Here is a 72,089-nt window from a genome sequence, read left to right on the forward strand (position 1 = left end):
TATTGTAAGGTAAACCAGTATTATTAGCCCCGTTTGGGGGAAAGGGGAAGGTAAGGTTGAGAAAATGGAGAGTTGTCTGGTGATTTCAAAGTGGATCCCAGATTTCAGTCTTCTGAGTTCACAGCTCAGTATTTTCAGCCACTATGATGCACACAGCCATAGCTTTAGGCTGGCTGGAGGTGCCATTATCTCACAAACCAATCCTGTGTTGCTGCTTGTCACAAGGCTCCACCAATCTTAGGAAGGCATAGTGGTGCTGGGAAACTGGTGAAAAAAGTGGAATTATGGCAGCAGTGGATGTCATGGTGAGGCTGCACCACATTCCTGACCACTGGCCATCTGAGTTGCTGCAGCACACTGGGCTGGAGACAAGGAGAGGCACAACAATAAAAATGCAGCAGCAGGGCCCATACAACAATGCTGTGAGTGTGTTTGCACTGTCAGTGGCGGTCCTTGTGGTCTCGAATTTCAGTGGCACCCTGTGCGACACCAAAATCTCCTGCCCCCCCCAACCTCTTGCCTTCCATTCTACATCATAGTTGCGGAGTTCCCTGTGGCACCCCTAAGCCTCCCCACTCAGTGCCACCGAACCAGCTGCATTCCCTTAAATCTGCCTCTGACACTGTGCCACCCTTACCTTGGCTGTGCAATTGTGTTGGTTACTGCACTGACTAAGCTGAACAGAGGTCAGGTGACCACTGCAGCCTTGCCCATGCTGTCCGCTGATGAATAATGGAAAGTTCATGAAGATGAAATTCCATGCAGGACGGGATCCCAAAAGCCTTTGATTTTCTTTGATCAGTTTGCCTTTGATTGCCTTTCCTTTTCCATACCTTGCCTTCTGGTAGTTTGAGGACCAATGGCTCAGATGGAAATTTGGCAAACAACTGGAGATGGATGCCATCTCTTTACACAATTATCATTCTAATGAAGCAATAGTTACTGCCATTAAGTTTGAATCTGTTCTCTGAGATTAAGCAGATTCCTGATTAAGCATGCCCCGATTAAGTTGAGTGCACAGAATAAGTGTTTTATTATTATGCGCCAGTGGATGTTTTGAACTGCTCAATTAAACAATTCCTGGTTTTTCCCCCTACTAGAAGGATTAAATATCATATCCCCAGTAAGTACAAGGAGAAGATTATTGCTGTACAATTCCTTTTCCGTTTGGGGAACAGGCCACTGGAATAGGCAGCTAAGTAAGATGTGGATCCATCTTGGATGCACACACAGAGAGGATGGGGTGATAAATATGCAAATACTTTACGAACTATAAGGGAAAAGAGCACTTCAGAACATTTTGTAGAATGAAAATCCCCATTGTTTTATAAATGTTGTGCATTTATTTGAATGTCAATACTGCACTCCTTGAATTTCTTTCTCTTCCCGTTCTCATTTATGTTTTATCATAATATTTTCCTCTTGTTTGCTCTGCTGATACTGATTATCTTGATTTATGATCACAGCCAGAGCAGCTGAAAGAGCCATTTCCCCCCATATTACAACACTGAGGCTAAATAGGTAAAAGAAATAATAATAAAATAAAAACTGCTGGATGAGGAAAATAGATTTTCTCAACTGCAGCACTGATTATAGACTTGGTTTCATCAAACAGCAAGGGATATAATGACCTCTCAGCTATCTGTCCTTGTAAAAGATAAGAACATTCTCTTTCATCTCCAGTGGAGCATTTATAAATCGTAATGCCATTTTAGAGTGATTTAACATAAAACAAAGGCAGAAAAGGGAAACATTTTGTACTGAACATCCAGTAGGAAGAAGAGAGTACTAGGCTCACATAATTTAATATCCCTAGTGTCTTTATTTAAATACATTCGCAATTTGAAATGCATTCAACATTTTCTGATATGGTCCATAAACACAACATCCTTAGGGTCCTGCTTTTTACGGGTAAATGCAGCAAATAATATTAATGCAAAAAATTAAGAATGAAATCCTCTGCTGTCATTCTGCTTCCTTTTGATCTGTTAATGTAGGGGAAAGAGATGCAATTATTTCCAATTGCCCCTTCCCACTGCCGATCCCAGGTAAGTATTTATCAAATTGCAGCATAAATTTAGCCTGGATAATCAAGTCCATTTATATGTATCCCATTTCTGCAATCAATAATTGTAGATTCACACCAGATATATAAACAGCAAAATGATTACATTCATTACAAAAATGGATAAATCATCAAAACAATCTCAGGACACTTTCAATAATCAATGCACACTCAGTCACTAACAATTCATCACACTACACAACCAACAACACTATAATGATAGCATTAAATAAGAAGTCCCAGTTAATGTACCCAAGCTGAGGGTGGGAGTAGGGGGGGAGGAAACACAGCCAACGGCAGTGGCAGCAAAAAATACAGATGAATTAAGATGAATAGACATAGACACAATATGGATATTAAAATGCACAGCTAAAATATAAAATGTGATATTGATGCTATGTGTGCCAGCTAACAATATTTTTTTTTTAAAAAAATCAAATCCAGAGGAGTTAGATTTTAACAAGCAAGCAGTCAACAAAGTGTCCATCAGCGAAGTGTATAAAGAATCAATGCAGTACCAGATTTATGTATAAGCTAAACAAGCTATAGCTTAGGGCCCCACTCTCTTGGGGTCCCTCCAAAATTTAAAAGAAAAAAACCCCTGGATGTACATTTCATTTCCAAAATATAAGATAAGAAACAAATAAAATAAAACCTACATACAGCAACAGTGTTTTGTGTTGTGTAGGCTCCTTTGATGTAAGTACTGGGCCCCACCTGCTAGCTTGCTCCCTAAAATATCACTGGTTTGCTCATATCTATATACAGGGTGCCTACATTCTGCATGTGCAAATGGCTTTAGATACCTATTAGGTCCATAAATTACCATATAGCATATATTCAACACAAAAAAACAGCGACAATTTGTTGTTGACAAAGGCAGCTGGACATATAAAGGGCCCCATTACCTTCAGTAGCTTAAGGCCTCATCAAACCTAAATCCGGCCCTGAATCCATGTTACACATGTTTGGATCCAGTTAGAAAATGTGCTGCCATCTTCTTCAAGGGAAGCTCCATGTGTGTGTTACAACCAACAAATAAAAAATATTGTCCAGAAAAGCGCACAGCTGGCAAATCAGCTAAAGCAGTGAGATCCCACTCCTGGCCACAGTCATCGAATGGGTCCTTAGCAGCAACACCAGTTCCTAAGTGTCGGAAGTCATGGTTGAGATCTGCTGCAGATTGCTAGCCTTACACATAAGCTCAGAAATCCTTGGTTCAAATCTCATTGCAGTCATGAACTTGCTGGATGACCAAACAGCTGTCAGTTCAGATCCCTATGTGCACTATGGTCTACAAATTTCATAGCCTTTGAATACGCAACCCAAGTGTAAGATGGGGAGGGGGATGGAATCAACATGAGAGTTTGGGCCAATGGATTTGAACATTCTGGCATGTTACAATGTGCAGTTGTTGCAGAAGAAAATATCATTTTTTACAAGTTCGTAATGGATGAAAAACATTCTTTGCCTGAACTTGTCCAGAGCAAGTACGAACTGCGCTAAAGGGGGTCTGACTATAGTGCAGAAGCACAACTGAAGTCCAACATAGCTCAGTTGGTAGAACATGAGGGTCGTGGGTTCAAACCCCATGTTGGGCAAAAGATTCCTGCATTGTAGGGGGTTGGAGTAGATGACCCTTGTGTCAATTCTACTATTCTGTGATGTCATTGTATTGGAATAAGAATTAGTTCCCAGATCAACACTGCAGCCACTGGAATCCTTGCTGTATCAGTTCTCATTTACACCCCTTCTATGATGATGATGATGATGATATACCTTTATTGTTATTGTACAACCTGTGTACAATGAAATTAAATGAGCCTTCCTCCCCCACAAAGCACTCAATCTGTTATCAAAAAATACACCACCTCTCAAGTCATTTTTGCTGTGTTATTTTGCTGTGTTATTTTTTGTTCAACAGCCTAACAGCCCATGGATAGAAGCTATTTTTTAGCCTGTTGGTACAGCTGATTATACTTCTATATCTCCTGCCTGAGGGTAGAAGATTAAAGAGGTGATGGCCGGGGTGTGAGTCATCCCTGAGAATTTTTCTTGCTCTCCTAAGGCAACGATCCCTTGCAATGTCATCTAGCAGACTCAAGGGACAGCCCATGATATCATGAGCTGTATTCACCACCCTCTGAAGAGAATTTCTGTCCATGGCTGTCAGGCCAGCATACCACACTGTGATACAATATGAAAGGACACGTTCTATTGTGGACCGGTAAAAGGAGTTCAACAGTTGCTGTTTGACATTATTCTTTTGCAAGACCCTGAGGAAATGGAGTCTCTGTTGGGCCTTTCTGACCACCTGAGTTATGTTGATTTTCCAAGTGAGGTCCTCACTAAGGTAAACTCCCAGTAAAATATGACACATTTTACTGTATTGTATGGCTTGGTTAAGTCTCCATCACTTCCTGAACATTGCAGGTTGGGATTGTTAGAGGAGGGGGCAACGTGGTCAGAACTCCACCCCCTCCCAATGCCCCGAAGATTTCCTGGATCTGGTCCATTGTATGTAGATCGGGTCCCTGCATTCCCCTTGCCTTTATTGACAAGAAATGCTGGGGAATGTGTGCAAAATCTGCTTTAAATATACGATATATGCATTCTGCTTGAAAAACATATTGATGTTGCCCCATTTAAAAATGATTAGAAATTAATTTTTTCCTTTGCAACTTTGAATGCCATTTACTGAAACAGAAAGTGATTTTGACTTTCTGATAGTCGAAGGGGAAAGTGCTGAATAAACCCATTATCTTTTGTGCCTGTGTGTGTGTGTGTGTTCTTCCATTCGCTTTGATGTACAATAAATAAAAAATGAACTGACAGCTCGAAAATATGAAGACACCCTCTCGTTGTCACTCGGCATTCTTACAAATCTGATCCACTTGTGCTGTGTAAGCTGTAGGCGCCTTTGAAGTTGGAAAATGCTACCACAGGATCTCATAGCATTGGTAATTAAGACATAGTGTGGCAAATCAAAGGAGACGTGCTACCAAGAATCCACAGTTCCTTCCTTTAACGAAAAAAGGAGGAGGGGAGAAAAGCAAGCTGGAAGTCATGATAATAAATCAATTGGCTTTGCCTTTCAGGAAGAAAAGACCTGTAACTTGTTACATTATAACTCAATCCCATCTTGTGTCCGAGATCAATTCCCCTTTTCTTCATGCTTTTTAATCTTTGCATTTATTTTTTCCTTAATTTCTTTCCCTACAAAGGGAGGCTAATATTACAGCCTTGCAAAAGGAAGCTATACCTTTACACTAGAGAGAGGGTGAGTGTCCCCCCCCCCCCCCATCCCTCTTCAGCTATTATTCTCTCTTTCCCCTTTTGGTCACCGTCGTTGTTTTCCCCACAAATCTAAAAGGTTCTGCCTTTGCCTCCAAGCTGAGCAGGCAAAACACAGTATATAAAAGGATTATTAGTACAACTGGTATCATAACACATTAGAGCCAGGGGCGCCGACTTATAAAAAATATTGGGGGGGCCCATACCGGGGTCCTGCCCCGGGAAGTTTTCTAAGTTCCAATGTCAGCGGCGCCCGGCAGAGCAGCCCTCTCGGCCACGGCAGCCTGGCTCTCCCAGCCCCCGGGGGCCGCCCTCCTCCCTCGTGCACCCGCAGCGTTCCCGCCCGGGGAGGCGGCGCCCCCAAGGACTCAGGTTCGGTTGTACCTGAGAAGCCGAGCACCTTGGCTCCCAAACAAATCGGCTTCTGAACAATCGAAACCCGGAAGTGAGTGTTCTGGTTTTCAAATGATTTTTGGAGGGCGAACATCCGGTGCGGCTTCCGATTGGCTGCAGGGGGCTCCTCTGGCAGAAGCCGCACTCTGGTTTTCAAATGGTTCCAGGAGTCCAATGGACTCCCGGAACGCATTCTGTTCGAGAACCAAGGTACAGTGGACGCTCGGGTTGCGAACGTGATCCATGTGGGAGGCACGTTCGCAACCTGCAGTGTTCGCAACTCACATTGCTGCGTCTGCGCACACACAGGTTGTGATTTAGCGCTTCTGCTCATGCACAAGTGCCGAAACCTGGAAGTAACCCATTCCGGTACTTCTGGGTTTCAGTGCATCCATAACCTGAAAATGCTTAAGCTGAAGCATCTGTAACCCGAGGTATGACTGTATGTACCAGTCCTAAGGAACTGGCCAAGTAAGGCAATCAGCATCTGCAGGTCCCTTGACAGACAGGAGAGAAGCCACACTCTTGGATTTCTGTTGGTAGATGCCTCTTCCTGAGATGCTTGTATTATGCTAATCATAGAATCATAGAGACAGAAGGGACCCCAAGGTCATCTAGTCCAGCCCCCTGCAATGCAGGAATCTTAGCTCAAGCATCCCTGACAGATGGCCACCTAGCCTCTCCCAGGGAGCAGAGACCGTCTGAACAGCTCTTATTGTCAGAAAGCTCTTCCTGCTGCACACCTTTGTTTGGGGTCCTCCCCTCCTTGCAAATGTCAGTGGGAAGGAGGGCTCTGTTTCAACAGAAAAATAAAGATTCCCCCTTTCTTCCAGCTTCCACTCATTCGTCTCCGACTGATAATGGACTTGGGAGGCTTTGAGCCCCTTGGGGAGCTGAGCTGTAAAGGACAACCTCCAATTTTCATGCATCAGAAGGAGCCCAGGAGCCCCATCGGGGCTTACCCTGTGCAGGCTGGTTCCCCCCCCCCAAAAACACACAAACTGGGTTGCAATTTTGTGGGTCAGCTTTGGCTGGGAGAGGCAGCCCCCGTTAAGTCTCTGCCAGCCCAATAGCACAGCCCCCCCCCCGCCAAGTCCATGGCAGGAGACAGGCAGCGGCACCCAGACCCCAGAGGCTGCCCTTGGGACTGGCGTTCCCACACTGCCGCCTCCGCAACAAAGGCCAGCGGCCAAGTTCCCCCCCCCCCCAGCCGCTTCCTTGGTCCCACAGGAAAGCCAGGCAGGGGCTGCACATCCTGCCCTCCGCCTCTTCCTGCTGCCCCCAACAGACAACCAGGCCTGCAAGCTTCCTCTTCTGACATCGCCCAGGCCCCACACAGCCCCCCACCAGCAAAACGCCCAGGAGTTTGAAGGGACCCGAGGGCCACGCAGCCAAGGGGTCTAACTCTGTAGGGAAAAGCTTCCTGTCTTTCCTCTGCCCCCTCCCCACCGGAAAGGGATGGTGGCTGCAGGCTCTGCCCCCCCCCCCCCTTAACATCTGCAAAATGATTAAGGCTGATACATTGTGTTACAGGATTTTATCTAGGTAACTTCCCTGAGCTGTCAAGTTGAAAGGGTACATTCAGGCATAATATTTGCAACATTTAACAACTTTAAAGATGCCCCCCCCTGTAATTTCCATAACAGTTGGAAGGACAAAAATATAACCTCCTATGACAACTCCTGCAACCCATGAGCTTTCAGACAAAGATCATGCATGGACAAATGTAAAGATCTTTGGAAAGTATTGATCGAAACCACAGTAACAAACAAATCAATGTATCTTCAAGGGAAAGAATAAGTAGATCCATTTGCATATATAGCTCTGTAGGCTTAATGAGATTCCCACAAAACATTAGGAAGGCCTTTCTGGTGGTGAGAGCACTCAGACAGGGGAAGGGGCTTTTAGGGAGAGGTCGGGGGGGGGCATCTGCCAGGGATGCTTTAGCTGTGAGTCCTGAATTGCTGGGGGTTGGACTGGATGACCTTTGGGTCCCTTCCACCTCTATGATTCCATGACCTTTAAGGGAAGTCACCTCCATCTTCGTCTCAGAGCAGATGCCCACAAGCCCTGGGCGGGAAGAGCCCGAGAGAGAGAGAGAGAGCCCGAGAGAGAGAGAGAGAGAGAGAGAGAGAGAGAGAGAGAGAGAGCCCGAGAGACAGAGCCCGAGAGAGCCCGAGAGAGAGAGAGAGAGAGAGCCCGAGAGAGAGAGAGAGAGAGAGAGAGAGAGAGAGAGCCCGAGAGAGAGCGAGAGAGAGAGAGAGCGCAGCCAAGCCCCCTTCACCGCCTGCCCCCCCCCCGCCAGCCCCCTCTCCCCTCCTCCCTAGGCGGCAGCTCCGCCATGACCACAAACGGCGGCGGCAGCAGCCGCGCGCGGCCCGGGCTCCCCTCGCCGGCCGCGGGAGCCAAGGCGCGCGATAATTTGCTTAAATTATGTCAGCGGCGCCCGGCAGAGCAGCCCTCTCGGCCACGGCAGCCCGGCTCTCCCAGCCCCCGGGGGCCGCCCTCCTCCCTCGCGCAACCGCAGCGTTCCCGCCCGGGGAGGCGGCGCCCCCAGGAGAGGCGGCAGCAGCAGCCGCGCGCGGCCCGGGCTCCCCTCGCCGGCCGCGGGAGCCAAGGCGCGCGATAATTTTTTAAATTATTGGGGGGGCGGAGCCCCCCCAATAAAATTTTTGAGGGGGCTCGGGCCCCCTCAGGCCCCATGGGGTCGGCGCCTATGATTAGAGCCCCAGGAGCCTTGTGTTCTAGTTAGCAAAGACTCCCTTTCCGTGTCGTAGCATATGAAAATATATAAACTATGCAACATTCTTTCCCTTAAAGACAAATGGATAGAGGCTCTAATTGGAAAGATTTGAAAACTACCCTGCTACCTTAATCTGCTTACTATAGATAAACTGCTCTACACTGGCATGGATTTTCAGATAAGGCAAAGTAAGAGATTTCATGAAAATGTTTGGGGGCTTTATTTTTTCTTCATCTCTGCAATTTTTTAAGAGTTTGTTTTTGCTTCTAGACAGGTAGTGGCACTGGGAGCTATAAAATACAAAGCAAGGGCTGAGGAATAAACATCTTCAGGCTTAACATATAAGTAAGATGTAATATAAAAAGATATCTCAAAGTACTGAGAACATGATGCTGCCTTTCCTTTTATATTTATATAAGGGGAAGGTTTGTAGCTCAGTGTCAGAGTATATGTTGTGAATGCAGAAGGCCCCAGCTTCAATCTGAAGCATCTCCACATAGGGAGTGTCTCCTGTCTGATAACCTGGAGAACTACTATTGATCAATGCAGGCAATACTGAAGTAGATGGACCAATGGGCTGATTCAGTATAACATAGTTTCTTCTGTTCCTATATTCATCTAGGGACACATGTGGCACTGTGGTCTAAACCACTAAGCCTCTTGGGCTTGATGATCACAAGATCAGCAGTTCGAATCGGTGTAATGGGGTGAGCTCCTATTGCTCTGTCCCACCTCCTGCCAACCTAGCAGTTCAAAAGCATACCAGCACAAGTAGATAAATAGGTACCACTGCAGTGGGAAGGTAAACAGCGTTTCCCTGTGCTCTGGCACTCGTCACAGTGTCCCGCTGCACCAGAAGCTGTTTAGTCATGCTGCCCACATGACCCAGAAAGCTGTCTGTGGACAAATGCCAGCGTCCTCAGCCTCAAAGTGGAGATGAGCACCGTACGCATAGTCAAATCTGACTGGACTTAACCATCCAGGGGTCCTTTACTTACCTTTACCTTTTTTGCGTGTTGAGTCCCACAGTTGCCACCCCCCAATAATTCACACTTCACACATCAATTTTTGTTTGGGTTTTTGGCATAATTTTTGGCCACAACTTTATTTAAATACAAAATATGTGAGTGGTTGCTTAGGCATTGGTTATGACTATCTGTCCATGCCCTCAGGGACAGAGCTGGCATTCCGGACACCAGCGGAAGCCAGAGGCATTCCGGACACCAGCGGAAGCCTTAGTGGGAAACAAGTATTGGGTGAGCAAATGAAGCTGGGCATCAGTCCCTCACTACTCACCCTCATGTTCCTTTGGGGCTTGCACGGCCCAAGTCCGATGCCAGGGACAAGGACGAAAAGAATGGCAAGCCCCTGGATTCCTTTAACGGAATTCCCTTCGCATCATTTGGAGGAGTAGGCACTTACCCCTCCAAGAACCACCTTAACCAATGCCTAACCGCCATGGAGCCCACAGCTCACCGCCAAACCACTCACAACCCCAACCAAGCCCTGAGCTTGGCTACCACTGCACCCAGCCAAACCTCATTCCCTGAGGCAGAAAGATGCACACCATCGGCTCTAAAAGGGATGCAGCCTGAAAATGAATCATTGGATGAGAAATCACATCTCCACCCAGCTCAGACATCTTCCTTGCCACCGCAGAATTGATGCGTTTTCTGGCCCTTTCCGTGGCTGCCGGGCAACGACTGCCCATCCAAATGGGGCGGCGCAGCAGCTTAGACCAAAATATTTTTTTTTTGCTGATGGTACCCATGCCCTCAGCACCTCCAAGTCACTCAAAATTGCAGCACGAAGTGAAAGACAGTCCATGGATACCAGGTCGTTCTCACCCAGCTGCACCACTATAGCCGTGGGCGGCCCTTCCAAGAGCAACTGCCTCCGGATTCACGGCAAGAACTCTGACCAGCGCATTCCTCGTCTGGCCAGCCACGACAGCTGCACATGCGGAGGGAAGCCGAGGCCTGGACCCAGTCCGGACTGCCGTGCTGCGACGCCCGCCCAATGGATGATGCTGTGCCCCACCAACCAGATGCGGACAGCCGCTAGACCTGAGGTAAACAAAGCAAAACAATGTGAGAATCCGATTATTAGCGGACATAGCCTCGAAACGCATCCGACTTCCAGCGGCCCAAATCCTTTATTCCAGCAGCCGACAAGCCCCAATGAGCAGCTGTCGTTGCCGCCCCAATCCTAAAGGAATGAGGGGCAAAACCATAGGCCGTGCCGTCACAAGCCAGAATCGCCTTTCGCATCACCTGTGCAAACTGGCGTCTTGTTAGGGGCAACCCATTTTCATGCTTTAACAGAGGCCCATCACCTGAGGGGCGCACTGCCAAGTACTTACTAACATCCTTAACAGGGCAAGGGCCTGCCTCCCCCGTAGCAGGGAGACGAATGACGGCACCCTTCTTTACTTTATTTATTTTATTCTATTGTCCACCGCCTTATTAACATGCTTTCTGGCCTGCTCGGTGGTAGTTTGTCTAGGCATTGGTTCCCGACTAGCTGCACCTGACCTCAGCAGGGCAACACTGACGCCAGGGCCCCACCATATCGTCAATACAAATAAATAGCGTGGGGGAGCAATGAACCAGGATCAGACTCAAGCTCACCCCCAAATGCTCCAGGGGACTCTTGCGTGGCCCTACCCCTTGAAAGGGGTCAACCAAAGCATGGCAAATCCATGGATTCCCTTAATGGAATATCTTTGCACATTGGAGGGGACAGGTGCTCCAACCCCCCCTCCAGACCACCTGGAACCAATGCCTTTAATTATTTTGAGTCCAGGGAGAGCTGCCATCAACTCAATCCAAGCCCTCTTGCATGCAGGAATGCAAACTTATGCTGGAGGAAGACAGCAAACATTCTCACCCAGCTGTACCACCAGCACTGCGGGAGGACCTGCACAGGTCACCTCGACCGCACCAAAGGAAGGATCTCCTGCCAAAGCATTCCCCATCTAGACATCCAGTATAGGTTCACATGGGCAGGAAGACTGAGATGGCGCCCCAGTCCAGACTCGTCAGCGCGCTTGCCAGCCCAGTGTACAATGCTGTGGCCCAAATGTGCACAGCTGCTCCTATGAAAATAGGAAATAACAGACAAGCATCAGCACAGACATCATTGTGACACTTCCTGATATAACCCTTGTCAGCGTCAGACTTCCAATGACCCGTATTCACAATCCTGTCTACTGACAGGCCCCCAGTGTGCAGCCTTTGCAGCAGCACCTAATCGTAAGGAATGAGGCGTTCAGCGGTAAGCAAGCCGCAGGCCGTAATAACTGGTGCACGACGTAAGCACATTAATGCCTGGCTAACGGGAACCCATTTTCATGCACTAGGAGCGGGCCAGCCCCCAAGGAATAAAAGCCAAATATTCTGTTATCCATAACTGGGCAAGGGCCCTCCTCACCTGTGGCGGGAAGCCTGATTGTGGCACTCCTGCCCACGAAGTCTGTTTTAGAGTTCCCCACTCTAATGACAAGCTCCAAAGGATAAGGAAAAGTCCTGAAGCAATAAGCCTCCAGACTCTCAGCCCCGTGCTGGCTCCAACAACCATTTTCCCAACCCTCAGTGCGAAAATGCAATGGACTACTGAAAGGAGTCTCGCCTTGATCTTTAACCAGCAGACAAGTTTTAACTTGTTGCAGATACTGCATAGGTAAAAATTGACTGACTTCCTGCCCACTGTCCTATGAGGTTGGAGCCTATTCCAACCTTCCAAGGCCCTGCGCCCTACAAACTTTATACAAGGGTCTCTGAAAAATAAAAATAAAGGGTCTCTGAAAAATAAAGCTTCGGTGTAACAGACATTGCAGCGGACTGAATTCTGATAGTTATAACCGCATGCCCAATCTGCAGCAGGTGGACCAAATAGTAATGACCGAGAACTGCCAGCTTAAGGCTAAGAAATCCATCCAGGCCTTCCCATAAGAGGTAAAAGCAGAAGGGGAAATGGAAGCTGCTGCTCTCTGTAATCACTAATTGTTGTCAATCAATCAATCAACCTTTATTGCATTAGCATACAGCCATAGCAAGGATAAAACAAAAAATGCTAGAGACAAGCAACCAATCAAAATTCAAAGCGATATTACTGGCGTTATGACATTTAAATACCCTAAGACAATAATGTAAAGATTTAGTTGCCAGCGCTGAGAATCTAAAATGCGGGTGTGTATAAAGTATATAATGGCCCAAAATAGGCTCGGTACATTAGGTTAAAAGGTAGGAAGAGAATTAAAACAGGTCCAGGTCAAAATGTTGTTGTCAAAATGCCACAGGTGGTCTGGAAAAGGCTGGCAATAGCTGAGTCTGGAGCCCAGGATCTGAAGCGCTTCATCTGAAAATCGGATAGAGTGTCAGCGACAATATTAGAGGATCCCGTAAATTGGAGAGTAGAAAGCACAATATTAAACCTTAAGTGGCGCAGCTCGAAAGCTGAGTGGAGGGGGCGGAGACTGTGCTAGAGCGTGAGGACTGTTTTGCCAAGACGCTCACCACTACCTGGTTATCAGACCAAAAGCAGATCCAATGGTCACTGAACTCTTCGGGCCCACATGTGAACTGCTACAATGGGGAAAACTCAAGAAAAGTTATGTCACATGATTGCCTCACCACACCAGGCTTGAGGCCATAGCTTTGCACACCAGCAGCCCTTGAAATAAAAACCAAAGGGCAAAGATCCAGCAGCACCAGCATGAACCTGAAAATCCCTGTGCGGGTTCAAGGTATCCTGCCATGGCGAACTACTATTGCATACATTCAGGAATTACTACCATCGCCTAATATCTGCCTTCACCACACTTGGTAGGCGTACACAAAGGTAAGGGGACCTCAGGCCGCAGGCAGCCTGGCCTAGTGGGAAGATTAATTAAGTGACCCAGCAAGATCGGATCTGATGAAGCATCACTTGCTACAGAGGAAGTATTACAAAATAACTTCCTTCAAGGCAGACAGCTTCTCCATAGGCAAGTGGTATGTTTTAGCAACGATATCCAACTGGATCCCTAAATAAAATGGGAATATGGGCAAAAGGTATTGAGCTATTGCTTGCCAGCTTCCAGCCCCCGCTTGGGCAGGGGGCATCTTGTGCTGCCATCATGATAAGTAAACTTACAGGGCCGACGCTGGCCAGAACCCCTAAAGAGGTCCCGACAAAGCTGCCACCGAGCCAGCTTCCTTTCCAGACACACACTCTGTGCAATGCAAAAAACACACTCCGTGCAGTGCACACACTCTCCCTGCAATGCAACTACACACTCCGTGCCATGCAAAAAACACACTCCGTGCAGTGCACAGACTCTCCCTGCAATGCAACTACACACTCCGTGCAATGCAACTACACACTCCGTGCAATGCAAAAAACACGCTCTGTGCAATGCAACTACACACTCTGTGCAATGCAAAACACACTCCCTGGAATGCACGCACCCTCCATGCAATGCAACTAAACTCCATGCAATGCAACTACACACTCCGTGCACTGCACACACCCTCCGTTCAATGCAATTACATACTCTGTGCAATGCACACACACTCTGTGCAATGCAAAAACACACTCCGTGCAATGCAACTACACCCTCCATGCAATGCACACACCCTCCGTGCAATGCAACTACACACTCTGTGCAAATGCACACACACACACACACACTCCGTGCAATGCAACCACACCTTCCGTACAATGCAACAAGCCACTGTGCAATGCAACAAGCCACTACGTACAATGCAACAACACACTTCGTGCAATACAACAACACACTTTGTGCAATGCAACAACACACTCCGTGCAATGCAACTACACATTCCACGCAATGCACACACACCCTTCATGCAATGCACACACCCTCCGTGCAATGCAACTGCAAATCTCTCACGCAATGCAATGCAATTGCAGCCCGTGCAGCGCCATGCTCTGCAACGCACAGAGCAAACTGCACTGCAGGCATGCAAAGGTGCTTTCTCCCACTTGCATATTGCAATTTGGTGCCCGTTACATCCCTCGCAGTGAGGGAACCACCAAAAGGACCTAAGTGTCCAGGTAGAGCAATGGGGGAGCATGCAGCTGTCCCATACAGGGACCAATCCTGCAACCTAAGCATTACCGGCACTATGCGCTGACCCAGTGAAACCAATGCTTCATGGACCACATGGGGACACTATTCAGGCCGGAAACGCTTCCAGGCCATCGAATTCTAGGGCAAAGCCCTATGATCGCCTGCTAGGCCAGGCATAAATGTTTTCAGTGAAATAGCAGAGTTGAGCTAGCCCACAGCTTGTCCAGGTACCCCTGCTTGCCCTTTTAGAGGGAAGCACACCTTCAAGAAACCCAAAGTTCTTTTATCACAAATGGGCCGAACTACCCAGCAACAGAATAGCCCAAAAGGAGCAGTTTATTTTGTTTTGTTATAACAATGGCTAAGAGGGGGATATGAACCCTGTCTCCCAGGTCCTAGTCCTACACTTTAGCCACTAAGCCACAATGGCTCATCTCTAAAATGGCAGTCGCCACTATCAGGGCAAAACAAACTTAAAGAAAATAAACTTGTTCAGAAACAGCATAGTTCAAGAGCATATACAGAGTGCTCATAGTCCTTGGAGGCACAGGGAGCCTCTGGGGCCCTCTGTCTGCCTCAGATAAACATTAGCAGCAACTGGGCCTGCAAGCAGATACATTCCTATAGCGAGAATGTCATAGCAATATTAAAAGAACTCAAATTAGTGCTCCCCCCAAGGCTAGCTTAAAATTTGGCCAACAGCGCTGCACACTACAGGGAGAATCTTCCCACTGGGCAGGGTAAGGGGTGGGGTGGGAACTCGAACAGGAAAAGGGGGAAATTAAATTATTTAAGGGACTAGTGAGGATTAAAAAGAAAGGGGAAATAAATAAATAAATAAATGTAACCAGACAATGAGAAGATTGTCCAAGCGCTCCATGTGATCCGAAGCAAAACGGCCAAGAGGAAGTCCAACCCCTGGCTCCCTATATTTATAGACTCTACCCCTCCTCTGAATTTAGCAACATACAGAACTCCCCAGCAACCCAATATTAACCCTTTAGCAGGCTTGGATTTTTTCTTTTTCAAATCTGCCTAGTCATGGCAAGGTGGCATGTTTCCCCAACCGCAACCCGTGCTCTCTGGTTAAGGAGAACACGCTTTATATTCATCTATGTTTCTAGAATGATGATGAGGTGATGAGTCTTTTCTCCATTCACTCGATGCTGTTGTAAGTTCCTCTTTCTTCTTCTGGCTAGCAAAATGATCTACAGCCAGTGTTCTTGATGGGAGGAGCTTGCAATGATTCTGTGTCAGACACCTGGCTGCAGGAGTTTCCCCCCTACCCACGAAGTAGGTGGTAGTGATCAAGCAGATGAGAAAACAGGGTGAAGAATTACACACCCATGTTAGATTTACTGGTGAAACAATGTCAGAATTAATACAGAGAGTTTGCACGAGTGCTGTGAGCTCTATATTGAATCCATCTTCAGCCTTCATTTGCATTAGTGTCCATTCAGACTCAGAATTGCTCTGAGAAAAGAAAGTACTTTTTCTTTTTCAAAACTCAGAAACTAGCTCAGTTTATTGAGTAATTGGGAAGGAGGCAGAAGGAAGGACTTCTTTGGTTCAGATTTCATTCTGAACCGAAGAAGAACTTTCCAGAGCACTTTGAGGTTTAATATTTCTGACCTTGTGGAATATAACATTCTGCAACATTGGTCATTTGCCTTGCCTTCGGAGTAATGATAATAATAATATCTGGGCGGCTTCCAAAAGAATATTAAAATACTGTGATACATCAAACATTAAAAGCTTCTCTAAACAGGGCTGCCTTCAGATGTCTTCTAAAAGTCTGGTAGTTGTTGTTCTCTTTGACATCTGGTGGGAGGGCGTTCCACAGGGAGGGTGCCACTACCGAGAAGGCCCTCTGCCTGGTTCCCTGTAACTTGGCTTCTCGCAGTGAGGGAACCACCAGAAGGCCCTCGGTGCTGGACCTCAGTGTCCGGGTAGAATGATGGGGGTGGAGATGCTCCTTCAGATATACTGGACCAAGGCAGTTTAGGGCTTTAAAGATCAGCACCAACACTTTGAATTGTGCTCGGAAATGTGATATTGCTAAATATCTGAAACATCCCATGAAAACATGGGACTGATGCTGAAAAGAGTGTCCCTATGTTCAATTTTCCCATGCATGCCAATGACATAATGATGACCACTATACCTCTACCCATGATCCCTATCATTGAGCTGGATCAAGCTGCACTAAGTTAAGTCCCATTTATTTCAATGAGTCTACTCCAAGCATCGCTATCTCTCAATACAATTCATTGACTGTGCCAGGTAGGAAGAAATGAAATGTCACAGCACAGGTTAAGTCACACAGGTTAAGAAAGAACTATACCAATAAATTCTATTTTATCCATGACCCCCTTTCAAATATAGATGGATACACTTCTATTCGATATGGCAGTGAAAGAGAAGCCTCCTGTTCTTCAAACCCCTTTAATGGTTTGTTTGTGGTGCAGGACATTGTTATCATGGTTTGAGGAGGATCCAGCAATAAAGCAGAGTGTTTTGTTGTTGAAGGAGAGAGACATGAAACACTCTTCCATAGTCTAACACTAGTTAGGGAGATATATCTCTATTTCATTGGCTTGGTTCCTAAAATAAGTTCACAGGAGGGATGCTTTCTGTTCCCTTATCTGCCTTGCAGCCAGTAGCAGTTGGAGAGATTGCGTGTTTATCAGGAGGGAGAGTGGGAAGGGCAAAATAACAGAGATGTCAGCAGTGTGCAAGCCTCTCAGCTGAAAGGCAAAAACCCCCTACTTGGCTCCAAAGGCAACCAGTTAAGGGAGGAATGGGTGCCACAAAAGGCTGAAAGAGGCCATAGGAGGGAGAAAGCAGGGCTCCAATAGGCTCTGACCTGCCCTGCCCCCCATGTAAGCATTACATGAGGGCATACAGATCACCTAAAGCCATGCCAGGTCTAGTTGCTGGTGCAGCTGCAAACTCCCAGTGCCGCTGGAGTCGGGTACACTCAGTAGGGAGCGGAGAGGTCTTAATTTTGTTTTCTTTGTTGATGCCTAAAAACTCAATTAAAAATATTTTCAAAAACATCAAAGGGAAAAAAAGATATTTTATCAATAAACTCATTAATATCAATGAGGAGAAAGACAGCTTATCATTGAGTCATCGTCTGGCAACTGCTCAAAATACTCCTAAGAAAAGGAAGCATATTGGACACGCACCCACACATTTTGTTCTAAGTGTAAAGGAAACTGTTTTATGCAAGGAACTGTTTTCTTTTTCTTTTTTAGTTAGTGGGCAGTTGTTCTGGAAAAGAAAGGAAATCATCCCACCTGTTTGTGGCCAATTTGCGCAGTGCAGAATTTGAGAAACGATAAGTATATTTTGGTCTGATTCACATGACATGGTAAGCCAAACTATGGATTACTGGGACTGTGGAGAAGTGTGGACTCTGGGAGAAAAGCTCACAACTGCTTTGCTCCCCCTCCCCAGCCTTTGATTTACCTGTGCTGTGCTGCGCCATGTCAAAGTTTGCCTTAGTGTATCCTCCAAACCTGGGCTTATTGTTAAGCTCTCTCCTCACCAAACATGAACTTAGAACAGGTTAAATAAATCCTCTTTGCTGCAGATCCTTCAGCAATACCAGCTGGGCACACCTTGGACATGCCTGATCTCATCTGATGACAGAAGCTAAGCAGGGTTCGGCCTGGTTAGTACTTGGATGGGAAAATGCCTGGGACTGCTAGATGCTGTTGTAGAGAAGGGCTGCAGCTCAGTAGCAGAGCATCTCCCTTGCATTACATACACAAAGATCCAGGTTCAATCCCCGGCATGTCCAGGTAGGGATTGGAGAGACCCCCCCTCCGAAAACCTGGAGAGCTGCTGCCAGAAGGTAGACTATACTGAGCTAGATGGACCAATGACCTGACTCAGCAAAAAGTGAAAACCCAAGCCATTGGTCTCCTATGTTTCTTCCTGGGGTGTGTGGGCAGCTCTTCTGTGTCATTTGAGAATAGCATTACACATAAACTACTACTACTACTACTACTACTACTACTACTACTAATTTATTTTTTATATACCCTGCCCAGCCACTCTGGGCTGCTCCCAACAGAACATTAAAAACACAATAAAAGATCAAACATTCAAAACGTCCCTAAACAGGGCTGCCTTCAGATGTCTTCTAAAACTCAGGCAGTTGTTTATTTCCTTGACATCTGATTGGAGGGCGTTTCACAGGGCGGGCACCACTACCTAGAAGGCCCCGTGCCTGTTTTCCTGTAAGCTCACTTCTCACAGTGAGGGAACCACCAGAAGGCCCTCGGAGCTGGACCTCCGTGTCTGGGCTGAATGATGGGGGTGGAGACACTCCTTCAGGCAGTGCTTTTTTTCTTTTTTCACAAAATGCACAGGGGTATACGTACCCCTGAGTCCCCCCAGAAAGAAGCACTGCCTTCAGGAATACTGAGCCGAGGCCGTTTAGAGCTTTAAAAGTGTGACATAGACTGGTTCCTAAAATATGATCTCTAGCAAAGGGTGGTCAATCTCCAAAGAGAAAGAAATGCATCATCCAAAATAAGACAGAGATTTGCACTACATTTGCATATGCTAATACTCATATAGCTGTACATTTGCATATGCTAATACTCATATAGCTGTACATTTAGAAATGTTTGCAGTAGAAATGGCAGACATCTCACCATGGTCTGCAGGACTGTGACCAGATGACCTCAATTTGCTGACCTGGTGTTGTGCATTTTCAAGATTTTTCAAATCGAGAACTGTCCTCTGTAAAATAGGAGAAATGGTCACCCTAATAGGTCTTGTTCTTAAAATACTTCTATTTAAATTCACGAGAAGAGAAAGATGAGCCCAGAAAGATTTTTTTGTTTTGTTCTGGTCTCCCGATTATTTTCTTCCTATTTTGCAGTGTGTAAACTTTGCTTCTAACAAATACCCACCATTTAAAATTAACTTGCCTTTTCTTCCTTAGATTGTAAGCCAGCATGTGCATCTCCCGCAGAGAAGTAACATGATGGGTGTTAAATCCAGCAACACTCCTTGCTCCCAGAAGAATATATTCATAAATGTTCCCCACCCCAGTGATTCATTTCAATTCTGATATCAAATAGAATCTGCTTTGCACCTTAGGCTGTCAGATATATACGATGATCTTGGGTCTGAATTTAAAACCCATCAGGGGAATGGTAGAGATAACACCGCTCTCACTACAGGTTGGGGAGACAATATAAATCGCTTTGGATATTGAAGTGGGCCACTGAGCACTTGGATAGATTTCACTTTGCGCTCTCAGTGATGCAAAGAACCAGATGTCAAAAACACCACAACTGCTGCAGTACTGCTCCTTCCAGACCAGATGTCTGTAAATGTTTTTGATTTATCAATGTATGTACTTGTAGATGTTATATTCAGACATTTACACACTGGCTGATTAAAGGGGAAACATTCTTTTTTAAAAAACCAAAAAACCAAATCACACCTATATTTACCCTCCAGATTTGCCAATGATTCATCAAACAGCTGTGTAATGTTTGTCAGAAATAGACATCTTGAGGAAGTTCACGCAAGTCTTAGAGTACAATCCCAAAGTGTCTGCTCAGAAGTAAATCACAGTGAACTCGCTCTTAGAAAAGTAAATATTGGTTAGTAATCTTAAAGTCCTATTTTGCAATCAGGAGATTACATAGGACTTATGTCTGTGCCCCATCTTAATTGGAAGAAGCCGTTCTAGTTCATGTTTGGAGTAAAGATTCACTGTGCTGTTGTCATGGTTCAGCTCTGCCCAGACCTGGAACCTGAGGTCTACTAAGACAAGAAGGAGGGTGAGTGGTCACACACCCCTCCTCCAACAGGTCTCCTTGCTGCCAATGATCCTGAAGATCCTGCTGAATCTAGACATCCCTGTCCCAGGACTGCAGGTCAGAACAATTGCATCATGGGCCCTCAGCTCTTTCTTAAAAACTGGACAATTCCCTTACCAGATGGTGTTCTGCTTTGGTCATTTTTGCAGAAGATTGTTATGAAACTTATCACTATTCAACTTCTGGCACACCAGGATAGCATCAGCTAGGGAAAGAATGATGTATCCAAATTTCTGTCCACAATAACCTTGTCAGTCCTTTTGAACTGAGGTTTCCTTACTAGTCCAGGATCTGTCTTCAAATGCTGAAACTAGCTGATGGCCCATGCTCATATACCTTGAGTTATCTTGTATCAGAGAGGATCTATGACAGCCCAGACTCCCTGTATTCACAATGCAAGTGAGCTACGTAAAGCTGATTTCAGATGACACTGGACAACGATGAATGGCAGGCCCAGTTGTGGGAAATTGCAGTCAAACATAACTATGCATGAGTGTTGGTTAATATGTAAAGGGCTTAAGAGTTAGATTTCTAGACTCAGCTAGGTCACACACCCTTCTTCTCTGATGAGGAAATGAAGCCTTCTCTTCCTGCTTGCTGCCTCATGTAACTGACCAAGGAAGATGTGCCTAAGCAAGTTCCAAGCTTATAGCACGTGTTTGAAACTATCTTTCTCAGTGGCGTAGCGTGGGGGGTGCAGGGGGGGGCCGGCCACACCAGGCGCAACATCTGGGGTTAGGGCAAATCCACAGGTTAGGGGGCGCAAATCCACGGGTTAGGGGGCACAAATTACTTGCCTTGCCCTGGGTGCTGACAACCCACGCTACGCCACTGATCTTTCTGCATAATATTTTTCTGCCTGTGATCTTCTTGCTGCTTGGATAAATGCATGAACCTGACCTTTGGAACATTTTGTAAGTAAAGCATTTTAAACGTACTTAACAGTGTATGGTCTGTTCATTGTAAGAGGAGTAGAAAGAGGGGAGTGCTTTGTAATCAGACTAAAGGGGATACACAGAAAGTTTAACAGCCTACATTCCCAATGCTTCATTGTGCTGCTTGATTTCATGAGTTAAATCTCTGCTACTGTGGGTCACATGGATTCATATTTTCCTCCCACACCAGTGACCTTCAAGTGGGATGGGGTCACTATTATTCATGTAGTTCAGTCATCACTAACCAGTCTATTTATCAGATTCAGGCCTGTCAAATCGAGCCTGCACCACTCTAATATATTGCATATGCTTGCAGAGGGCAGCTTGCAGCTGTGATATAATGGGATCACAACAGCTGGGTTGATGCAGTTAGTGAGAAACATCCTGTCCTTATAGTCAAATGACATTTCTGACTAGGGTAGGTTTATGTACTTGCCTAAAGGCCTTGGAGTGATGTTGATGTTGGTACAGTGGTACCCCGGGTTACAGACACTTCAGGTTACAGACACTTCAGGTTACAGACTCCGCTAACCCAGAAATAGTACCTCGGGTTAAGAACTTCAGGATGAGCTTCAGGATGAGAACAGAAATCGCGTGCTGGCAGTGCGGCGGCAGCGGGAGACCCCCTTAGCTAAAGTGATACCTCTGGTTAAGAACAGTTTCAGGTTAAGAACTGACCTCCAGAATGAATTAAGTTCTTAATCCAAGTTACCACTGTATGTGATTATGCAATATCTGTGGGTTAAATCAGAAAACAAAAGGTGCCTAAGAAAACTATGCTGGATAAAGTTGCTGCATGGTAGAGCTGGGGAACCTGTGGCCCTCTAGATGTTGTTGGCTTACAGCTTTCATTATTTCTTACCGTTTTGATGGAGTTCCACAACATCTGGTGTGCCCCGATTATCCAACCCACCTTCATAAAGGGGATGCCTTTATATAGTGTTGGTTGCACTGGCCTATTTATTCTGAATGTTTGTACAGTGGTACCTCGGGTTACATACGCTTCAGGTTACAGACTCCGCTAACCCAGAAATAGTGCTTCAGGTTAAGAACTTTGCTTCAGGATAAGAACAGAAATCAGGCTCCAGCGACGCAGCAGCAGCAGGAGGCCCCATTAGCTAAAATGGTGCTTCAGGTTAAGAACAGTTTAAGGTTAAGAACGGACCTCTGGAATGAATTAAGTACTTAACCTGAGGTACCACTGTATGTGATGCCAATAAAAATTTGATGATGATGGTGATTTCCATATAGCGTTGGTGCTCACTACTGGGTTTTTGTAAAAGTTTTGACTAATTCATTTTTGTGATTCTTAAGGAGATCTTTATTAATAACATCTAGCAACATTCTAAGCCAGGCATAGGCAAACTCCAGCCCGCCAGATGTTTGGGACTACAATTTCCATCACCCCTAGCTAACAGGACCGGTGGTCAGGGATGATGGGAATTGTAGTCCCAAACATCTGGAAGGACAGAGTTTGCCTATGCCTGTTCTAAGCAATCACACACACATTCTGTCTATATGCTCTCTTTCCTCCCATCTCTTCATTAAATACTGAGTCCTCCTCAGGACAAACTTCTTGAAATATAAACTTATAGTTAACACAATACAACAATATGGAACTGATAAAAACTTATATTACTATAAAAGTGTTAGAGCATCTGTATTCTTGCCTGCTCGTTGTTCTTAGCTGAACACGAGATAACAGGAATGAAATGCTTTGTGCACAGTCCTAATAACACAATTTTCTTTGGAAAGGGATTAATAAGAAATAAATGTTACGGAGAAAGGGAGCGGGTTTGAGGCACAGAGGAAGAAACAAACATAGTGCATGAGAGTGTTCTGAGAATGTGGATTGTTCTCCCCCCACACACACACACACTCCCCATCACTGAAATAGGAAATTGTTTTCCACAGATCCTACTGCTCTTGTAATCATTTCTCTGCTAATTGTATTGCTACCTTGGCGAGCTTGATAAACTAGATGTTGGTAGGACTAAGAAGCATCTACAGCAGTGGATTTCCTTACAGTTTTCCAATTTCCAACTGCTTGGAATTAAATCTTCTCAACAAAATACCCATGGTAAAAATCTTTTACTAGGGTTGAATGACTATGTCAATTTTGGTTCTATCAGTTTCTCATATTTCTGGTCTTAAATATAGTTCTCTACAGCAATGTGCAATTATTGTTATTAAAAACGCTTTATGAAAATTCAGCAGCAATTTTATGTGAATTTCTCCTAATGAATACATTTCAGATGCAGTTTTGACTAATGTTCACATTTTTGCAAGCACTTTCCCCCAATAGATCTCATTTCACAATGTACATTCTAACTGTATTTTATCTAAACATAAATTTAGAAATGTATTTGGAAACATTTTGAGCTATGAACGGCATCATAAAGTCCTAAGAACTGAAAAATTCAAACTGCATTCTGCTCTGAGCATTAGAAAATGAGGTATGGATCAGGCCACATCATATTAGAATTCACAGACAACCTATTCATCAAGTACTGCTAGTCTGTTTAGGGCACCTGAAATGAGGGATGGAGAAGAAAATTTGATTCATTTTTTTCTGTTAATGTCTTCTATTAATGATTGAATGTCTCCTATTATGGGAAAATACTTTTGCAAAAACATGTGCATTGAACATGAAAAGGATGTATATTAGAATAAATTTGCACTAAAATGCTGTCAAATTTATGAAAAAAAGTATTCACAAACTGATGTGGAAATTTGAAGAACTTTAATTTAGGATTGGAAAAATGAGAAGCCAGACTGGTCAGATCTGTCCATTCCTACATGATAGTCACCCCCATCCTATGATTTTGTTGCACCACAGCTTTAATAAATGGTAATTCTGGCCTTGTACATGATATTCTTGGGCCAGGGCTATGTAGGATTGTGTGTAAATGTCCAGGGATACATTTCCATACATGTGTTCTAGGATGGAATTATAGTCTCCAACTCTGGCACTTTTCACTACAGCTACACAATGAATTACAAATGCACTGGCAGGATAATAAATATTGAATAATTTTTCTTAGGTAGGTAGGGATGAGATTTGTATCATGACATTACAGTTTCTTTCTTTCTTTCTTTCTTTCTTTCTTTCTTTCTTTCTTTCTTTCTTGTTATGTACTTCAACAAAGCTTTCTGTGCGGTTTACAAAACACACACACACAAAGCCAAGATAGAATCTCACATCATTTGGAAACAGAGCAGATCATCTCTCATGGGTCCCAATTTACCCCTGTAGGACCTCAGAATTCCTAAATTCTTGGATGGACTAGATGCCACCAGCAAGACCTTCTGTAATAAGCATAAAATTGACTGGCTCTGTACAAGGGAAGATGAAGTTCTTTGTTGATTTTAGGCTTTTAAAGCTGGTTGATACCAGCTTTAAAAGCCTAAAATCAACAAAGAACTTCATCTTCCCTTGTAGATGATTGAGCTGGTTGATACCAGCTTTAAAAGTATGCATATTCCTGCCCTTTGTTAAAGAGTTAAGTGAGGAGGAAGGGAAATTTATTCCAAAAAGAAAAATTGCCCAGGAACCCAGCATGTGATTTGATACATAGTGTTGTTAGCCAGGATCTTCAGTCATGGCAGGAGCAAAAAAAGCATAATAACCTTGCAAATGGCTCTGTTGGGAACCTGGTTTACATAATCAGTCCAACATTTTGTAACAGACTTCAGTAATTCCTTTTGGTAATTTTTCAAAGCATGGATATCTTGGCATACTTTTAAGTTAATCTAATCATAGCCCAACATTGAGCTTAGGGTTTATTTATCACCAGTCCATACTTTTTCAGCTACGAACCAATCTGATAGGACCTACTTCCAAGCTAGGGCAGATGTCTCTCAGGCATTAAAGTCCTTAATGTAAGTGGTAGTTGCATTCCTGATTCGTGGAAGGCTGCAAAGAAGGACTTTGAACAAAATTAGGAGGTAAGGGTCCATTGATTCTAAGTCCTAAAAGTGGCCTCCGTCACTCCCTACTGCATAAAATGCATCTCTTCTGCTCACAAATAGTCATATATGATGCCTTCCTTTTAGGAAGACTTTTGGAGCAGAAATAGTTTCTTTCTTAGGAAATGGTGGGGTTGCTGTGGTTAAATTTGTTATTGTTCAGTTGTTTAGTCGTGTCTGACTCTTCATGACCCCATGGACCAGAGCACGCCAGGCACTCCTGTCTTCCACTGCCTCCCACAGTTTGGTCAAACTCATGTTAGTAGCTTCGAGAACACTGTCCAACCACCTCGTCCTCTGTCGCCCCCTTCTCCTTGTGCCCTCAATCTTTCCCAACATCAGGGTCTTTTCCAGGCAGCCTTCTCTTCTCACGAGGTGGCCAAAGTATTGGAGCCTCAGCTTCATGATCTGTCCTTCCAGTGAGCACTCAGGGCTGATTTCCTTCAGAATGGATAGGTTTGATCTTCTTGCAGTCCATGGGACTCTCAAGAGTCTCCTCCAGCACCATTTAAATTATTAAATGGTTAACTTATTTATTCTTTATAGGGGTTAGGTTTTTAATCCTTTTCATTGCTGTTTTGGAGTTTTAATGCCATTTTATTCCATTTAATGCTGGTATCGAGATTGTATTTAAAACTGGACTTGTTGAGGAAAGGTGGGGTATGAATGTTTTAAATGCGAAAACTTCACAAGGCATGAGTACACACTTTTGGCTTACAGCCATCCATTACTATGCACAAACAAAATCCACACATACATGCCAATATATACACAGGGACTGTTTGCGTGGTCACTTTCTACTACTCCTCCCCCCAGACACCCGCACAAAAGGGTGCATGGATCACCTGAATGTGGTCTATATACAGGAATCTTGTTGTCAATTTCCATCTCTATGTGTGTTGATTTAAAAAGATCTCTTACTCCCATTTTTTGCTGGTCTTTGCAATTCAGATTACGAACCATGATTCGAGTCATGTTATTCCCCCCCCCCCCCCGCCTAATGGAAAGTCTTTATTTAATTAAAGTAATGAATGTCATTATGATTTTCTTTTGTATTGGTTCTGGAGGCAGATGCATTGCATACCCTTGTGGGTTCCATCTGCATGATGCCCAGTCAGAGACAGCTATGGTTAAGTATGTGTTAGGTGTAAATTAAACCAGCGTAAAGTCATGGCAATCTCAACCCCATTCAACAGTGGGGTTGCTGCTGCTGCTCTGCCTAAGCCTGGCAGAGAGAAAATAAGCTTTTGAAATAGTGTTCTATGCCAGGTTGCCAGGCCATGTGACCTTTTTTGGTCCCATAATGCTCCTTCTTTCACCAGCTTGTCCCAGACAGCTGAGCTGGGATGAGCAAATTATGCTGGTTTATCATTGGATGAGGTGGGGTTTGATATTTATATATTTGTCAGTCTGGCTAAGCCCAGGAAATAGCCAGCTGTGCCAGAGATCCGAAGCTGTTCATCTCAGTGGATCTTCTGTATCATCACCTATTTCGTATAGAATTGCAACCTTAAATATTTAACAGATTTATTAATATAACCGTAAGATTCTTTGCAGCTCCCATAGACCAACAAGGCTTTCTCTCTAGATCATCTAACACGTTTTCATCACTTTAAAATCCATATAGTTTAAAAACCATCAAAGTGCACCGAACAAATTAGCAAACTATTGAGTTCACCAAAATGCTTCTCTGAACTAGTTGTGTGTTTTTAACAAAACAAAGCAAAACAAAAACAAAAACCCTAAAGCAGGAAGGAGGAGAGGATTCTTTAAAAAGGTGTTTCTATGAAAGAAAAAAAGAAAACAAAAGGTTCTTTGCAGTGAGATGCCTACGGTAATTGTTGGTCCATTAGCTGCTTCATTTGCACTGAAATGACAAGGCAGGTGGGGACTAAACACAGAATTACTGTACCTATTAATCTCTAGAGTTCCCAATAAGCAACATAATTATTTTTATAAAACCCACAATTCTTTTTTTTAAAAAAACTGTGTCACCAAAAGCAACAAGCATTCACTGCAAAGAAACAAACAGGTTCAATCTGTTCTCCACTATATGTTTGTACAATTGGGTGGTTTGAATAAAACAAACTGAAGATGGTACTTGTGGCTGGGGAAACCCAGCCAGATGGGCAGGGTAGAAATAAGTTGTTGTCGTTGTTGTTGTTGTTGTACTCATTTCCATAAGGCATTTGGGAAGTGACCCATGGCATGAATCAGACCAACTCTGTCCCTTCCCCTCTTGATGCTACTACATTTTACAGCCCCCCTCTCCCTACCTTAAATATTGATCTGAGCTTTTTTGGAAATGACTTTTTCTTGTACCTTTCTGTACTCCTCAAACACCAGCTGGAATGTTTGATATTTGCAAGTGCTCTCTCATGGGAGCTTCTGTTCTGCCACTTTGCAGTTTTATATAGAAGAATTATTTTCACACTTTAAATGGTGTTGTGCTGGACAAGTGTAGGAGGGGGGAAAATAACCTGTTTTGTTTTTGTTTTCTTGAATTTAGCTACAAACACGTGTGAGCAAATACCAGCCTAGAGCACTATACTAGGCAAGGCATTGAAATACCTGAACGATGGAGTGGAGAACTAATACTGCATTTTCCACCACAATAGAGAAATAGACATGGCGGGTAAATAGACAGACAGATGTAACTTTTAAAAGGGGTGGTGAAACATTTTTGGGCCAAAAGCCACATTACCCCAGTGCAAAGTATATGGGACTATACACAAACATGCACACACACACATACACACACTTTCAACACTGGCACCCTTACACACACACCACAGGGACTTAACAGGCACTTAACTCATACTTCATCCACATCAACATGATCTCTTCTTCTCTCACCGCCACCTCAGCTGATCTATACAGTTGATCCATACAGTGAGGTATTTTCATATCCATCATAACACACTGGGCAAGGTGGCGTAAACCCCCATACCCGATCTGCCATGATCAGGAAGAAGACCAGTCCTCACTGCAGATCAGCTTAAGGGGTGTGTCATCATAATTACCTTTTGTCCATTCTGTTGTAACTTCTTCTTTATCAATATATGATTGTTACAGTTGTAGAGGCGGATTTCAGGGAGCATGACCAGTTCACCTACACCGGGCGCTGAGCCAAGAGGGCACCACTGGCACTGCTGCAACAAGGGTGTAGAATGGAAGGCGAGAGGCAGGGGGTGCCAACTTTTGGCATTTCACAGACTGTCACTGAAATTTCAAAGTCCAAAGTCTACCACTGACAGTTCTGTGCCTTCGGCATTTCTTTGAATGAAAATAATCCATCCTGATTTACTGAGGTTCCTAATGAACTGCAGGTTGCTCAATGAAGTGATGTTTTCAGGCATGAGGGATGGCAAAAGAAAAATATACCGTATTTTTCCGTGTATAAGACTAAGTTTTTTTCCTAAAAAATAATGCCAAAAATTAGGAGTGTGTCTTATACATGGATACATCTCCTCCTCACTAATCTGAGTCTCCCACAATAGGGGGCATCTTATACATGGGGGCGTCTTATAGATGGAAAAATACGGTACATAATATTGGCAGTGAAGTGTGTAGAGAAAAGGCAATTTTTCAGATTGGTGTGTAATGGTGATTATGATTACAGTGGTACCTCGGGTTACAGATGCTTCAGGTTTCAGATGCTTCAGGTTACAGACTCCGCTAACCTGGAAGTAGTACCTCAGGTTAAGAACTTTACTTCAGGATGAGAACAGAAATTATGCGGCGGCATGGCAGGACCCATTAGATAAAGTGGTACCTCAGGTTAAGAATGGTTTCAGGTTAAGAACGGACCTCCGGAACAAATTATGTTCATAACCAGAGGTACCACTGTATGTGTGTTTATATATTGTTTGCTGATTTGTGTGTCACCCTTCCTGTTTTTACTGATAATGTTAATGCTTATTGTAAACTGCCTAGAAGTTTTATTCCAATGAGGTGGTATATACATTTTATTAAATGTATATCTTAAATAAATATCACTAAATATATGGGTCTTTATATTTCAATGAGTATTACTTAGCTTCAGAAACCAAACTATATCAGACACCTTCATGTCATTCTTTAAGCTGAAACCAATGACATATTTAAATGTGTGAACTAACCAGACAAAGCTTTGGCTGCAAATCTGTTTTGTGAATAAACTATATGAAGCAGCGACTTGACAGAGCCACCTCATTGTTGTAAACACACTATAGTTTTCCATATCTGTGCAAAAAGAAAGCAAACAAAATCCTCCCTGTTGAAGAATTCTGCTAGAATAAGAGCCCTTTTCATTCTGCTAATGATCCTTTTGGATGTGCACACCACTGGGTTATCATTTTTCAAATACTTTCAGATATTATCATCAGATTGACACCCAACAGCCTCACTTTGTCCAGCTCTGCACAATGACACAGACTCCCATCATGCCGTGGGGCAGGTCTCTGACTGTCAAGAAGTGGCGAGGCTGCCAATCAATGCTTGCATGAAGTGGAGGCTTGTGTCTACTTTATCTCCAATCTATTTGAGTATAAATGGATGTTTGCAGAGCTTTAAGACCACACAAATCACCTCAGGCGGAATAATAATTGTTCTTGTAGCCAAAGCTAGGCTATTTCATGGACATGTTGGGTTGGCAGAAAAGCGAATCAATTTATAAAAGAGTGTGCAGTGTTAGATAAAGCCCAGGCCTCGACAGTTTTACCTGATGGGTTTAGTTTGTTTTTCAAAAGTGAGTTGCCCACAGGCATTCTCTTGAGTTTCTAGTAAATGGTCATTTTATTTTAAACAATAGCAGAGGCTTTAGATGGAGGTGCAACTTGAAAACATGTCACTTGGATTCAAGTGGGTTTATCAAAGTGAAATCTAACTTAGCTTCGTGCAGATAATGGCCAGACACTGAAGAGCAAATGGTCTTTATATTTTAACATGATGTCATCTTGGATGTTAATTATCATCAGGGACTCACATACAGAGGATTAAATCAGTGCAACATACATTATGTACATGCACATTAACACAATCATTTATATTAAGTTTCTCGTTAAGCAGATGAACTGCTAGTATCGCAGATGTTAGGTAGAGCAGGGTAGGGGCAGATTTTGGGCTTTAAAAATTCAGTGGTGCCCTGGGCAATGCCAAAATTCAGTCCCTCCACTACCTCTTGCCTTCTGTTGTTCATCATTGTTGCAGTACCCTCTTGTCCTCCCACCCAGTGCAGGCAAACTGGTTATTTCCCCCTAAGCATGCCTCTAACACACACTCCTCCAGATGTTCATAGGTTGCAACTCCCAACATCCCTGACCATTGGTGATGGCTGTGGCTGATGGGAATTCTCATCCCAAATGGACGATGGGAATTCTCGTCCAAAATTGTGCTTCTTGGGCAGACAAACTATTCTCTACTACCGCCTTAGCAATTCCTGTCTCCCAGAAGATACCGTATTTTTTGCTCTATAAGGCGCACCAGACCACAAGACGCACCTAGTTTTTGGAGTAGGAAAACAAGGAAAAAAAATATTCTGAATCTCACTTGCGTGTGTAGGTCCCCAGGCCACCCCTCAAATAACTTCACACATAACACGTAATTTTAGTTTTGGTTTTTGGGCACTATTTTGGCCACAACTTTATTAAAATACAAAATCAGTGAGTGGTTGTTTAGACATTGGTTATGACTATCTGTCCCCCCGCCTGGGACAGAACTGACATCCCGAGGTCCGATCGGTAGCCAGTAGAAGAGAAAGTCAAACTGGGGGGTCATTCGAGCTAAGCGTCGGACCCACGCCGCTCACCCCAGCAGCTCCCCGAAAGCTTGCCTGCCCGGTCCTATAACAAGGATTCCCATAACAGGGATTGGGCGGCCCTGGTCCCATAACAGGGATTGGACGAAATCATGGCAAGCCCCAGGATTCCTTTAACGGAATTCCCTTCAGCGCAATAGGAGGGGCAGACCCAGCTGACCCCTCCACCACCAGCATATTATAACCAATGCCTAACCGCAACCTTACAAGTTGTGACGAATTGCTGAGTAGTAGGCAAAAACCAAATGGCACAGCCAATCACCAAATGGCAAAATTCCTACTAGGCCCCCGCTCCAAAGCAGACGACCCCATGACAGGCAAAGCAAGGTCAACCGGAAAGAGGGCGGGCGGGCGGGCGGGTGATCCGATGCACTCTGCAAAGAGAAAGAGAAACCAGAGTGCACCAATATTTAAAGACTATGGTCCCACCCACCCGATTTGCAACATACAATTTGCCCCAGCAACCCGGTAACCCAATCATGATGCCAGGCAACAACTATTAACCTGCCTGGCAACAAGAGGCCTGGCCTGGTGGCCCACACCGCAACACGTGCTCTCATTTATTGGAGAACACGCCAAGCCAGAACAGCAAGAGGGATTGCTGCGCAGTGAAAGCAGCAATCCCTCTTGCTGTTCTGGCTTCTGGGATAGCTGGGCAGCCTGCATTTGCTCCATAAGACGCACACACATTTCCCCTTACTTTTTAAGAGGGAAAAAGTGAGTCTTATAGAGCAAAAAACATGGTACTCTTTCAAACTTTAGATTGTATGCTCCTTTGTGCAGGAACTAAGATGTATTCATGGTCTCTTGATGTCCGGAGATCACTTCTGAATATTTTAAATGGAGTTCGGAGGAAATGGCTTTCCCCCTCCTAACTGCCAGCTAACAGGAAGGGCTGGTGTAAGATTTGGATGTATATTTTTTTTTTTGCAAGTGTGTGTGTGCAAATAAACAGCAGGTTTGGAATAAAGACAGAAGCAATGTTTTCTGACAGGTGAAGGCACATTGTGGTGTGAATTGTGCCGCTTTCTGGGGATCAAATGTTGAGATCTGTTACCTCGTAGAAGTGTCATGCTGTTTGCCTGAAGTTATGCTTCACCTATATCTCTGCAAATAAAGCAAACATTACAGACATGTCAGAAGCCCCCAGTGTTCCTTCCTCGAAACAAATCAAGCCTGGGTCGTATTGCCTCTGGAACATTTCAATAAATCTGGAAGCAAGCCACAATATGTTTGCAAGCACACCTTTGTCACATTCACCCTTCTCTCTTTTTCTCTACATAGCAAATATCGCTTCAATTGAAGAGAGCATGTTGTGAAGTGAGACTTTACTTCAATAGCAGTTTTAAAAAGTGGTCTCTTGAAGCTGTCCAAGTAAGCATGTGTGAAAAGAGGTCCAGGTATATTTTCATCCAATAGGTATATAAATACTAATGCTATGCTGGAATTTTCTCCTGTGGTCTTCCGCACCCCCACCCCTATTTTCCTTTAAGTAATGAAAAAAAAGAAATTGCATTAAAAATATCAATACAGAAAATTTCTTTTAAATTCTAATGAGTGGGGTGCAGGGTTTTTTCCATGTTGACCTTACTTTTGAGATAGTCAACAGGTGTTTCTGAATGTCCTATCTTTCATTCTACCATTTGCCTCACTAATCAACCAAAGTCCAGGGTGGCCAGAACTTCATGAGCTAGATTTTCCAATGGGGCAGATTCAGAGCAGGCTTCATAAGTTGTATGGATGCTGCAGAAATGTTCACTAGAGGGGGAAAAACACAAACACCATACACCTCACAATGTTAAGATGAACCCAATCCCTGAATTCACTGAAATTCTAAAGACACAGCAAAACGGAAGCCTAATTTGGGAGGGAAGAAAATATTTGAGAAACTGAAGGGCAGATTTCATCACAACAAAAAATAAATACCTATGCCATAGGAATAAGCACACATACTTTAGGTAGAATGATATGCTACAGTATGCAGAGAACAAGTGTGTTGTTGGATCTCAGATTTAATAATCCTGTTTGATTTTTTCCTTTGCCCTCAGTAGGAGAAATCCCACAGTGACACACCCCCCCTTGACATCCTACCAACTTCAGATTATTTACTAGAGACATTTCAGGTTCCCACGTGTACAGAGTAACATGCATTTGCCAAAGAACAGCAGCAACACAAAAACAGAATTCCAAAATAAGATGAAACACTTCTTTATACCATGGGGGAATATGAGAGTTACTAGTAACCAACAAACAAAAATAACAGCTGAGAGATGATATCGCAGTTTCAGGACCTTTAGTGACGCCATGCCCAAATTTAGAATTTATTAGAGAACTTCGGTACATTGAGAGATGTTCCCATGCAGTGTTTGCACTGCTGGAAACCCCACGGAGAGTGGGGCAGTTCCTATTAAAAGTTACAAGTGATGGCTAGGATCCAAATCTGTTTGCGATAGTTCGGTGGAAATCTTTCTCCCTCCCCCCCCCCCCACCTGCCAGACTGCAGCCTGATTACAGAAATTTTAATCAGTTAATTGTATATTTAAGGAACAATTGTATAGCAAGTTCCACTGGGCTGAGCAGGAGTAGGATCCAGTGAATTTCCAGCTGAGGTGGGAGGTTTCTATCTTAGCCAATCTACTTAAGTCCCTTCATTTCCCTTCATTTAAGCCTCATCATTTCCTCAGCTGGGAACCAGTCGGCTGAGCTGAGCCTTGTGGATCTTGAGCCGTCATCAGTCCTGAAAAAAGGGGTGTTCTGGAGGCAGGGTAGGGGGCAGTGGGTGGGTGGGAGACTTGGGCTGGATCATAAGCCTGCTCATCTCAGTCATGGGAATCCAGTGTAAGTTAAGGCAGCAAAAATGGTGTTATGACTCAAACTCCATTAAAGGCTCACGGTTGCTCTGCCAACAAGCCCTGCTTGTGAAAACTAGTGTACTTTACCCTGGCTTACGTTAACTTCACGGGACGCGGGTGGCACTGTGGGTAAAAGCCTCAGTGCCTAGGGCTTGCCGATCGAAAGGTCGGCAGTTCGAATCCCCGCGGCGGGGTGTGCTCCTGTTGCTCGGTCCCAGCGCCTGCCAACCTAGCAGTTCGAAAGCACCCCCGGGTGCAAGTAGATAAATAGGGACCGCTTACTGGCGGGAAGGTAAACAGCATTTCTGTGTGCTGCGTTGGCTCGCCAGATGCAGCTTTGTCACGCTGGCCACGTGACCCGGAAGTGTCTCCGGACAGCGCTGGCCCCCGGCCTCTTAAGTGAGATGGGCGCACAACCCCAGAGTCTGTCAAGACTGGCCCGTACGGGCAGGGGTACCTTTACCTTTTAAGTTAACTTCACACCAGCGTCTTGTGTCTAGCATTGTCTTGCCCATCAATGAATCTATCATATGAATTTGCAAATGGGTAAAATAATATTTCTGAAGCAAGATGCGCTGACAATGCATGTAGGTGTTGTATCATGAAGAAATCACTTTAGAAGAAGGTTCCCCTTTTGTATTGGAGAAGGGACAATGCATTTAAAAAAAAAAAAAGACAGACCTTGCCATCTGCATTGTCCAGTAGCACCTTAGAGACAAACTTAGTTGGTCTCTAAGGTGCTACTAGACAATTTTTAAAAAGTGAGATGGGCGCACAACCCCAGAGTCTGTCAAGACTGGCCCGTACGGGCAGGGGTACCTTTACCTTTTAAGTTAACTTCACACCAGCGTCTTGTGTCTAGCATTGTCTTGCCCATCAATGAATCTATCATATGAATTTGCAAATGGGTAAAATAATATTTCTGAAGCAAGATGCGCTGACAATGCATGTAGGTGTTGTATCATGAAGAAATCACTTTAGAAGAAGGTTCCCCTTTTGTATTGGAGAAGGGACAATGCATTTAAAAAAAAAAAAGACAGACCTTGCCATCTGCATTGTCCAGTAGCACCTTAGAGACAAACTTAGTTGGTCTCTAAGGTGCTACTAGACAATTTTTAAAAAATAAATACTGTATTTTTCTCTCTATTACACGCAGATTTTTTCTCCTAAAAAGGAAGGGGAAATGTCTGTGCGTGTTATGGAGCGAATGTGGGGGGTCCCTGGAGCCGATTAGGGGAGCGCAGGAACAAAAATCAGCAAAAATCAATCGTGCGTTGTGTCGGAGAAGGGAAACCTGAAAAGAGGAAGTGGTTGCTTTCCTGCATTCTGCCTCAGGGTCTTACTGCCCACTCGCTTGTGTTTCGTTGCTGTGTTTGCTCAAACGGAACAAAGAGCAGGCAAATCCCCTCCCCTCCAGGCAAGCAGAGGGGAAAGCAGAGGTCTTTCCTTCTAATTCCTCTCCGTGCTCCTCGCAGGCAGCCAGAAAACATGCAGGAGGAGAGAGAAAGCTGGCATCGGTTTGTGGAAACTTTTGCCTTTCTTTCCTCCCTCCCGTAAAATCCCTCTTCTGCTTTCTTAGCCAGCTGCTTCTCTGCACACCGCTCTCTTGTCCCTTCTGTGTTTTTCCTTCACTCCCCACTTAAAATGTAGTTACAAAGCATGGATCCACATGAATCCTCAGGATCTTTGCATTGGGCCACCCCAAATTCACCATCAGATCACATAGCAGCCTGCCCCCCAAAAATCACACACCCACTGTTGCCTGGGGCTGCAATGGTGCAAAAACGTGGTTAAAAAGCATGGATCCACATGGATCCTCAGGATCTTTGCATTGGGCCACCCCAAATTCACCATCAGATCACATAGCAGCCTGCCCCCCCAAAATCACACACCCACTGTTGCCTGGGGCTGCAATGGTGCAAAAACGTGGTTAAAAAGCATGGATCCACATGGATCCTCAGGATCTTTGCATTGAGCTACCCCAAATTCACCATCAGATCACATGTCTGTGGCCACAGCATGAAGCACAAAAATGATACATCCACTGTTTCATTCAGATTTTCCCCCCTTGTTTTCCTCCTCTAAAAACAATGTGCGTGTTATGGTCAGGTGCGTGTTATAGAGCGAAAAATACGGTAAATAAATTTATTTCGACTGCATCAGACCAACACAGCTACCTACCTGAATCTTGCTATCTGTAGTTTTTAGAAGCATTTGTTTTAGCTTCATCGTTAGTATTTTAACAATATACTGCCTGACTAATTTACACTTTCAATACATTAAAAGCTTTTAATTAATTAAATGGACATCACATCCCTGGTTTTTTTCTTCTCCTTTCAACAGCTGATTCCCTTGCAATATCACAGACTGCTTCTGAAACTACCCTCAAACAGTTTTCCATGTCGCCTGGTGTGGCTACAGTTTGAGGAGGAAGATGGCTTTAAACTGGGAAAGGGCAAATTGGTCCATTTCATTTTCACATATTTCCAGCCTTAAGTTCTCATGTCAGTTTTTAACCTTTTCTCACGAAAAATCATGAGTGAGAATTTCCCCCACTAATCTACATCTTTTTGAACTCAGTTTGCCTAATCTACATATCTTTGCAAAGCCATTTCCCCTAATATAATGTATTCTTGTATGTTATTTTCATAAATATGTGCATTGTTATCTTTATTTTACCTCAGGATATGCCTTTTTGTACACATTCTTTGACTGTAGAACTGCATTGCAACATATGAAGAAATGTGATTTTTGAAGGATGGTTGTGTTTCCATTTGAATATTGTTCTGGAAAAATAGATTAGCCTTTAAATGCAAAGTTAATCAAATCCCCGCCCATCCGTAGGGTTAAAAGGATTAATTCTTCTTTGATTCATGGCCAGTCCTCTTAAAATGAGAGATCCTGTATCATGATCTCACTGAATTGCCAATGGTAATAATTATAAACCATATTTTTAACTGCATTCTTATTCTTGACTGGAATGTCATAGGGCTTAGGTTACAAGTCGTCTTAGGTAATAGCTCAAAATGGACTCTAACTCTATGGTCTTTGTACCCAGCATTCCCAACTCAATGTGCGTGCATATAAATGCAACTCCACAGTCTGTGAAGTAGACTCTTATTTGTGTGGCAAGGTCCCAAACCCTCCCGGGAAGTGGAATAAAGACACATGAAACAGTATTTTAGGTTAATGGGCAAAAAGGCCACAACTTCATTGGTTATAGAAAATGAGTGGTATTGGCTTAGGCATTGGAAACCACACGGCGATATCTGACTCCTGCCCGTCTGCAGGAGTCTTGGAAGGGTTAACCGCCAGAAGGGGGAGCCCTGCTGATGCACATCAACTAGGAACTCCCCCAGGGTCACCGCTAGAGGTCGTGTCATGGCCCTAGCCCCCCATCTGGGGCTTCGGACAGGGACCACACCCCTCAGATTCCTTTAATGGAATACCCTTGAAATAGGATGGGTAGGTGATGGCCACTACCTCCCCTCGCCTTCAACCTAATGCTCCAATGCCTAACTGCCAAACCTTACAAAGCTGTGACAAATTGCTACAGGGTAGGCGAAAAACCAAATGGCCGATGCCAGTATGCCAAGTGGAAAAAAATCCTACCAGGTCCCTGTTAAAAAGCAGGTGACCATCCAAAGTCCATAGCAAGGTCAGGAGATAAGGAGCCTAACCTAAGAGGGGGGGAGAACTGTCCAAGCAGGGAGAAAAAGAGCATGTCCTCGGCTGTGGGCAGTTTAAATATCCCACGCCACCCCCCAGACGGTCCGGATTGGACAGCCTTGGGTTGACACGGCCGAGGACCAACCAATGGCGCAGGGCCTCTCCCACCCCATGCTTATGGGGAGGGCTTGCTCCCAGCCCACAATGTCATCTCCCCAGGGACGGGAAATGGCTTTATGAAAGCTCATGCCACAAAATATATTTGAGGTACCCCAGCATTCCTGGGGTGCAAATCCTCTATACCCATGCAGAGAGCAAATTACAAAATAGTTCCCCGCAGGAGTCAAACAGAAAACTTATCCTGCCACCATTTTCACCGGGCAAGCCATAATGATGTCTGCATGCCCAGCAGCTTCACCCACACTTTGCAGGGAAGAATCAAGTAGCTTACTTATCCTTCAGCCCAAAGTGTAGCCTGGCCCCTGTTTCGGCTGATAGTAGTGTAAATATATATGGGCTGAAAGACAAGTGAGCTTCTGCTAGATCATACTATGCAGAATGCAGAACAACCCCTGCATGAGGTGAAGTGCTTGGCTGCAAAGGAGCGCTCTGTATGCATGGCTGCAGTGTCCTTATACTAGCAGCAGCAGACAGAAAGTTTTGCTTGGTGCCAGTGGGGGACACTGCATAAGCTGCTCTCCATCAAAGCACGCAGGCTTGGTGAACTGGATTTCACCCCTAGTTGATTATCTCACCCACCATTAAATTCAGATTTCTGTTCCACGGCACCAGCACTCATCTGGAGGCAAACGTATCTCTTTGTTTGTGCTCAGCTTGAACACGGCAAGCATAGACTGAATTAAAGATAAATACCAGGACCAGTTAGGGTTGCCATATTTCAAACAGTAAAAATCTGGACAGAGTTTTTTGGGCAAAATCGCTTTTTCAAAAATGCTGTTTTTGAGCTATTTTTAGGGGGAAATGGCAAAAATGGCACTGCTGCCATGGGCTGCCATACATTTGCCCGATTTCTGTCTGGACACTGCTGCTTCCTGCAGTATTCTGGGTGTCTCTGGAAAACTCCGGGCATATGGCTACCCTATCTTGAGTCCATAAAAAATAAACTACAAGTGCAATTTCATTTTTTCTCTTTGTAATTGTCCTACCAATGTTTCAAAACCAACATATTAGAGGCGTACAATTGCACATGTGAAGGCTCCTTCCCTGCAGATGTTCACACTGGCGAGGTATGTAGCGATAGAACATGGGAGCTTGTTCACCTCAAGAGGAGTTTGCTGAACAATGTTTTGCTGCCTTCTGAATCCTCCCTCATGAACCGAAGTTTTGTCACCACTTTTGTAGACTAAAATAGAAGAATGAGGTAACAGCACCAATGGAAAAGCCTGAGAAGTGGAAATATTTGCAAGTGGTTAGGGTTGTGAATGGCTGCTGCTAACTGTTATAAGTTGTATAACTTAAGATATTCAGATATTGTATTTCCTGTGCTAAGAAAGTGAAGTCAATAAATGAATGAAGAAATAAATAAATAAATAAATAAATAAATAGAGATGATTTGAAACTGTAGGAAGGAAAGGACAAGATCATAGCACTCCTTACACAATTGGGACTGTTTTCAAGCGTGATCTTTGATGGCTCAAATCCATATGAAAATTCCACAAAACGCAGGGAGTCCTTAAATGACAAGGCAAGTTACATTTCCACCACCAGAGCCGTACAATTTCCATGGTGGCAGAATTACAAAGGGAGTTACAAAGGCCCGTTATGAATGCTGCATATTTTAATAACAGCTCATCTTCCCACAGTGAACACAGCTGCAAGCAGAAAGGCTCCAAGTCAGCAAAACACTGAACCCAGCATGTGTTTAAGTTTCACTGAAGTTGATGGGTCTGAAACTTATTTCCGAAGGGGATTGCTTTTATCAAGTCCTACAGTTGGCTGGAGTCACAAACTTTCAGAAAGGATGCAAAACAAACAAACAAAAAACCCAACAGAGATGCAGTCTTGAGAGCCAAAAATTAAGAAAAGAAAATAATAACAGTAAGAATAGTAAGAATATAAAACCAATTAGAGTGTGTGTGTGTGTGTGTGTGTGTGTGTGTGTGTGTGCAGATACATATATGTGCATTATATCATTAGGTAAAAGTAAAGGGACCCCTGACCATTAGGTCCAGTTGCGAATGACTGGGGTTGTGGCGCTCATCTCACTTTATTGTCCAAGGGAGCCAGTGTACAGCTTCTGGGTCATGTGGTCAGCATGACTAAGCTGCTTCTGGCGAACCAGAGCAGCACACAGAAACACCGTTTACCTTCCCGCCGGTGCGGTACCTATTTATGTACTTGCACTTTGATGTGCTTTCAAACTGCTAGGTTGGCAGGAACATTATATCGTTATGGACTTCCAATTAGATACCTGTGAGCAGGGCTATCCGTGTTGCAGCATTCTGAGGCAATACCTGGACTTGACAAAGGAGTGTTAACAGCATGGTGATGTGTTTCCATGGGAACTAATGTGGCACACAATGACTAGGAAATAGTTGGAGAGCTTTCTATGAGGTTTCAGGTTGCCTTTCTGCCTAGCACTCTGCCCCGGTAACTGGTTCAGGTAACTAATTGCAAGTGTTGCTGCTTTACTCCCAACATTGAGGAGACTTCTCCTTCTGGGCTTGAAAATGCAAGTCTCAGGAACTCACCTTGGTAAAAGCCAAGTCTGTGACCCCTGGATAAGAATTCCCATTCCAATTGTACCTATCTGCCTTGCCCTGAAAAGTCCTCTCTCCCCCTCTCCAGCATAGAGAACTGCCTTAGCCTAAGTCAGACCATTGTTCCATTTAGCTCACTGTTGTCTACACAGACTAGCAGTGGCAGTCTGGTGTTTCAGACAGGGATCTCTCCCAGCCTTACCTAGAGATGCTGGAGATTGAGCTCTGGAGTTTTTGCATGAAAAGCAATTTCTCTGCACTTCCCAAACTCCCTTCATCCTTCCTTCCTTTCCCAGTTACCAGAGCAGGCGGGTGGTGACTATAATGGTGGCAAGCCATGCAGATATAAAAAGAAGGGAGAAATGTCACCTCTCAGCCCATAAAGTACCACAACTGTTTGTACATAATAAAACTCTCCTGACCTCCGATTATTGATAATTTTGCCTGCTGGTATATGAACAAAAGTTGGTTTCGTATAAGATAGCAACTTTTTTAAAAATTTTGTATTTCTTATCCCCCGGCACACAAAAAATGACAGGAAACGCCTGTACCAAAGAAATAAACATTTCAGGGGGGAAATGTAAGATGTCAATATTTATCCTATTCCTGAGGAAATTTCGAAATTTCAACAATATGTTAACAATATTAAAACAGCATGTCGGAAAGACTGTTATGACATTTGCAGAACAATTTACCCATTTGCATGGTCTGGTTCTCTTTTAGAGCTAAACCTAAATTAGTATTGTGAAGTTTCATTCCGAGTCTTCAAACATTTGAAAGAATATTATTCCACCACTGAGCTACAGCTGCAGACCATATGAGCAGGTGAAAATGGGACCGTAGTGACAGTTTTCCTCTCTTCATATATTCATCACCATGCAGTTCTGTGTCTGTTATGTATCTTTTTGTTACGGGCAAGACATAAATGTCTGTTTGACTAGCATTTAGAAATGCTGTCACTCCCATTTACATGTGGGGGAAAAGCTATAGATCCCAACGTGGTCAAAATACAAAGTTCCCACTGGTTTTCTTCCTTTTATCAAGTACTTTAATTCTAGCCGTTTTTAAAGTTATAATACAGAATTGGTGGGAAAGACGGTGTTTTGGATCCCTTCCAGTCGGGATTCAGGCCTCATCATGGGACTGAAACTGCCTTGGTCGCACTGGTTGATGATCTCCGGCGGGCTAGGGACAAAGGTGAGAGCTGTTTCCTAGTTCTGCTGGATCTCTCAGCGGCGTTTGATACCATCGACCATAGCATCCTTCTGGACCGTCTTGGGGGGCTGGGAGCTGGGGGCACTGTCATACAGTGGTTCCGCTCCTTCCTCCTGGGCCGTGTTCAGAAAGTGGTGGTGGGGGATGAGTGTTCAGACCCCTGGGCTCTCACTTGTGGGGTGCCTCAGGGTTCTGTCCTGTCCCCCATGCTTTTCAACATTTACATGCAGCCGCTGGGAGAGATCATCAGGAGGTTTGGGCTGGGTGTTCATCAGTATGCCGATGATACCCAGCTCTACCTCTCTTTTAAATCAGAACCAGTGAAGGCGGTGAAGGTCCTGCGTGAGTGTCTGGAGGCGGTTGGAGGATGGATGGCAGCTAACAGATTGAGGTTGAATCCTGACAAGACAGAAGTACTGTTTTTGGGGGACAGGAGGCGGGCAGGTGTGGAGGATTCCCTGGTCCTGAATGGGGTAACTGTGCCCCTGAAGGACCAGGTGCGCAGCCTGGGAGTCATTTTGGACTCACAGCTGTCCATGGAGGCACAGGTCAAATCTGTGTCCAGGGCAGCTGTTTACCAGCTCCATCTGGTACGTAGGCTGAGACCCTATCTGCCTGCGGACTGTCTCGCCAGAGTGGTGCATGCTCTGGTTATCTCCCGCTTGGACTACTGCAATGCACTCTACGTGGGGCTACCTTTGAAGGTGACTCGGAAACTACAACTAATCCAGAATGCGGCAGCTAGACTGGTGACTGGGGGCGGCCGCCGAGACCATATAACACCGGTCTTGAAAGACCTACATTGGCTCCCAGTACGTTTCCGAGCACAATTCAAAGTGTTGGTGCTGACCTTTAAAGCCCTAAACGGCGTCGGTCCAGTATACCTGAAGGAGCGTCTCCACCCCCATCATTCTGCCCGGACGCTGAGGTCCAGCGCCGAGGGCCTTCTGGCAGTTCCCTCATTGCGAGAAGCAAAGCTACAGGGAACCAGGCAGAGGGCCTTTTCGGTAGTGGCGCCCGCCCTGTGGAACGCCCTTCCAGCAGATGTCAAAGCGATAAACAACTACCTGACATTCAGAAGACATCTTAAGGCAGCCCTGTTCAGGGAAGTTTTTAACGTGTGATTTTATTGTATTTTTGGTTTTTATGGAAGCCGCCCAGAGTGGCTGGGGAGGCCCAGCCAGATGGGCGGGGTATAAATAATAAATTATTATTATTATTATTGAAACTCCACAATTTATTTGCCTCAGCAAATCCAGGCTGAGCATTTTGAAAAGGCACATTACGTGGTCATCATAGCACAGGACCGGCCCAATTATTCAAGTTCCTCTGTACATGCAAAGGAAAAACAAAACAAAACCTTTCACTAGTAGCATACTCTGCAATGAGTGCTCTTTCTGAGGTGGTTATACCTTGTACTGTTGAAATACAGAAGGAAAATAATTTTAAATTTTAAACTGCCATTTTGTTTCTCTAAGCTTCTCTGTGCCTATTTGGAGATGCAAATGGAATATTTTTGAGCAAAGCAAGTAAGAAAGGCTCGATTTTGAGCAGAGAGGTGGCAGGATGCAGTCTGAGAAAGTAGCTCAGAGGTAACTAGAGCAAAACAGCAGTGAAGTGGAAAAGGTTAGGCAATCACCCGGTTTGCCTATTCCAAGCATGGCTTGGATAATGCTGGTTCTCTGGCTAAAAAGAGAGAGGCATTGGTGGAATACTCAGGATGAAACGGTGAAATCTGCTATGATTAAATGGGCACAAGATGTTGGACATAACATTATGATGGCTGACTGGGAACAGTTATGGACCACAGGTATGAAGTTTACGGCACGTAATGCCTTAAAAGAGAATATTATGAAAATGATATACAGGTGGTACATGACACCAGTCAAGCTTGCAAAAATCTATCATTTGCCCGATAATAAATGTTGGAAATGTAAAGAAACTGAAGGTACATTCTTTCACCTTTGGACGTGCCCAAGGATTAAGGCTTTCTGGGAGATGATATATAATGAAATGAAAAAGGTATTTAAATATACCTTCTTGAAGAAACCAGAGGCCTTTCTCCTGGGCATTGTCAGCCAATTGGTGCCAAAGAAGGATATAACTTTCTTTATGTATGCCACAACAGCAGCAAGAATACTTATCACGAAGTATTGGAAGACACAAGATCTACCCACTCTGGAAGAATGGCAGATGAAGGTGATGAACTACATGGAATTGGCGGAAATGACCGGCAGAATCCGAGACCAGGGAGAAGAGTCGGTGGAAGAAGATTGGAAGAAATTTAAAGTCTACTTACAGAAATACTGTAAAATTAATGAATGTTAGAATGATGTTGGATAAGAAGTTAAGTGGTTTTTTAGCTGTAACGCTATAAAGGAATATGAAAAAATGGATTATTAGCAGGTAAAAATTTAATGTTATAATACTTTAAGATTAAAGACTAGGATAAACAAAGAGGGAAAGGATTTGCTGAACTAACAAATTGAACTGGAATACAAAAAAGGGAGGTGTGAGGAGGTCCGGGAAACAAGCAAATGAAAGATAAGTAATGGAAAGATGGAATTGTTTTTAACTATTTTTATTTTGTTTTTTTGTTTTTTTTTTTTGTTTTTTTCATTTTGTAATATTTTGAAAATCTCAATAAATATCTTTAAGAGAGAGAGAGAGAGAGAGAGAGAGAGAATGAGAGAATGAGAGAGAGGCATTGGTTTGGCATGGGCCATGCAATATTTCGTTAGCTCTGAAGGATAGCTTGCTCAAGGTCACCTAGCAATGGCTGAAGAGCAACTGGAACCAAGCCTTTCCATCTCACCCTTGGGCCTCTGCACTACTTGGATTCTTAGTTCTGACATCACTTTTCACTTAATTTCATTTAAGCATTTAACCATGGCTTAATTAACTGCTGAACCAATGTTATTCATAGTTTGCATAAGCTCTGCACCAATGTTTTTATAAACCACAATAACGGGCATATGGAGTATGTGAGTCAGTGTCCTCTTTGGGGTTATTTCACTTCAAATTCTCGCTAATAAGAATTTATGGACCATTGAAGTAAATGGAGCAATTCAAGTTAGCATTACCCGAAATGGTCTAGCCTTTCGTTTTTCCATTTATGCATTTTGACAAAACTTCCATTTATTTCAGTTTGTCTGCTATAAAAGATTATAAGCACCAGAAAGTCCTGCTGATACATTCTTCCACATCACACCACCAGATGTCCAACAGTGAATGATAAGCTGCAGCCTCCCCCAACCTGGTGCCCCCAGATGTTTGGGACATTCCAAGGGCTGATGGAAGTTGTAGTCCAAAACATCTGGAGGGCATCAGGTTGGGGAAGCTTGATGCCTTGAATCTAAAATTGTATCTCTCACATAATATATTGCCTACACAGGAAGAGGATGACTAATGCAGTGGCCTCCAAACACATGGGCTATCACTGCATAGGAGACAATTACCTTTTGTATTAGAGAATACATTGGCAAACTCAGATGGAAGTTTTTGTTTTCAAAAGGTACTTGGACATCCATGCATTTGAAAATCGAAACCATAATCAAACAACTTCTTACCAAACTTTGTTTGACAAGATGTTAGGCCTGGACAAGAGCAACTCCTTTTGGAATGAGAGTTCATGTGTTGTAGATGATGCAGAAGCTTCAACAGCAAGAAATAGAACTTGTGTAAAAATATTTGAAATGGGAATAAGATCAGTTATTTTAATGGATGCTTGACGGTTTCTCAATCCAGAATTGGGACACTACACTTTCTGTCCCATCTCTCATAAGGGTGGAATCTACTCACATATAAAAAACGCTGTGAAAATGCTTTTTTTATAAAACGTTTTAAAAAATATATTGAATTTGCCATAGCTCACTGTCACCATCTAGAGTCACATTTGTATATTTCACTTTACAATACACTTAAAGCCTTTTATTTGCAACTGTATAGCTGAGTCCAAGGACCAATGAACATATGTTCTTTATGGCAGAGCTGGGAGATGGCCACACCAGGTAGAAGTGCCAGACATCTTAGGGCTTTCGCCTCTCCTGGACCATCTCCCAGCCAAAGAGCTTTGGGTTGTCAGGCAAGCATGCCCTCCCACCTGCTATTATTAAATTCCAGATCAGTCCACAATAAGCATCCCTAACTCATGATTTAGAAAAGCAAAAAAGTAAATGTAAACGATATATTATAAATAGAGATATAAAATCAATACATGAATATTTAATTCAACCAAATATATGCTACACACAAGCTATTGTAGAAGATCATAGATGTTTGTGTGTATGCGTGTTATCACCCTGCAGTTTGCTTGGCCACAGACATGTGTTGCTATAAACTACAATGGAACAAGTTGCATGGCTTGCCCCGAGAAAACCTGCTTTTTCCCAACAATTACTGTTTCCCCAACAGTATATTGTGTGATCAGGCAGTCCACAAAAAACAACAGCAACAACTCCTGTCTAATAACTATGAGAAACCTGAATATTTAGATTCCACATGGATCCATGCAGATCTACATTACTAGTCTTAAGGTCTCTGTTTTTACAAAATGTGGATTCCAACCCCCTCCCCAACTTGAGGTACTTTTATCCAGGAACAGATTTTGCACCACCTGAGACAAAGGAAAATATGATGTGCATCCCTTCTATGTACCAAAGCTAACCGGACTGGTTTCATCATTGGTGATAGGGCAGTATCTTTCATGGCACCTAAGATAGATATACTGTACTTGAAAAGAAATGAACAATAGGTTACGAAGATAAGTACTACATAGATATAAAGGTAAAGGTAAAGGGACCCCTGACCATTAGGTCCAGTCGTGACCGACTCTAGGGTTGAGGCGCTCATCTCGCTTTATTGGCCTAGGGAGCCAGCGTACAGCTTCCGGGTCATGTGGCCAGCATGACTAAGCCGCTTCTGGCGAACCAGAGCAGCGCACAGAAACACCATTTACCTTCCCGCCAGAGCGGTACCTATTTATCTACTTGCACTTTGACATGCTTTCGAACTGCTAGGTTGGCAGGAGCAGGGACCGAGCAACGGGAGCTCACCCCGTTGCGGGGATTCAAACCACCAACCTTCTGATTGGCAAGTCCTAGGCTCTGTGGTTTAACCCACAGCACCACCTACGTCCCATACATAGATATACTTAGCTTTTAATCTCTACTCTTCTACCTGAGCCAAACAATAATTCTACCATTCTTTTTCCTACTCTAGAAAGTTTCCTGTTCAGTGTCTGTAATTTAAGGTGAAATAGTTCAGGGTGAGAATAAAGCCCCCAAGCCTAGCAAGATGCTTCTGCTACCATCTGTGAAATATGTTATACATCTGTTGTATGTGTTATTACCTGCAAGTGAACATTTCCCCCATCAAGCAGATGACCACTCCTTTCTGGCCTCTCCATCCATGTCCTAACAGGAAAACTTTAAAAGGCCTGCCTGGGAATTGATATTCATAAATTTATTGTAGTCAAGGGACAGTGGGTTAAAAGGAGATCTTGCATTCATGGATCATTACATCTGTCTGGAATCTCCTGCTGGTTAATGTATTTTGTGTTTGAATGCTACATAAAACAACGAAAAATGTTTTCCCTTGTAACTGATACAAATGGAATCTATGAGATCACACAATACACTGTATAAGGTATCTTTTCCCCCTAACCTATTCTGCTTGATTAAATGTACTGTGTAACGTGGAAGCTGGAAAACAGCTAAATCAATGTTAAAAAAAGATACCGTTAATGAAGTAGCCTGCTTCAGGCTGTCATATTCCACAATTACGACCAAGAAGTATTTTCTACCTACCACAAGTGAATAATGGACTGCTTGATGCAAGGGTTATCTGTTTTTTAAAGTTGTAAGTATGGATGGACAGATCTATCTATCTCTGGTCTGTATCAATTTTGCATGTGTTCATTTACAAGACCATCCCATTCCATCTCTGCCTTAATGGAAATTCATGTTAGCAGGTTAGAGACCTGGGCCCAGACTAATAAAACGAATTTCAATAGGGACAAATGTAAGGTTCTGCACTTAGGCAGGATAAGCCAGAAGTACTGATTCTGCCTGGTGCTGGGTGATCCTGGGTCCTCCTTTCTTGGAGAAACCGCTTGCAAAGGCACACTCCACAAATTTGACCCTTCCTCTATTCTCAGTAGGAAGTGGGAGGTTGGAGATGCAACTTCTCTTTCCACTTGTCAGCTGTATGGTTAATTGTAGGTTAAAAAACAAGTAAGCTTTAACCTTACCACTAAACTAATTTGGGACAGGGGGCAGAAGGTGATGCCCAGGTTGATCTAAATGGGTAACCCCAGACCAGGGCCATGAGCTAGATGTGGGCATGGGCCTAATATTTATATGCATATTAACTCAGTGGATTTCTAAATTTATTTAATCCTAAAATTTGCTCTTTTTAACACTTGTTTGGTTTTGGTTTATAAGCTGAGAACTGTAATCTGAAGGATAAATTTGTTGCAGACCATCTATTAGTCTAGGAGTTGCTAACTGAGTCCAGTTTCTTAAATATGTGGACCAAATGAAATTCTCCTGCCTCCCTTATTAATTTTGCTAAAGAATTTGGTATAAATTTCTTTTCTTTCTCTGTAATGAACCCAAAACTGGATAGAATCAACTGATGGCATGTCTTTCAGCCTTTTAAAATGTGGGTTAGGAAAGGGTTAATGCTATTATAGCAGATATATATGTATTATTTTCCCTGGTGGACCATCATCCTTGCTTTCTACTTTATGTCTAACATATGGCAGGATCTTTTCTTTTTCTTTTTTAGCCTTCTCCCCCCCCCCCCCCCCGTCCTCTCCCCTTTGTATTTTATTTGGAGAAGTTTGTCCAGCAAATCTAATATAGTGTTTAAAAAGCCAACTGACATACTAAGACATTAACAAGCTGAGCTGTATCAGATTTCTTGGCAGTCGGAAAACAAATACAATACACACACTCAAAAAATATATGATAATGCCTAGGGAAAGATGAGCAGAAAACTCAGCATCAAGTGACCATAATGAGTGGAGATATATGCAAACACATGGCAACTATTTCTTTGGTATATATATTCTCGTTGTCCACCCCCATCATGACTGAACTTCAGCATGGTGGAAATGTGAACATGTTGTTAGTGATAAGCTGCGGTGACAGAACAATGCGACTCTGTAGCTGATCAGAGTGTTAGATTCTGAGATACCTATATAGAGTGTCAAAGGAAGAGCAAGTGGGTCCATAACCTTTACTAAGTGAGCTACTCTTTAATAATACTGGAAGAGAGCGACATGTTTTGCATCAAGCTTTGATACTCAGTGCAAAATAATAAGAATAATATTTCCAGGACATTTTAATCTTGCATAGTTTACTACCATTCAGGATAAAGAGAATACATGGGACCAAAGGTGAAGCTGTTCAAGGAAATAGGTTAATACACCTTCCCTCTTCAGTACAACAAACCGGTGAAAATTTCAGCATGACAAGTGCATTCAAAACAGACCTTGTTCGTGCTGCTTTGGAACATGGTTCCTATTTTCGCTTTAGTAGTCCCGAAAGCAAAGGCTGGCTTCGTTATCTGGCTTGATGCCTAGTGGTCTGTGAAAACTTGTTTGTGGAATTCAGCCATAATGTGGCCCTCCTCCCTCGATTGACATTTGATCCCTTCAGAGATCCACTACCACCAAACCAAACCAACTGAAAAACAGAAAACCACAAACATTTGTAACTGTGTGTTCTTAAAAACAACAACCGCCATCTTATAATTGCTAACTCTCATGCTGCCTCTGTATATCTTTTTGGAGTAGGATGCCATTTTTAGATCATGGTGTAACAAAATGCATACATTTTGAATTGTTTTCTTTACTATTTTCAAATGCAGCAGGGAATAGATGATTAGCTGAGCTTTGAAAAACTGTTCTCATAAGGCCAGGTTCATTCCAGTGTTTTCCAATGTATTCCAGAGAAATAATAAAATGAAACAAAATTACTAATAAGTGTGGCCCAGGACAAAAAACAAACTGAAACAAAAAGGAAGGAAGGAAAGAAGGAAGGAAAGAAGGAAGGAAGGAAGGAAGGAAGGAAGGAAGGAAGGAAGGAAGTCAACCAACAGCTTTTACAGTGGCTTGACCAAATCCAAAACTCTTGAGCTTGCCTTGTGGATTGGAATGCAACACCCAGAAGATTACACACCACTCCGGATTTTGTGATGCAGTTTTGGTACATAAAAACACACACATGAAAATATGTATTTTTCATAAAAGATACTTATACAATATGTATTTTGCAGATGAATGCATTGGAAAGTGTGTGTTTCACAGAGAAAATGTATTCCATTTTAATGTGGGCTTTTTGTATTTTCTTTCAAAAAAAAAAAAACCTCTCACAAAACAGATTGGAACAAGCCTACGATTGAGACTGAAATGGTTTGGAATTAACTGTTCATTGCAGCCCTGGTAGAGAAATACTTCAGCTAAACTGATCTCCTTGAGCAGAATTCCAGATATTCCTCAGTTGCCTCAACCCATTTACAGTATTAGAAGCTAACATAGTCCAGGAATGTTGTGTTGCACATGCTAATGGCAGGAGAATCTGCAGCTAAAATAGTGTCATGCAAAAATGGAGTGAAAGAAAATTAGGCTGCCAACCACACACAAAACAAATTTAAACATATAAATTGGAATTCTATTCATAATATGTCTCAAATGCTACAGATTAGTCATTCTTTTGAATTTGGTACATTTCCATGAGTCATTCATTTTTTTAAAAAAATATTTATCCAAAACGTAAAGATCATTAAAAACACAGTCACTGAAATTATTTTCATTCATTCTTTACATTTAAATCCCACCTTTCCTTTGAGAAGCTTAAGGTAGCCTACACAGATCTGTCCCTCTCCATTTTATCATTTGCATTTTATTTGTAAACTTTGCCTGCATCATTAAGCAGCATTATTACTGAATTATGATATATGTGAAGCCATTGACTTTATCGGAAAAAAATTCTGAATCAGCAGAACAATGTATTTAGTCTTCCTAGGGAAATGCCCAGTTTTGATAACAATAGTTGATAGAGTATGGTTGATGTTATGGGTAGTAATATTATCAGCTCATGATCGCTTCTTTGAATATTTTTTCTTTTTTTCTGTATTTCTGTTGTTCACATACATTTCAAAAAAATGCTAACATATAAAATTGTTAAATTCATCATGTGTTGCATTACTAAAGAACTACTAGCAAAATTTAAGATGTCAAAAAACACTGTTTTATAAAAAGAAATAATAATAAACTTAGAAACCACTCCCAGAACAGGAATTTATCACACAACACAGAAAAAAAAATTGTTTATTATTTTGAGTTGAACATCACAGAAAAAGGGAAATGTTTCATAATCATATGGAAACTGAGTGATAGCACCAATAGATTTATTCCCCCCCCCCCGGTCAGTAGTGGGTAGTGTGGTGGACGGAGGCACTAACCTGACCTCTAGGCAGGTGAATTGCTGCTGCTTTCCTGGAGGGGCAAGGTGGTGGCCAGGTCAGTATGGTGAAAATGCAGCAGCAGAATCAATCCAACACTCATGTCAGTGCATTTGCACCATGCTGCCCTCCCTGCTGCCTTGCTGCTGCATCTTCCTTCCCGGTAAACTGCAGTACTCACATACTGGGAGGTCTGGTAAGTTCATCTGTCCCACCCTACCATCTGCAACTGCCCCTGATCCAATCTCATGTCAGGCACAAACAGGGCACCATGATTCCATCTATGTATTTAATGACCTGTTCCTGTCCAATGCTTTTGTATTGGTCAGAATACACTTAAAAATATACAATTATAATGAGATCACATTAATTAGGTAAAATAAGTACTCTCTCACATACACAACCAGGCTATCCAAAGTCGATCTACATTTTTTTAAAAAAGGAAAAAGAAATAATCACAGTGTCCTTCCAAAAGGAAGAAAAAAAATCTTGTTAAAATGTGGTTTATAAATACTAAAAATAAAAGATATATGAAATAAAAATTACTGGATATAAATGAGATTTTAGATAGAAAATGAAAATTCCATAGTTATGAATGTGCCCATGCGGTCAGAATTTGGCTGACTTAACGCAATTTGGAAGTGGCAAACATATTTTCTAGCCTATTTTTAACTTTTTAACAGAATATCAAGAGTCTTGTATGAGGAGAAAAATAAAATCGATAGCCCCAGGCATTGCCGTCAGCTGTTATTTTTGTGGGTATATTGATATCTTCTCTCAACAAGTAATTGCTCCATCATCCTCAGCACTGCTTTTTGGAACATCTGGTTTATAGTTGTCAACACTGAATGTGGGAAATATATTAATAAAGCTGTATCTGACACATAGTGATTGGGTGATGCTATTTAAGCACTGCACACAAACTAAAATATTGGCTTCTGCTATATACTTCTTGTTGTTATTTTGTTTGCAGACACTCAAATGCACCAGAACAACAAGCTACTGTGCATGGATATCCCTTCAGGATATGTCTGCTCACATGAGCCATTAGATGGAAAATGTAGAGTGAAGTGGAAGAAAAATCCTTCAGTAGGACTGGGAGAGGAATTAGTTTTGATCTGCTTTTTTCACGGTGGATCAAAATGATCTGAGGCTTGCTTGAAGATCAGAATGCAACTTCCAGTCAGATTATGTACCTTCCCAGACTGGCAGGGGAGTGGGGGAGAATAGCTGGAATATGTTCAGTTCATGACGGATGCAAGTTGTCGTTTGTTGGTAGTTGGCATTCCAAGCAACAATTTCCACTGAGGTCCCTTAATGCAAGTGAGTAGGTCTGAGTGGCTGGATCTCACACAGCCTATGATGGAGTCCTGTTGTTGCCAGACCACTGTGTGTCTGAAACTGCTCCCAAACCATGGTTAGATGTTATACAGCCCTGACACCTGCAACCCAGTCACCAATCCAATGATAGTACTGAACATCTGATGGCACAAGTCTTGCTGTGTATTAACAGCAGGAGGTACAGATAGAGGGAAACTGGCCAGTGGATGAAGACGATGGAAAACTGCAGAGGAGGTGGGAAGTGGAGGACACAGGAGAGCAAGTACTATTAATGTACAAGAACTGGATTTTATCAGATGTATCTGGATGCAACTGGCATCCAAACTCATATGCAGACAATGGAGACATGTAACATGGATAGCCATAGTATTCTTAAACTTTGCAACAGAATAGGCAGCAATATGAAAAGCCAATAGCTGCAAACACATTCTGCTTCAGATCATCTTGCCTGCACTATGTAAGCACTGGCAGCTAGGTCACACTGGGTCATTCACATGGTTAAAGACCACATGCCAATACAACACAACACACTCATAAAGAGACAGTGATTATGAAGAATAAAATACACAGTGGGTTTTAACTCTCGCTTTTTAAAGGTAGTATAGATTTGCTTCAAAAAAATGTTCATATATTAGTTTCTCTATTTGCGTTGCATAAATATTTTGAAAGTTGATTGGTTAACATTGCCATGTCATTCAGAGGTTCACAAAAAAGGTGTGTGGGGGAGATCTGGCCTGTTTTAATACAAAAACAGATTTCTAAAACAGCAAATCATATTTTACAGCGTACTGGTGACTTGTTACATTTTATATGCATGTGTTTTTGCCCTGACAAACCCATGCTTTGTAATTAATTTGCCAATGCAGTTCGGTGTAATCCAATCCAGGTATATAAAATGCACAATACATAATGCAGAAAAGTACTTTAACAGAGCGTTTCTGAAAAATCATTTGGTGTGATGGTGAAACATCAGGAAACTGAAACAAAAATCCGAAGCAGGAAACAGAAATCTAAAACAGTGCTACAAATCCCAGAGGGACAACCTTTTTATATGTTAAGTATTCCCACCACAAATCTTTGTATTCATGCATTATATAAATCTGAGTGCTCTTCTGGGAACAAATAGAAGAGAAAGAAAAGAATCCCAGATTGCTCACCCCGCCCCACCCCCATTTATGCAATATTACACAGGACTGCTTTTTGAACTTTGGTCATTAAATATCAATCTGCCCATGTTTTTAGGAGTGTGCTGAAAAGTAGATTTATTTTGAACAAGTAGAAGAGAGAACAAACTTACATAATTCCTGGTAAGAACATTTTGAAAGATTTGTATGGGTATTTACTTGCATATTAATGGAACACTTCATCATAGCCCTTTCTCTCTGCCAGGTATCTAATGGGCAGAATTAAGCAGGAAGTTCTTCTGAGTAAGCCACATTGCCTTTAGATAAGAGGAGAATTTTCATTTTTAATGGATGATGCAGGAGTGGAACTCAAACAACTTTTGCTCATTGAAGTTCTCTTGCAAATCGTCTTAGGAGATTTGATTTTCATAATTTACATTTAGGGGACATGTGCAAAAAAACTAAAATCTGGAAAGCAATGTTTATTAATTCTGGGCAGTATTCAAATAAATAAATGTGCGAGCAAGGAGAAAGGGGGGGGGAGTCCTGTTGCACAAGCAGCAATTTTGCTTGCACTATTATTGAGTAGACTAGCCCAATAGGGTGGAGATAGGTGATTCCAAAGCTTTCTTATGCTGAGTCCGATCATTGGCCTATCTAGCTCATTAGTGTTGACACCTGCAGTGGGGAACATTTTTCAGCACAACAGCCTCGGTCTCTTCTGGAAGGTACACACCAGTAGTAGGTGGGATCAGAGGCAAAAGCAGACAAAGGAATGAATGTAGAATTTACCTTTGTACAACTGGATACTTTCTCCACAAACTTGCACATCCCCCTTTGTGCTGTAGGCCTCAGACTAGACTTCCAATGCTTTGCGAAGCACCAGACGTTGCCTTGGGGGCCCTGTGGTGTGTGTTGGGATTTTCCATTCCACCTTTAGTTGCAGGCATGGGATTGTTATGTGTCACATGTCTATTTACATTCCAGCACAGTTTGCTGGAGTAAGCGGAACTTCCACTGTATTGCTCTTGTTTTGCCTTGCTCTCCGAGGAGACGGCAAGGAGAGATGACATGTTTCTTTGTCTTGATTTATGTTTAATAAATCCGTAGTTCATAGTATGTATTCACAAGCCTCAGCCTCTTCTGCTGTGTGGTTTACACTGCTAAGTATAGTGTGCTCAAGTCTGGGAGGCTTGGGTCACTGATTAATGTCGGAGCCAGAGGTCAATGGATCTTCGCAGCAGCATGGCTGGAAGGAGATGATCCAGCTGGGGCTAGCCAGCTGGCCTTTCGACCCCCGGATGCCAACAGTGTGGTGGTGCCAGGTGGTGCCAGAAGATGCCAAGCTAACACTCTCCATTGCGTGTCACTTGAGACAATTGTCTCATCCCACAACTGAGCCAGCTCTTCTGGGCATCACAAGTGGCAAAGGGCTCTTGTCCTGATTGTAAGTTTCCAGTAGACATCTGGCTAGCCACTGTGAGAACAGAAACCTGGACTACATAGGTCTTTGATCCAAAAGAGATGTTTTTCCATTTAAAACGTTATGTTTTTATGTTGAGAAATTTAATGCAAAGTAAGTGTCTGGCCTCTTTATTTGAGGTGCAGGTGCAGCTAGCAAACCCTGAGTTTTTTTCATACTGATTCTTTTCAAAGAAACTTGTTAGCAGTGCTTGGAGAGCTGCACTATTTCTCATAAATACGCAAACCTTTTCTCTCACCACAGTGCAGAACTATAATGAACCCCATTTTGGAACAATTTCCAGAAGCCAAGTGTGTTACAGTGTGTGTAATATTCCAATGTTTAGGTTGGAAATATTGGGTTGTATCCAACGCTGGTCATACTTGGACGTTTTACCATATTCAGAGTTGAACCATCAAAATTAATGGGCACGACTAACTTAGGTGGAGCAGAACATAACCTTAATGCAACTAACACAACTACAGAAACACATATTAATACACACACACACACACACACACACACACACACACACACAACACACACAGTATTTGAGCATACACATAATAGCATTGGAGAAACCTTCTAAAAATTATTTAAGGGCAATTGCTGCGATATAATGACTTTTTCTAAATGCCTTGCAAACTACAATTTTAAAGGTTTTTTGTTTTGTTTTGTTTTGGTTTTTTTGCCTATATTTGCCCGCTGGAGGTTTTGGGAGTACAACTGCAGAGCTGTTCCTGACATGTGAGGCATAACTTGAGAGAATAATTTGTTTTCTTTGAATGTGAAAACACACACACACACAAACAAAACCTGGAGGTAGCAGAGATTGGTAAAATTGATAAATTACATCTCATTCTTGCTGAAGGGAAGAAACATACTCCAAAGGTAGTTTTGAATTAAATTACATGTTGATATGTTGAGGCAAATTTGCTGTTTTGTTCATTTACAATACCTCATGGATTTCCCCCCGAAAGCTACGATTTATTGCTAATTGAGCCAGAGGACCTTTTCTGTCACTTCAAACCCAAATATATTTACAGGCACATCTCCAAATTACTCAGGGTTTTAGACAACCTACTTAAGAGCCTTGGGAGATTATCATTAATAGCTGTCAGAAGATCCTACACTAGAGCATGGTACATCCAGTGAAGTCAATGACGTTACCTGTTGCCTAAAGCAAAAGGCAATGAATGAATATCAATATGAGATATTCCCCTTGGTCATAACTCTGAAGGGAAGGGGAAGGAAGGGAAGGGGAGAGTACTAAATAATATTTTGGATGATAAAAACTATTGCAATCTATATTTTGAGCTGCCAAGAACATATCAGGAGTAGATCATAATGCGGTCCAATTGATACTACCAGTGTGTGTGTGTGTGTGTGTGTGTGTGTGTGTGTGAGAGAGAGAGAGAGAGAGAGAGAGAGAGAGAGAGCGCGCACACCAGTGCATGGGGGAAGAATTTCAGTGCCCTTACTAGAGGGTATTTCCAGGCAACAGATTAACAGGACCATAGTGGTAGAGCACATGCTTTGAATGCATCTGATATCGATCCAGTTCAGGTAGCAGGTGATGTGAAATATCTCTGCCAAAGTCAGAAGCCCAACATATGAGCTCCTTTAGTTTGAACAGTGGTGATGGAAAACACTGCTGAACTTCCTTTCTCTTTGGAGCTAGGAGAGCTGAGTCTGTTTTGGACTCAGTTCTTCTGAATGGCTTTGAATCTGATCCATGTTCTGATTAATATTCGTGCCATGTTCAGATAGAACATATGCTCTCCTGGAGTATATGGGGTGTCCACTGTCCCTACTACTGCCCCCATAGGGAGTTACTTCATTCTTAGGTCACAGCAAGGAGGAGGCACTGAGTTCTTTGCAAGTTTTTGAAAGGAAGATGCACAACAAAAGGCTTAAATGAACATGCACATGTCATTGGACAACTTTGTTTTGTATTTCTTGTACCGTAGCTCATAAACAGGTCTCCAGGGTTTGAGCCAAGTATCATTCCTAGTCCTACTTGAAGCTGCCTTTGATTGAACCTCAAACCAAATCGTTGTTCTACCACTGAACTATTGTCCTTCTTCTACAGAAGTCATGAGGAGCCTGTGTCCCTCCAGATGCCATTGGAGTACAACTCTGATCACCTTGACCATAAGCCATACTGGCTGGGGCTAATGGTAATTAGAGACAGTGTGGAAGAGGTCATACATTCTCTATCTCGGTGATATGGGTTGCAACCTGAAGCTCTAGCTTTGCAGTGACTGAATCCCTTCTATTTACTTTTTGTGGGTGGAGTGCATGAGAACTAGCAGCAGTACCTCCTAGGAGAGATTTTATTAACAAGATTTGTCCAGATATTGCAGGGCCAGGCTGAAAGTATTAGATTAAGAAGGGGTGTTTAGGCAACTTGGTTACTTCCTGCCAAAAGGAAGTGGTAGGAAACAATCATATTAACCTATTGAGTTAATTCTTCAATCTTGCATCACCAGATGTTGTTGCACTACAACTCTGATCATCCCTGACTAAGTTGGCTGGGGATAATGGGAGCTCTGGGCCAACTTGTGGGGACCCAAGGCTGAAGAACACTGGAGTAAGGCTCCCCTACTGAATTTCCAGATTTGCTGTAAGTGTAGGAGGAGAGCCCAATTCAGTAGCTGGATTGAAGAAGCCTAGCTTCAGTCTTTTGAAAGGCAAACACAATTAAAGTCTTGGAACAGAATAGAATCATCTTGGCAACAGGCATATTAAATATGTTCCTTATTTGCTTAGTAATTGTTTTATGAAAATTCTTTGTTCAACCTTACCTCTCTCCCTCTCTCTCTTGGCCACACACTGTATGTAGGCAAATATAATTAAAATAAACAATTGGTATGTTGTACTCAAGTGACGTTGCTTTGTTTTCTAACATAATAGCACTATATAACATTGCTGTATCTGTGTAGACAGAAACAGCTTCCTTGGAAATCATAGAGCTGGTTCCGACAGTCAAAATATTACACATAATGCATTTCAAATTATTTTGGGTGGCATGGTCTTACGGAGCATGGGAAAAAGTGGTTCATCCTGTATATGGATGTATTCTGATCTCATCATGGCAAGTCATTCAAAGGTGGTTGTGGCGATCACAGAAGGCCCCCTGACGTTTGATGGTCTATTGACCCTGTGCCACCACTGTGATTTCTTTCTTCGCTGCCACCAACCCATTTCTCCTCACGGGTAATGACGGAGTCCAGACAGTTGTTAACATTAACAAATAATCAAGTTAATTTCAGTTAATTTTTCTTAGCAGTTTCTTAATCCTAGTTCCATAACTGTTCTATGCGTTCCTAACAACTTTAAACTGATTATTCCAACTACAGTGGTACCTCGGGTTACATACGCTTCAGGTTACAGACTCCACTAACCCAGAAATAGTGCTTCAGGTTAAGAACTTTGCTTCAGGATAAGAACAGAAATTGTGCTCTGGCGGTGCAGCAGCAGCAGGAGGCCCCATTAGCTAAAGTGGTGCTTCAGGTTAAGAACAGTTTCAGGTTAAGAACGGACCTCTGGAATGAATTAAGTACTTAACCTAAGGTACCACTGTATCTATCTGACTCCACCTAACAATTCCTCTCACTCCCTCACCACACAACTTGACCAACCCACAGACTTAACCTCCCTTTTCCTTCTTCAACTCCCAACTCCCAACTAACTTTCACACAACTCCCCCTCTAACCCTAACTCTTCCTATCAGTTTCCACTGGCCAATCACATCACCCTCATTTTAACCCTTTCCTTATGACCCACCTAGGAGGCAAACGCCACAGTGGTTGATTTCTACAATACTGCCTGCAAAAAGATTGCTGCTAGTAGAAGCTCATGAGAAGGGTGGAGACATTGGCATCCTCCTGCTGTCATCCTTTTGTGGCCATCGGAACGGGAATGAGACAGAGTGAGGTTACAAGGTCATGGAAACCCCAGTTGGCAGCAGCTGCTGACCCACGGCTTCATGGACTTAAGTACTGCAGCATCACCCCATCCTACTCCTACCCCAATGCTGGAGCACCACCACAGTCAGAATTAGAAGTATGACCTCTGTGCACATACATTCCAATAAATATGTTAACCTGCATAGTGCATTGAGATAGTCATGTATCTGATAGCCACATAACCTGTTGCAATGATCAGCATGCTTCTGTTTGCATGTTCGTAAAAGTGCCTTGATCATAGAAAAGAATGTAATAGCTCCAATATGTACACAATTACCGTCAGCACCAGACAGTAGCAAGTCATGGTTCTGTAGTTTTAGTGGGTTGGTTTAGTTATGAAGTTTTTTTGCTCTCATTTTCTGTTATTGTGCTGGTGGGTGTTGTTTTTGAAGTTGTGTTATTGCACACCACCTTTGAATTGCATGCCATGATGAGTGGGCTAAAAATATTTAACCTACAACAAAATATTTTCGCCTTTTTATTGTACAACATGTAATGCATGCACACACACCTACACATTGCCATTTTCCTTGAGCCTAGAAGCAAATTAATTGAGTTCTCCAACACAATGCAGACTCTGAGGATCCTGGCTTTCTCAAAGACTTGTACTTTGGTGTTTCGGTTATTCTATTTTTAGAGTTACGCACTTGCGCATGTCAGAGGAAATCTACTCTTCCAGTCTGCGTCAGGTTCTTCTGTTACTAATACATAGTGAATTAGGTGAGTATCCATGTGACAGGATCACTGCATTAAGTAAACAACCTTTCTTTTGTTGCTTTCTACATATGAAGTGATACATTCGTTTGATGTATTCCCATCAATTTACTGGGTAATATGGAAGTTGACTTTATCATTGGTGGCACTACTCTGGTAGAATGCTCTCCTTGCTGAAACACAAGAGGCCACATCAGTATTGGCATCCCATCGGCTCTTTAAGTCATAGAATCGTAGAATTGTAGAATTGGAAGGGAACCAAGGGTCATCTAGTCCACCCCCTGCAATGCAGGAATGTCATCCATGAAAGACAAGGATTTAGACAAGCATGCCCCACTTGATTTGAACATCCAGTTTTAATTATTTTAATTGTTCTTTTAATCATTATGCTATTTTAACAGGCTCTGTTTATTGTGCATTTTAATTGTGGATGCTTATCTCAATGTTTTGATGAACTTATTTTATTGTGTACTTTAACTATGCATGGTTATACAGTGGTACCTCGGGTTAAAAACTTAATTCGTTCCGGAGGTCTGTTCTTAACCTGAAACTGTTCTTAACCTGAAGCACCACTTTAGCTAATGGGGCCTCCTACTGCCGCCGTGCTGCCGGAGCGCAATTTCTGTTCTTATCCTGAAGCAAAGTTCTTAACCTGAAGCACTGTTTCTGGGTTAGCGGAGTGTGTAACCTGAAGCGTATGTAACCCGAGGTACCACTGTATTTTTTTATAATCAGTTTTATATGTGTAAACCACTTAGAAGCCATTTTGGCAATTAAGTAGTACATAAATTAAATAGCAACAATGAAAACATCAAAACATTGTTCCTCTTCAATGAGGGCATTATACAGGTACATTCTAAATCAAACCATGTAAACACATACCACATGTTAGAAATGTCAGAGTGGCCATAGTTACAATGTTAAGGATGGCTACAGAGTCTCTGAATGTGTAAGCTTGAGTCACTTTCCAAAGGCATGTTGCAAAGATAAAAGTGGTTATCCCTATCCATATATGTGGAAACATCCATAGCTAAAGGCACAATACAGAACTGAGACAATGCACACATATAGATTCACTAAAGGGGAGAAACTTATATCAGATAACATTTAGATATGAACTTCCTTACTTCGCTTACCTAATTAACACTTTCAAAACAATGTGCAAACGGAAACATGATGCAGTTAAAGGTTATTTATCGATTTACAATAGTGGTCAGAAAAGATCCTCTAAGATTTTTTTAAACTGATTAAATTTAAAAAAGAGAGGGTAAAATAGCCAATATACAATCTTGATTAAAACCCTTCAAAAAATTTATTCCCCGCCACAAAATAACTTCCTGCTATAAATATTGATATGACATTAAATCTAAGCATGACATTATGTTTTGCAGAACATTTCAGGGACGTTTCTGACTTAAAAAGAAGGAACTGATCATAGCAGATTTGTGCACAACAACAAATTATTTAACAGCCAATTAAAAATGTGTACTTGACTAGGGGCATATATTGCAGTTGGTGTCCACATATGATGTATTGCAGTGTCTGTTTATTGGAAAGTTCACTCAGGAGTGGATTTAGAGACTGGACATTTTCAAGCCTTTTAAATTCTTCTGTCTACAGAATAGGGAATTTAAAAGATGCCTCACAGTTCATCCGTTCTTATATAAGAGTATAAGAAATAATATACAATTTCAAAGTGTTATTCAAAATGCATAATGTGTTGTGCTTTTTTTAAAAAAAGGAAAGAGAAATCCAGTTCTGATCAACAATTTCCTTTTATCATTACTGAGTAGCACTATGTAATCAGAGAGCGTTTTATGAAGATATATTGCTGCTAAGTCGAGAAATGCTGTCATATAGGCACTTTAACAGATACTATTTTTAAAAATGTATCTTAATTATATAGGAAGTACTTAGATAGAAGGAAGGAACTGATGCTGACGGGTGCTATTTTTGCAGCTTTTCAATGACTTTAAGGGAATGAAAGAGTTTCCTTACTTTTCCCATATCCATAACTTGATGAAGGACCTGGGGAGAAAGTGGTTCAGTCTCTGTTTCCTTTTAGAAAATTAATTTCCAGCATGTTTTTTGTTTAATCATTTCTCTTGTACCAATCAAATAAGTACAGTGGTACCTTGATTCTCAAACGCCTTGGTACTCAAACACCTTGGTTCCCAAATGCTGAAAACAAGGAAGTAAGTGTTCCGGTTTTTGAATCTTTTTCAGAAGCCAAACATCCAATGCGGTTGTCAGCTATTGTTTCCCAGGTGCCTGCACCAATCAGAAGCTGCACCTTTGTTTTCAAACATTTTGGAAGTAAAACAGACTTCCGGAAAGGATTAAGTTTGGTGCTTTTGTTTTTTCTATTTATTTTGCATTTTTGTTTATGAGGCTTTTTCAGTTAATTTGTTTTTGTGACTGTGTAGAACCCAGTTCAGCTACGGATTGATTGATTGTGTGACTACGGAAATGGATAAAAGCCACACACCCCATCCAAATAATGACTATCATCAGTGCAGGTAAGAAAAAAAAATAATTTTCTTTTTTATCATCTACAATTCGGTCTTATTCATTTTATAGTACAGTACATTGATTATTGCTTTCATTTTATGAATCAATGGTCTCGTTAGATAGTAAAATTCATGTTGAATTGCTGTTTTAAGGGTTGTTTTTAAAAGTCTGGGACAGATTAATCCATTTTGCAGTACTTTCTATGGGAAAAGCACGCCTTGGAACGCTTTGGTTTTGGAACGGACTTCTGTAACGGATTAAATTTGAGAACCAAGGTACCACTGTACTCTTATTCTGTACATCAGGCATGGGGAAGCTTTGGCCATCCAGATACATATGAACTCCCAGCAGCCCCAGCAAGCATGGTCAATGGCAAGCAATGACAGGAGCTGTACTTCAGCAGCATCTGGAGAGACAAAGCTTCCCCATGTGTGCTATACATATCTCGTCAAAAGGAAGCCTCACTGACTTCATCTGGACTTTCTTCCAAGTATTGCATCACAGCCTTAAGAAATCAGCCCTGAATTTTCTCAGTAGTTAGTTATCCATGTGGTGAATTCTAGAATTAATCACTTATGTACCCTCAGCCTTGCAGGACATCTTTGGGAGAAGAAAAGGGTAAGCAGTAAACTCTACACAAATTAAGAGTAGAGTCCCTAAGATGGTTGGATGGCTCCTTGTATGCCTCCAATAATAATAATAATAATAATAATAATAATAATAATAATAATAATAATAATAATAATAATTTATTATTTATACCCCACCCATCTGGCTGAGTTTCCCCAGCCACTCTGGGTGGCTTCCAATCAAGTGTTAAAAACAATACAGCATTAAATATTAAAAACTTCCCTAAACAGGGCTGCCTTCAGATGTCTTTTAAAGAGAAGATAGCTGCTTATTCCCTTCACATCTGAATGGAAGGCATTCCACAGGGCGGGCGCCACTACCAAGAAGGCCCTATGTCTGGTTCCCTGTAACCTCACTTTTCACAATGAGAGAACCGCCAGAAGGCCCTCGGTGCTGGACCTCAGTGTCCGGGCTGAATGATGGGGGGTGGAGACGCTCCTTCAGGTATACAGTAACTAGTAACTCCTGTAGGCAAGCTGGTGCCAAATGTATTGCTTTCCTTTTCTTTGGACCACATCAGTGATGTGGGTCTTGTCGGAAGGGCAGCACAGGACCTCATACACACTGCCCAGGCTTGCGCCCTGGACAGGTCACTTCAGTGCTGCTAATGCAGCAAAACAACATGGGAGGTAGGAGTTACTGCAGCCACAGCAGGCACTGTGATTCTCCAGTGGTTTGATTTTACTCACAGAAGTACACTCCATTGTTTCTCAAAATAGATGGATGTCAACAAAAAATACCAAACAGAACCGTTTTTCATGTTGGAGGCTGATAGGAGCCTAATTCAGAACTTCAGTGAATCACACACACCGCACCCTGTAGCAGAGATGGAAAACCAAGTAAGTGGAGCAACCAAATAAATCCTCAGCCCAGAAAACTTTTCCATCTGCCTTCCATCTACCATCACTTCCTCATTTGCATTCTTCTGGGAGTTCTCCTGACTTCCTGGGGCCAATTTAAAAGGGGTGTCGGGACACATATGGGGAAGAGATGGGGAAAGCCCTATTGTGATAACAGGACTCATTGTGCTGGCTCCTACTAACACAACTACTTAGTTGAATCCTACCCATTTGGTGGTATTCAGCTAAGCTTTACTCAAAGCATACTCAAATGGACCCAACTTAGTCATGTTCATTAATTTCAGTGGGTGAATACCCCAAGGATATGGTTTTCCATCTCTGATCGGTAGATTTGTAATCTGGGGAACCGGGTTCGCGTCTCGGCTCCTCCACATGCAGCTGCTGGGTGACCTTGGGCTAGTCACACTTCTCTGAAGTCTCCCAGCCCCACTCACCTCACAGAGTGTTTGTTGTGGTGGAGGAAGGGAAAGGAGAATGTTAGCCGCTTTGAGACTCCTTTGGGTAGTGATAAAGCACGATATCAAATCCAAACTCCTCCTCCTCCTCCATGGTACTACTCATTCTTTTCTGATTGACTTTTAACCTGATGAAGCAGCCCTATGATCAAAAGACTTTTAGAACATTTATTGTCAGTGAGGGTGAAACTGCACATGGGAATAAGAAGCTTTAGCCTTAGCCCCAGGCTGTGAACACTATCTGTCTAAAGCTAAACAGTCTGAAAAACTGTCCCATCAGCAGAAAAATTAACACTTGTTCAACTGGACTTCTTCACCTCATCTCTTCCAATGTCTCCCCAAATCTGTTCTGGGGTTCCTCTCGACCCTCTAAAGAATAGTTGGTGTCTAGACAGGAGGAAGTCCTATTGTGCAACTGTAAATCCTTTTGCTGATGGGGCAGCTGCATTGCACTGCATTGACTACAGGCCAAAGATTTCAACTAGGGACAATCTACTATAATATATTTTATCAAACAAGTACTCTGATTGTATACCTGTCTAGTCAGAAGGAACACTTCAGTCCCTTATTGGCTGGAATAATACAGTAGAATATACCCACTCCTCCCTAATTATTCAGAATTTAGGACACAAGCCCCAATGTTAAACATTACTAGAAAAACACACCCCCCTTTTAAACTCAGAACATCACTTGCCTGATGCTACATTTATGAAAACTGTCCAATAATGCACAGTATTGCCACCATCTAATTTTATATTTACAGAGGAGAAGAAAATAAGCTTTGGGGAAATGCCTAGCCTTCTCAGATTAGAAAGACAAATGGAATCCAGTGACTGGTAAAGGGAACGTGAATGCCACAATGCCGGTGTAATACAAAGCATGTGGGGTGGAGGAAGGAGGGTGAAAAGAACTGGGAAATATAATGAACGAGATGGAGACTAAAGCACAGGAAAGCACCGAGAGGTTTGCATTGTGGCTTGGTGCCAGAGTCATCCTCCCCTGCAGGTACCTGTCACTCTCAATCATAGTATTCTCTCACCTCCTCCCTGTGGCTTCTCTTTATGGAAGAAGGCTGAACCATGACAATGCTTTGGAAAAAAACATTTATCCTTATCTTGAAGCTTCAAAGCACACCCAACAAAAACACATTGAAGCTCTTATAGACTCCAGGTTGAAGTGCCACAGAAAACTCTTAATAACTGTCCAAGATCTAGAGTGCTTGCTGTCCATATACTGCCAGGTTCAGCTGGAGTTTCTCCAATTTGTCAGTCATTCCGGTACAAAAGTGCACTTGTCACCGCTTGAGAAACAATCTGTTAACATGTCAGCTATATTGGAAGTGCCCCCTCCTAATGGTTAGAAAAAGCCAATCCTGTATCGTTTCGACACGTACAATGGATGTGTTTTTGTTTTTAAAAGTAAATTAATATATTTAGCACATGAACCAAAATTAAAGGATTGTGTGTCCACCTTTATATGCACAAAAACTGTCTACTTTCTCAAGTACAAAGAGTCATGTGGCACCTAAAATATTAACAAATGTATCATGCATGAGTTGACAAATGAGTTGACAAATGTATCATGCAATGAAGTGGCCTCTGGTTCACAAAGTATTATGATACAACAGATGAGTTTCTATTTGAAGGGCTAAAAGATCCTTTCTTGCTGCTGCTGCTGCTGCTGCAACAAATGTTCTCCTGAGTTTTATAAAAATGGAATCTATTATAAGACTGGCCCAGCAAAACCTCCAACTTCACCAGTGTTAGTGGGGCAGGATATACAGTATTCTGTGCTATATATATATAGAACAGTAGTAATACCTGCAAGTTGTTTTTATTAAAAAACACACACACCTTTCAGATTAATCTTATTGTTTCAAGTGGTTTGTTATTGTGTTATGGCTCCCATAGGGAGACCGTGGGTTTTGCATGGTAGCTGCTCCACACAGGAGCTTGGAAAAAAATAAAAGAGAAACCTCTGCCATTTAGTGGGCCTCAATTCTTCATCCACTTTCCCAGCCCTGACAACTAGGCTAATTCCTTTTAACCCCAGCCCCAGCTCTGCACAAAACAGCATTATCCTATAATCCATTATCCACCTGTATGCAAAAAAGAATACACCTGCAGCAGGTTAAAAGAAAAAAGAAAAAGACCGGGCTTTCTTAAACGGTCAACTTTATTAAAAATGTATGTACTGTCCTCCAGCCAAGAGGCCACAGAGTGGTTTACAACATAATTAACAATATCACATACATACACAACATAATAGTCATAAAATGAGCACCTACCTCTTATTATTCATTTATTATTTCAGACACCAATACTCTCATCTGAAAGCCTGATGGAAGAGCTTTCCTTCAATAAATAAATAAATGTGTCTAGATGCACCTCAGTGGAAGAGAGTGTTCCATAGATATGGAGCCACTACTGAAAAGCCTCCTCTACAGGCTCCAGCCCACATTTCATCCTGACCAGGGACCACCAGTCATGTCATCTGCAGACCTGAAGATCTGAGACTCAGAAGAATTAGACATTGTGAGGAATGAACTCCACATTACACATACTTGTACTGCTCTTTATAGAAGGCCAGCAATTTTGTTGTTCTGCGTCTCAGAACAAGAAGTCACAATCTGCCTTACAAAGGCCGGCCTCTACATCAAGGATGTCATGGAAAACCAGCTTTATGCAGAGACGTACCTAGGGGCTGGCAAAACTGGTCCTTGAAAGGGGCACAGCCCAGATTGCTGGGGTGGAGAGTCCATTGTGTGGGGGCAAGAGGCTTGAGAGGCAGATTGCCTGGATGACAATCACCTCAGGAGAAATTGAGAATTCAGGGTGAGAGGGATGACAGGATGGCTGGTGTCGCCGCTGCTATCTTCCTCACTCCTGCTTCTGGTGGGGCCTTTTATTTCCCCCTAACTTTCTTGTGCATGCCCGACCCTCAAAGTTGTGCAACAGTATCTTTATTAGCGAACCTATATGGATGAAAAGTAGTCCTGTGGCTTCAATGCACTAGCTCTCTAAACGGAGCACCGTAAAGGAAAGGAGGGAAAGAACACTGAACATTTACATTGCATGCTGCTCTAAACCAGATCCAGGAATTTCACATTTACATGCTTTCCATCAAACCCCACCAGTCAGACACAGCTTCCAGCTCAACCCCATCCACGCTTATCCGGAAGTACACCAACAATATCTTTGAGGGAGTTTGCACCCTAGGATTGTAGCTTTTATCTTTTAAACTGAAGCATAAGCATATGTTAACAGACCAGCTTTAAATCCCTAAAATCTTGACTCATTAATCTCTGTAATATATGTGCTATGCACTACATTGGGCCCATTTGGAGTTTTCCTTTAATTCAAGTGGCGGCAGCTTTATCTTGCCCCTTTTTACCTCACTTTCAGTGGAAGGAGTTGAGTTTGCTTCTACCTGAACTAACATAATGCCCCATGGCCAGGGCATACAGCATGGCAACAGCTGTGAGTTTCCTCAATGGCAACAGATTTGTTACAAGACATTAGCTTCTTGCTTAACTCCCTTGAAAGCACACCACTAAAATATGCCCTTTGGAACCAAATCCAGTTGGGTGGCAGGGTGGAAGAAACTGTCCATATTCATAGTATGCTTCTTTTATATATGAGGAAAGCGGTGTGTGAGAGTGTGTGTGTGTGTGTATGTGTGTGAGAGAGAGATTGTTTACGAGAAAGCAATGCATCAATATAAAAAGAAGAGAGAAACCCTCACGTCCCTGGCCGTAAAGCATGGTATTTGAGAATCCTTAATACATTTGTTCTGTCTCCTCCTGTGTCACTGGTTGTTGTGCATATAATAACCTTTTCCCTCAGCAAATAATACCAGTGAAATAATAAACTTGCCAACAGCATACATTGACGATTTAGTAAGGCTATCCAGCACTTGGCTCATCCAGAAGCAGATGCTCTATTATACCACTCTAGCTGCAGGAAACATTTGTCTGTTGCATGATAAGAGGGGAAAACAGAGAGAAAAATTAACCTTGGCTCTACAGCAAGCTAAAGATTCATGGCAGAAGAAAGGATGAAACATAAGCACTTAATGCAAAAGCGATTCCTTTGTTGCTTTGCAGAGGGTTGCTCATATCCAGCGTTGTATAAGAGGCTTTGGGGAGGAGGGGAGGGCATTTGTCATGGAAAGCAACCATCTCTATTCCAGCAGAAAGCTGCTCAACCATAATTACATCTGCAGAAGTTTCTATGTCAGGTGAGTTGACATGTGCAACACTTACTTTGTGAAAGGCAGGGAAGATGGTAGCAACATGGGCATTGAGAAAACAAAATGTATGGCCTTTCCTGGTATATTGGTACTGAAAGTGAAATACAAAACACATCACTCTCTCTTTTTTTTAATCCAATGCTTTGCACATGTTCTTTTGCATATCTGGTTTATCCAGGCAAGCAAGTTTTCCTATTGACTTTAGTGCCAGGAAAATTCTGCACATACTGTGGGGATGATCACAAGAAGCAGCCTCTTGACACTGAAGTCAACAGAGGATCCATTACTTGCATGGAATCCTTTACTGTGGATTCCAACCTTGGGCTGGAGCTAGGGAAAACTACACTCTCCAGTGTACAACAACTAATATATCCAGAGCAAAGTAAGAGAACCCGTAACCCTCCCAATAGTGATAGCTTTAGATTCCCATCAGCCATCATCTCAGGATGGCCAATGATAAGTGATGATGAGTTTTGTAGTCCAACAGCATCCAGAGCACCACCGGTTTCCTATTCTTCCTGTAGAGGAAGGGCCATAGTTCAGATGGAGAACAGTGATATATTCCGAATTTCATCTATGGCAGTCTGTGGGAACAAGGCAGTGGGCACCCCACAGACCCCAGAACAGCATCCATTCCATCTGGAGATAGGAATGGAATTCCTGATGGGGATGGCATGAGAGATTATCTGAACTTGGATCAAAACTATTCAGAAGACCTGAGTCCAAAATGGATGCAACTCTTCCAGAAGAGAACGGTAGTAGAGCAGCGTTTCTCTGTATCACCATGAAACAGGTGTGTGGAGCCTTTGGTCCTCATGATAGTGCAGAACTACAACTCCCATCAGACCCAACAAGCATGGCCAATGGATAGTGATGATTGTAGTTTTAGTTCACCAATATTCAGAGGGCCAATTGTTCCCCAACTTGCCAAACAAGGTAAAGGAGTTTGGGTGTTGGGTTCCCCACAACCCGGATTTGTCTTCTTCTTCTTCTTCTTCTTCTTCTTCTTCTTCTTCTTCTTCTTCTTCTTCTTCTTCTTCTTCTCCTCTCTCTCTCTCTCTCTGTGTGTGTACATATAACACCACTAACAGCAACAATTCTTCCAAAATTGGCAAAAAGTAGGTTGGGAGGGCGACATCAGGATGTGAGTTAAAGCCATTCCTGTGAATCAACTGGGTGGGGATTAACTTCTACCCCCACTGATTGATTTTTTTTGCTCCCCATAATAACCAATGGCTCCATTTACTCCTAGTTACTTAGATTACATATATCTAGGCTTTTACTGTTCAAGCAGACTTTAAGAACAAAGCCATTAAAAAAAGAGAGATTTTACCTGTCAGCTTTATTTAGCTGTCTTTCCACATATTTTCTTATTTATTTAACCAGACCAACCATCTCTCCTCTGAGAGACACATCCACATTCGGCAGCTGTTTATAGAGTGTGATCTCATTTAGAAAGAAGGGAAAATTCTTGCTTTTTCTTCATCCGTTGTTTCCACATTTTCTGGCTTATAGCAGTGTCACCTAGCGCATGATGTTCAGCCACGCTTGTTGACACAGACATCCTTAGGATGTCATACCTGACAGGACAGTGAGCCAATAAATACAGAGGGATGAATGGAGTGGAGGGGGGGGAGGGCTTGTCTCAGTTTCCATCTCCCCAACACTTGCCAGGTGTTTTCTCTCCCTGATGGGAATACACATTCCAGTACTCCCTTTCATAGCCAGAGAAAAGGCAGCAGAAAAAGTTATTGCAATTTGATCGCAAAAGTTCAAAATCACGAACGCCACTTTTCTTGGGGATGAATCTTAGGTTAAGCAAATATTGATGTAGTCTTCAGTGAATGCGGGGAAAGAGCAAACTCTACAACATCTGCTCATGTAAAGGACAGTAGGAGTGCCTATAGTTGTGCTGGCAAAACATGATTTCACAGGAGGCTAACTGCAGGCACGAGTAGGAAGATTTTTGTTTTGTTCTCATCAGTGCATGCAAGGTACATCACACATTTCCTCCTTGCTATAAATGTGAATGTTAGACTTCCATCTGCTGCAGAATGAGGGGGATGGCTGTAGCTCAGTGGCAGAGCATCTGTCTTGCATGTGGAAGTACCCAAATTCAATCCCCAGCATCTCCAGGTAGAGCTGGGATAAAGTTTTTTCTGAAACCCCTTTCAGTCCATGAGCTAGGTAGACTGATGATGGCAGCCTCCTATCCCCCTCTCTAAAACCAATTTGTGCATTCACACCGTGTGGACTGGCACCACCCATTGTCAATTGCTTTGAGGAGAATAATATTCTAGGCTAACTCTTCCGAAGTATGCAAGTCACAGGATGCACTTCACAGGTAGATATAGCCCGCCCGCCCACATGAAGTATATATTTTATTGAGAACAACATCACATTGCTTTAAGTAACATGCATAATCACTGGCTTAATTGAACTGTGGTTTTTAAACTGACCCATGTGGCATATAAATAAGCATAAGGACAGTACATCAATATATAACTTTACCCAATACTTTTAATGATAATTGGATTAGTAGAGGAGAACCATACCTCTGCAAATGAAATTGCACGCATATAAAGTGTATTCTCTCTGGGTCTTTGCAACTCAAAAATTCAATACACAGATGTAAATGCACCTGGATTATGCTGGGGAATGGGAAGCATGGCCATCTCATATGCAGGCTCAGTGCATTAACATGTAATAATATGGCAAGCCCTATTCCCTTGCAGCTGTTTCTAATGCAAAACCCATTGTCTGTATCTTAATTATGAACTCATCCTTTGTAATTCCATCTCCCTCTTTCCGTGAAAGATTTGATCAAGCATCCTATTGTTTCAGAAAAACATTGTTTTCCCAAATCAGCTACCCCATTGTTTCTCTCTCATCCTTCATTACATTATTATTCATCAATATGCATGATACTAATATCTACAAATGGGAGTAGGCACTTGGATGAAAGCATTTTTAGAACTACTCAGTGAGAAAGAGGAGGCCTGCAGATAGTGAAAATAAAACAACAAGGAGCCTAAAAATAACAACAAAGAAAATGGTGCAGAACTGTTTGGTTTAATGACAATGTGGAACAGGTGCAAATTAGCATTATTATGTAGGCATGCTTTATCGCTGGGCCAATAAGAAACCCATTGTTCCCAGGAATTCATGGTTTCACCTCATAGTCCAGTCGATTAACGTTTGAAATCTGTTTGCTTTATGAGCACATTTAACATGCACCAAAGTGCTAAAATGTTCAATATACATTAGAGTAACTTTGCATGATTTGGCCATGAAATATGAATGGTGTTTATATACTGAGCAATAAAGCACTGTGAAGTACTACAGCCTGACAAAGAAGACTGAAAATCATTAGAGATACAGGAGCATAAAAAGGACAGTGTCTAAGTTTTACAGAAATGACAAGTTGCCATTATGTGGAAACATGAGAGCTTCCACATCCATATTGGCAGCTGCAAATACGGGTGACCTGGGAAGCAGCAACAAGAGCCATTTGGACATATCTTCTGTTTTGACTCTATGTATGGAAGGTTTATGCGAACACCTCTTCTGAGATTTGCACAGCCATCTTCGTAGTTTTGCTACTTGGAAGTGACTGGTATAGGACTTCAGTAATATGTGAAGTGTGTTGTTGCTGTTTAGTCATTTAGTCATGTCCGACTCTTCGTGACCCCGTGGACCAGAGCATGCCCGGCACTCCT

At 42.8% G+C, this 72,089-nt stretch overlaps 1 pseudogene; it reads right to left on the bottom strand.

The window, feature by feature from the left end:
• Positions 1-9,510: 9,510 nt before the first annotated feature.
• LOC144328090 (uncharacterized) lies at positions 9,511-36,205 on the bottom strand (annotated as a pseudogene).
• Between the last annotated feature and the right edge of the window lie 35,884 nt (positions 36,206-72,089).

The sequence above is a fragment of the Podarcis muralis genome, chromosome 6 (genome assembly GCF_964188315.1).
Source record: "Podarcis muralis chromosome 6, rPodMur119.hap1.1, whole genome shotgun sequence".
Taxonomy (NCBI): Eukaryota; Metazoa; Chordata; class Lepidosauria; order Squamata; family Lacertidae; genus Podarcis; species Podarcis muralis.